Here is a 71,885-nt window from a genome sequence, read left to right as displayed (position 1 = left end):
AAGTGTTGAAAAACAGAGCTCCACCCTTAAGTTGAATGCCACTTCCATTTAACATAATATACATATTTGTATATATGTATGTAATCTGTGCGTTATCTAATAAATGAACCCCACTGCTTTAAAGGCTGACCAATGAAATTATACACTCAAGCTTCCAAAAATAAGATGAATAATGTGACAGAGAATACATCTCAGGGCCTGAATTAATTGAAACTGGTTTTTAGTTATTTCTGTTCATCTTTTAACAATAAACTTTAAATACTCCAAGGATACAATCAACGTAGGTCAATGTTCTTCACATCAAAATTCATTAAATTGTAAACAAGGTTCTACTCAATTAATTTGATTTTAGCGGGAAAACTTGCATATTGACTTTTTTAAGTTTTGCAATATGGTTAAGAAATAACTATATAATGCCACTTTCAAAATACTATTAAAATGGCATTGTATAGTAACTTCTTTACCATATTGCAATTAATATATATTAATATATATTATTATTGTAATTATTATATACTAAACAATAAAATATAATTGTAATACTCCTGGATGTTAGCAAAGTATACAGCAAAGTAGAAAATATGATCAGTGTTAGTATACATAACTGTTTTAAAAAGTTTCTATCAACTACTTATCAAAATATGAAACTTACAGCTTTAAATGCAAACCTATAAAAGATCAATATTATGTTTCAACAAGTAAAATGGTTAGTGAGGCAGCGCTTTCGATCTTTTAGCCAATTTATAATTAAATCCCGTTGTAGATATGTTCATTCTTTTACCAAATAATAATTAGTCACTCCAAATTTCTAATAAGCATGAGTCAATATACCTTTTCTCAGATTGTCAGAAAATCATTTTAAACTAGCTTCTAATCAGTCAGGTCTTTCTTTTTAGTTATGATGAGCTAGCTAATACTAGTACTTAGTAAATAGCTGTACTTAGTAAATGTTGCTAGGTAACCTTAGCAATGCCACTTACCTTCAGTATCTCTAAAGACAGAGGTACAGCTGCTTAGCTCTTTGCAGCCCAGAACACACTCTATGTCTGTTCTCGCTTTTCGTGTTTTAGTTATTAAAGGGTTTGTTGGGGAGATGCGTATGTCTTTTTCAATTAGACTTTTGCCACAAGCTTCAGCGATATCTTCAAAGCAAACAAACTTTTTCCAACAGAAAATTAAAGATTTCAACAGCTAATGTTTAAAATAAGGCGACATGTCAATCTGTAAACAACTACTGTAGCAAGCGTTTTAGATAAATATATTTGAGGATGATTTATAGCTCTTTAATATATTGGTCAATACTGTATTGATGGTTATTCCAACCTAAAATAAACTGATGCGAAAGTGAGCGTACAAACTTTTTTTGAAAAGCTATAAGTCTATATGAATATCACCAGATGCACAGCTGCAACGCATTAGTAAATGTACTCAAAATGTTTTAGTCTAGCTTTTAGTGTGATTTAAAAAAGACTGAATGATGTGATTCAGCACAACCTAAAAAATTAAAATGTGGTTTGCAAATAACACAGTATCTTTTAAAACAAGTTTCTCAAAATTCTAAAATTGCATCACACCGTGAAATCTGAAGTCAGTAAAAAGTTTATTTTAGTACCAAAGTGTAATTACACATTATTAACATTTTTTTGTCTTACTGAGCAAAAAAAGTTAACAAACCTAAAAACGTTAGTGCGCTCCAAAACGTTGCTTAAACTCTCGATTATTAGCGGATGCAAAAACTTTTGTAGAAACTCAAGAACCAAGCAAAAAACTGTCAACATTTCACCCTACAGTTGAGGAGAGCAGCCATACTTAACTTGGTTTGACTAACCACCACCTATGAACGTGTTTTAGTAAACAACTTCTTGCAAACAGAGTCAATATTTGTTTTGATTTTTTACAAAGTGTTTATTCCGCATACGAACAGAGGTCTACCAGTGTAGTAGCACAAGAAATAGATAAAACCTTTAGTTTTTTTATTTTTGTTCAGTTGGTTGCTGAAAAACTGTTCCTTAAAAGGAACTATGTAAAATCTAAAAGCTGTAATTTACTTTCACGCTATTACTCTTGTGTAGAATTAAAATTAATGGAAACCAACCTAAGTGCAACTCGAGATGGGATGACCTAAGCTGACCCTAGCCAGCCCTGCCTAACCCTACAGAGACGAATGGGCTTGCCACCTATAAAAAATGCCACTCACAAGCTAGCCAGCATAGCCCATTCGCCCTGTTGTTGTATTGTTGCATGCTCTCTATTGTAACCACATAAACCAAACAAATACATGTAAAAACGCGAAATGCACTGAATTATTTATACCGTGGAGCTAATAAAGGTGACCGCACAAATCCTTTACATAAAATTGATAACTGCCTTTGCTGAAAACTGCCAAGCACTTAAACCAGTAATCAATACCCTGCCTTTTGGGCTTGAAAACGACAGGCATCAGCCCTCCCTGAAGGTCATCACCCCGGAGATATGTATTCTATTCCAAACATTCATCTTTCGCTTGTTTGATCGAATGGATTTTCTCCTAAGTACAGAAGAACTACTTAAAAAGGCTTGACTGGCCTTTCAAAATGAGCGGCATAAATCAATGATTGACAGTAAGGAAAATAAAGTAAATAATATCTTCTGACAGTCTATTTAGAGTGGCTTTTTGATAAAATATTCTTCTCTGGTTGTATTATGGTCATCAAAGAGCTAGAAAAATCGTTTTTTAGTGTTTCGTCAAAATATTAATTGCTCAAGTGTCAATCAATATGTTGATATATCACTTCTGATATTTTTAAGGGTTTTAAAATGTTAAAGGTATGCTGCTTACTTACGGAAGTTTTAAATAACAATTATTTAACGCGAACTAAAATATGCGCTAAGTCTGCTTTAGATTATATAGAATAGGTACTCTGAGTACATCAGTGACTAGGCTGAAATGACACTTTTCTTTTCATATTTTTGTCTACTAGATGGAATATTCTTATGATGCCAGAGTAATGACTTTCAATTTAATAATTATAAAAATAGCTTTAAAACATCTCATTTCAGCGGTGTGATAAAAATTCAGTGGAACTAAACTTTTATCTCTCATTTAATGTTAGTCTAGATACACTTATTTCTCTCTATTACAAGATTAGTGAACATACATTTAGAGAAATAGTTAGAGGCTGAGAAAAAAGACTGCATGGAATGCAATTCAAACCCATGACATTCAGCATTTCCATCTGGCGCATTTACGCATGTGCCCATTATGTTATTTTTATTATATTACACTTATGGTTTATTAGCATGCCTAAAAATTTATCTAAACCCTCGAGACATTTATAATACCAGTGCTTTATAATGCAAAACTAGTGACCTTATAAACAGTTTTTTTTAACTGCTGAGAAATTATGTTGAAAAAGGCAAAAAATATAGACATACTCAAAACGTTTTCGGTGTACATGTAGTTTTAGATGTGATTTTAAAAAGACTGAATGGTGTGGTCCAATACTACCTACGAGACAGAAAGGAGGTTGAGATATAGCAGGATTTATTTTAAAACAAGGTTTTCAACATGTCAAAATAGGCTCAAAACGTAAATTCTAAGCTCAGTGAAGCGTTTATTTTAGAATCACAGTCAGATTACCCATTATTTACATTTTCCTACATTGCTAAGCGGAAAAGATCTAAAAAGCCTAAAAAACTTTAGAGAGATCAAAAATCTTTCTTCAAACACTTGATTTTTACCAGTAGCAGATTAAAACAACAAAACTTGTAAGGCCTTCCGTGGTAACTCAATAACCAAGCCAAAAACTGTCAACACCTGATATGTCGGTTGACGGAGGCAGCCATACTTAGTTTTGCTTGTCAAGACACAGCTCAGGCATATGTTTTAAAAAACAACTTATAGCTAAAAGATTCAATATTTGTTTTATTGTTTGCAAATTGTTTATTCAGCATATAAATGAAAGGAATAATGTCTTCATAACACAGAAAGAGATAAAAGCTTTCAATTTCCTTATTTTTGTTCAGTTGGATCCTGCGAAACTGCTCATCGGATTGAAATATATAAATTTTAAAACTTATAAATTGTTTTTATTTTGCTACCTTTGTGTAGCATTGAAGCTAAAGGAAACTAACTCAAGCTGAGACAATCCAAACCAAGATGACCTGAGCTGACCCTAGCAAGCCTTTCCCAGCCCTATGTAGAAGGATAGGCTTTTTGCCTATAAAAGACGCTATTCACAAGCTAGCCAACAAAGCCATCTTGCCCTTGTCTGTGTATCGTTGCGTGCTCTATATTGTAACCACGCAAACCAAACAAATATACATGTATGTAGCAATGGAAAATGCTCTAAGTTATTTATTAAGTTTGGTCTAATGAAGATGACCGCACAAATACTTTACATTAAGTTTATTACTAGATTTGCGGAAAATTGCCTAACACTCAAACCTGTACTCAATAACCTCTCTTTGGGGCTTAAAAATTACACACATGTGCTCTCCTTTAAGGTCATCACCACAGAGATATGTATATATCTAAATATTGCTTAAGTTGCAATCAATATGTTGGTATAGCACTTATGGTATTTTTAAAGTGTTAAAGGTATGTTCCTTAACAACATAAGTTTTATCTCTAATTTAATGTTTGTCTAGATACGCCAATTTTGTTCATTGTAAGATCAGCGTCTATGCATCTAAAAAAATAGTCAGATGCTGAAAGGAAAGACCGCCCGTAATGTGATTCAAACCTATGACATTCAGCATTGCTAACTCGCCCATTGCCACCTTTGCCCATTATTAGCCTCTTATTACCTCACATTTACATTTACACTTTATTGGCACCCCTGAAATTCTATCTGAACACTTGAGAACTTTAGAGCCCAAATGCTTTATAATGCAAAACTAGTGACCTTGAAAAACACTTTTCCCTAAACTGCTGAGAAATTATGTTGAAAAAAGTGTTAAATATAAAATGAAGCAACAAATTATTCAACTCGTTCTTTGCAGATATTTGTAAGAAAGGTTTCTAGAGTTTTACTGCATCATATAGATTAGAAAGCTACGTAGAGTTAAATTGATTAAAAGGCTATATCTGTGAAGTTTACAAAGCACATAGCATAAATGAGAAACTACAATGATTAACAAAATTGGTTGAAAGTTCGCTCATAAGCGCTTATTAAAAAGAAAACTGAATAATATTAATTTCGCTAGTCTGTTAAATCTATAATGTGACATAATTGATTATTAGTGTTGTTTTACGATCGACTCAGCTTGCGGAGGTTTGAGACCCGTAAAGGAAAATTTCTCTTGAATATAAAAAAGTGTTGTTTTCTCAGGTGTCTGCTACTGTAAGTGCCAACATTGAGCTGCAAGAACCTCACACTGATAATGAAAGCTGTCAGTATACATAAGGTTGTAAGACCGTTTCAGCGAAGCCAAAATGCTGCCTCATTGCTAGTAACAATGATCCATATCAATAATGATTGTTAACAAGAAAATTACTATTGACCTAATTTTTATACTACATAAACAATATATTAGTCATCATGCGGTATAGTTTTTGTGGTAGGCTAGTGATAAGGCTCTCTTAATACATGTAACTAAGAGTTTATCGCTGTCAATAAGGTTTTTGATAATTTACTCAAAGACAGAGATGATGGCTGATGCTTTTTAGCGGTTGAGGTAATAGCGCTTTAACGTATCAACATATTTCTTTTGTTAATAAAACAATCCAATGGTGCAATTTTGATGGCATCAAGTTAGTTCTATCATTGACAAACTCAAGACTAGCTTGATGTATGTTTGGAATTGCAATAACAAGTGGGCACACATGTTTGGTTGAAAAATAACTTGACAAAATTAAAATGAACCAATGAAATGAAGTCAGCAAGCTTAAAAAAGTGTTGACATTTTGTATTTGATTGCTATTCGACCAAAACAGACCAAAACAAAACATTTAATTTTAAACAACCATTTTAAAGACAACTGCTTGCAGCTTGCCTTTACGTTTGACTACAAACATTGAAAGTTTCATATTAAAAATATTTGTCTATTTCGCATAAAGTCTTACAAACAAACTATTATAAAAAATATCTCTTTAAACCTTGTTGGCTGGTATTTTGGCACTGAGTGTGTCAAAAACCCTTACAGCCATATTACTAGCATTCACATGCTTCTGTTTATAAATGCTGCTTTTAAGTAACAGCTTAATCTAATCAAGATAATCTTGCACGAAGCAATTGGCTCAAAAGTTTAACTTCCATTTTTAACTAATTTCAAATATTTTAATCCGTTTCCTGCCTTATAATAACAATTTTTATTGCAACGACATTGTGAAAACATTGATACAACTCATTTAATTGTAGGTCATAGTTGATTTTGATGAAAATTAAAAACTATATAATAATAACTATAACTTTTGAGATTATTTTGGGTCATGAAAGCCATATAGCGTTATAGTATTTATGCTATAATGCATTGTGAGTTTAACTCAAGATATATGTGAATTAGTGGCTCAAAGGTTGTACTTTAATAAAAAGATCTTCAGCTATGTATAAGTTGCTCACACTTTTAATTATTGCAAAATGTAAAAATAATGGTACAAGGATCTCCAACACTGCTGCAGCCATTAAAAAAGAAATTCTACACCCACCTAGAATGCTGTCTGTCACAGCTGCCGCAGAAGTCCACAAGCAGAGAAAGAGCGTCAGCCAGCCTGTCATTGTGACAGCATTTGCTTTATGTGTGCAAAGTAAGGGAACCTGCGGACCATAGTGGCCATAAAAATCGATATGATGTTGCTTTTGAGTTTGCCTAATGCTTTAAAATGTGGATTGATTATTTTTGCTTTGAGTATCCTTGAATAGCCGGAATAACGGAACATTGTCATTGCGATCAAGACTCACTCTGAACATGTGTCATTATTTGTATTTTATTAGTATTTTCCTGAGTGAAAACCATTAAGTTATGTTAACTTAGATTTCAATACCAAGAGTTGAACATTTAAAAATAAAGAAACTGTTTCATTATATAAATCTGTTATAAAATTGAATTTGCTTCCTCTACGTTGCTTTTTGCACTAATTCATTCAGAAGATGATAAGTACACGTTTTGCTGGACTTCCTCAAGATCTTAAATGAGCATGAAATAAATGAGTGAATAATTTACCTTTGCTTTGAAACTATAGACTTGCCACAGTTTTTAGATTATTAATAAAGCTGCATTCAATAATATAATGAATTAAAGAAATTTTCCGGATATCTCAAAACTGTTCTATTGGTGTCATGACACAAAAGAAATATTGTTGCAACATTCTTCATATGCCTAATTTTCTAGCTCAAAAAAGCAGCGGTAATAAGTTTGAAAACCACTCATAATTTGCATCTTAAAACTTTGTTTACGTATGCGTACTTCTATCTTAGCTAAATAACGTCTGATTTACAGGCAAAAGTTTTTGTCAATAAAGTTTAGCTTTGTAGAATACCAACTGGTATTTATTTTATCAATACCTCCTAATAATACTGTATAATGAGATGTATTTGTTGTATAACTGCTATTTTCAAGCAAACTTTTATCTACAAGTTTTGCTCAAGTTGTATCATTATAAACAAAAAATTCACGTAGTTGAGCAAAGTTTGAGCTAACTTCCCCTGAGTTGAAATATTCTGAGAGCCAGACTGCTACAGACTGAATGGCTGTTTCATTATTTGTTTACTGACATGGTGCTTTTATTTCTGCTTTCACCTTCGATGCTATAGCAGATCTTTAAAAGGATATCACGAATGCTAAACATAAATTGGTAAAACGAATTAATGGTTTAAATTTTCTTTACACAAAATACAATACCGTTAAGCAATTTTTAATGTGACTACGTTATGACAGCCTGAAAAAAACTGTAACAAAGTACGTAGGCTGTTAGTCTGATAGTATGTTATGATATATATATATGTATATATATGTATATACATGTATATATATGTATATATATATGTATGTATATATATACATATATATATATATATGTATAAATATATATACATATATATATATATATATGTATATATATATATATGTATATACATGTATATATGTATATATATATATATATATACTATATTTATATATATACTATATATATCATAAAAGTATATATATATATATATATATATATATATATATATATATATATATATATATATATATATACTTTCATGCTACTATAGAAAATTTAAGGCAGTAATTGACAGATCTACTTTTGTCTGTTACTAATGCTTATCACAAGCCTTGGTTTATTTTGTTGATTACTAAGGGCTTTGCCTTGGGTCAGCGTATACTTCAGCCGTAGATCAATTGTACCCAATTCTTGGTTTTCAGTTCCCAATTTATGTTTCAGGTCTCCATTTTAAAGATACATGTATATGAAAACTTTCAACCGGAGTGTAGAAGCTTGAAATTACATTTTATGTAATGTCACGTTATAGTAATTATTATCTTACATAATATGCATGTAAAGTCATCTTTTACCACACTACTCCAGCAATTCCACATATTATAGCTAATTATATTCAATTAATTTAGTCAATCTAAAAAGGTTGAAAGTATATTCATTTCACTGTTATTCAACTAGGCTGCATGACTGCTTATGCGCTCTGAAGTGTTAAATTCTTGGATTTTTCCTCTTTTACTAGTTGTGATGTTAATGTTTTCTTTTTTAATATAGTAGTGACACAGTAACATGGTCTGCTTGCTTAGATTTAATTCACTAACATTTGCATTATACAATAACTAGCCGACCCAGTCAATGTTACCCTGAAAACTCACCACTAAATTGTTATGGATAAGTAAGCATCAACTAACCATGGTACTAGAAAGTTCAAATTGAAGCATCGAGTCTTTACTCTGTGACAGAGCAAGCAGGAACTAGTTATGGAAATTCACAGTGATCACCTCTTAATTCAGTCATGCACATAAACATACTGGATGCCTATTCAAACTGGCAACAAGGAAGACACTGTCTGAGCATTCACTTATAACAGATCATGCAGTAGATCATAAATGATTAACTAACCAGATTAGCTATGCAAGTGCATACTATACAGGAAAACCTAACCTTTAGATATGTTTTTATAGAGCGATGAAGCATAACCACTTGTGCTATGTCTATGTACAGTGTACTGCCAAATGCTCAGTGACTAAGCAACCGAGATATTATGCTATTCTCATTCCCTGATATTTTGCAAAAAAGTAAATGTACAAGCTAAAACTCTTGGGCATGTAGGATGCAGCCTCCCATCCAAGGTACCCTGTATGTGTGATGGGAGTGAAGAAGCAGTTGGTGTGCTTCTTCATGTACCACTCAAACCCATCTTGTTTCACTGTACCACTTACTGGGAGTGGTGGTGCAATAATATAATCTTGTGTTATATTACCAATCAAACACATTCTGGTTCATATTACCAATGGTTTGATATTACTAAATAGTAATCATTATTATGTGGCATATGGTAAGGTGCCAAATGGAAAAATTTGTTTTTACCTAAAAATGTTGGATGATTTACTAGATATGAAAATATTATATACCCATCCCTCTAAGCACATACAAAAAGAAAAAAGAGCAAGTGTATTATAGAAAAGTGATAAAATTAATGACATGATAATGGAAATTGGCATAAATGTGCAATTTTAGTTCCAAGTGAATGATCAGGCAGTATGTAGTGTGATATTGAGCTTAATAGGCCTTGAGTGTTTGTACGCAATTAATTAAAATTAGAGTGGAACACAGTGAACTTTCATAACCCATTCTTGCTTTCTGTGTCAGATAATAGTCCATATACCTTAATATGAAGGTGTAAGCACTATGGCTAAATGATACTGACTGGTTCATTACAGTTTAGTAGCCACTATGCATGTTTTGTGGGTCCTTGACTAGGCTTGCACGTTATTGTCGTATTATATAAAAGAAATAAAGCAGACATCACAGCTAACAAGAGAAGAAAAGTCCTAATAGTAAACTTATTTGAAACATAAGCTGCAATGCAGCATTGGTGTATACACATCATGGGTAGATTCTCAAGTTGACAGAAGTAATTGAATAAAGTTCAGTCCTTAGACACAACACTACCAAGAACATATTAGTTACTTAACACTCCGATGTAGTTCTAGCAACTAAAAACCTATGAAGCGGAAGGAAGTAAAAAAGAATGAATGAAATTAAATTAAATGAAATAATCAATATGTGTTTTACCGTAATCTATACTGTCTTGAATACCTTAACACCTACTTTCACATTGCAGCCTGTCTCAAATAAAGAACAACCGTGTGTTGGAAGTTTTCCCATCATGCCAGCAATCCTTTTTACATAATGTAGTGTGTGATTTCGTTTTTAATCTCGTTCCAAGTATAATAAATTCTAATGTAAAAGCTTTCATTCTTCCCTTCCAGAAAATTGTTACTGACAATATTTTCTAAAGTTAGTTTAGTGTTTTGGAATGAACAAAGTTGGCAATTTAGCTGGAATTATCAATGAGTAATTTTTGTAGCCATCTTGGTTCTTGTGCAGACTCAAAGACTGAAAAGTATTTCAATTTTGCAGCGAATAAAGAATCCATCGGGGGTATGTGCTTTGCCATTAGGCTATTTCAACACCAGAATTCAGCTTAAGTTTTATCATTTCTTTTCAGATCAACTTGTGTTTGACTAACCATATTGCTGAAAATCTGATTTGGTCTGGTTTATATCTCTTAACCTATGCCATTGTAAGAAAAAACTTGTTCACTCCACAAAAGTTTGTTTTATTGTTTTTCTGTGCCAGTATGTTAGAAGTTTTTTTCTTTTAAGTTCTTAGGCAAATCTACTGAGGTTTTTGGTTTTGTATGCTAGCTAAACTCTTATTGTTTTAGGCGGACATAATAGACTCTCTAAAATTGACTGATAGTGAGCCCCATAACAAGATCATTTTATTATCAGTAACCAACTAGACCTTTAAAACCCTTGCTGCACTCAGATGATCATAATGACTCAGTTCTGCATTTCTTAAAGAGCTGCTTTATCTGATTATGTTGATGTGATATAGATAGCTTGAGGCTGCTATTAGTATGATCCAAATAAACTTGAATACAGAACTTGAGGTGATTCATGTCTTGCATATATTATCTATTATTATAATACGTTTTCATTTTTATTGTTGTCACTCAGGGCCATCATAAGCTGAACTTAAACAATCTAAGCTTAATGCTACCACCTGTTTTACCTGTCAATACAAGGTTAGCCACTAAACCGAATAAACTTGACAGGGTTTTCTTACTTTCTTAACTGTGTAAAACCTTATTATAACACGGTGATCATTTCAAGCCTGTAGAAGCTAATTTAGTTTATGTGGGATATTATGAGAACATTCAACACATTTTTGTGGTTAGCCAGTGATATAAAAGCTGGCTGTCACAACATGTCTGGGGACTGTTTGCAGGACTTGCTATGCACAACTTGCTATATGCTGGTATAGGTCAGTAAATCAGTGCTTGAAAACCATCAGCAAGAAGAACAGAAATAGTTAACTACATTGCTGTGTCTCTATCTTTTGCTTACAAGAAACCTTCCAGATGTTGGTTAGCTGTTTTATTTTATCTCACACCAGAGACAATTGTGTAACAGCAGTTGTTACTGAGCGGTTATTGACTTGAGCCCAGATGTTGGCAGTAGGCTCTTCCAAAAAGGTTGATGTGCCATTATTGTAGTTTGGTGCCGCAGAAAGCCTTTGGTTGTGTTGCTCACAGTTTATTCAATAGGAAATTAACTACTTTGGAAGGCTCTAGACTACACAGAGGGTCTTGGATAAGTACATGCATCCTGCATGCCTCTTTGCTTCAACTTTCACATTTAAATCTTTGGCAAATGATCAAACATGACCACATCATAATGTTGAGCCGATGTAGCAACTGAGTCGTGACAGGACTGTGAATAGATAAGATATGAGTGATATTGCCTCCTTGCTTCACAACAATACATCCGTGTGGGAAATTTCCATATATAAATTGTGTTTACATGTCTATTTTGACTGGTTAATGTTGTAACATATTTTGCATTATTGGTTTTGCTTGATTGATGAAGCAGTGCCTCATGGTTGTCTACTTGCATAGGCCCTGAATAGAGTGCTTGTGTAAGCTTTACTGAAATTAAATGTGGCTGACTGAACTTCCATAATACAATTCTGCTTTCGGTGTCACAAACTAGAGTCTAGATGCTTCAATTTGAACCTGCAAGCTTTTTTGTTTGCCCATCACAACCAAAGGATTATTTTGCAACATAACCTCAACTGAGTCAAGGTTACAACTAGAACAAGGCTTTTGAACTCTATTGATTGTGGTAACAGATATTAACCACCACCCTTTCTTTTATAAAGTCAGATGAACAGCTCCTATCTTGTGACAGTCAAAACACAAAAGACTGCATGTGATGTAGTCAACACTACAGCTAACTTAAACAATATTGGTTTACTCTGAAACTAAGCTTGCTGAAAATCCTGATTTTCCAAATTAAATGCTTTTATATCATTATCAACGACAATTGCAAAATTATTATTCACAAGGGTAAGCTTGTTTCAATATTTAGATTCTCTTCTTAGAGTTGGCCGTATGTGTATTCGTTGGTTTGATTGTCCAGCTGTAATTATTACAATTTTGGTATTAAAATACCATGTTCGGATGGAGTTAAACTCATGATGCATGCATAAACAAGAATTTTATCCGGACTCTCTACCACTGAACAAAAACGTCATATAATTTACCACCCATGCACACGCTAATTATTTTAGCCTGTCGCCCACGCGTTTCAATTACTCTGTTTAGAAATATTTGGAGGTCTAAGTGTATGCAACGCAATAATTCTTCGTCTTGTTTCGTTAAGTCAAATTTGTTTGGTCCACAAAATCAACAATAAGTTATCTCAATCTTAAAGTTTGGTTATTTGTGGATGATTATATACCATATTAAAATATATACGTTACTGAACTTGCCATGGAGAGTTATCCGTATCCGTTATACGGTATATCCGGTATCTGTTAAAACAAAAACATTTTGCAATGATAAATTTAAAGTTAAAAGTTTAAGGTTTACTAAAATACATACTAAAACTTCTGTCAAGCATGTGTTTAGTAAACTAAGTCCATTAGGTTGAGAGTTTATGTTACATGTCTATCCCGAAGGTAATAACTTTCCATGTAGTACATTGTAATGTTATAATATTCCAACATAGCAGATCATAACAGCAAAATGCACTAAAGTCATTGTACAGTAGGTAACTATAATAGTTAATAAGGTTAACATATTATTTTGATATTATTTTTAATGATGCAGATTTGTACCTACAGCCTATGATATTAACCTATATTCCAATTTTTGCATGACAACAATGAAACAAGCTGAAATCATATAATTGTATGCCAAGTAATTCTTTTATTGTAATATAAGCAAACTGGACTATATTTATCCATTACTTACTAATGATTTCACAATTACATTTAAACAATTTTACATTTTTTCTACTAATTTATTCCAACCAAACACTTCTTTTAAGTTATGAATGTTTAATTTTACATTTGTCTGAAAACATACACAGTTGTTTGATTTATTTTTAATTAAGGGGTCCTTCACAAAACTTTTTCCTCATGATTTGAAGTATGAATGTTACAGTTGCATGACAAAGTTTCAAAACCTTTACAATTGATTTTATTTTCTTGCTTAATTTATTTTAACTGTACAAAAAGTTATCTCATGATATGTAGTTCGAAAGCTAGAATGGCAATTGTTGTTATATGTTAGATACAAATAAATTTTCTGGACAAATACTTTTTTATGACTTGGGTAACACTGGGTTGTACAGCAAGTAATAAAATATAGCAGACAACAATATGCTAGCATAAAATATTAAAAGAGATTATATATATTGTCCTAAATACATGAGTTTGAAATAATAAAAAATGGAGGAAAAAGAAGAATCTTCTACAAAATCTTTTACATTTAGGTTTGGCAAATATGTAAAAGTATATCGAAAGTTGTCAAATAAAATTCTTGCATTATCTGTAACAACAATGCAATTCATTAGCATATAATTGGCAGAATTATTAAAAATGAGCAAGCATAAATATGTAAAATGCAAATTTTGTTTGATATCTACTATGTGAAAAACAAACTCAGTTGTCAAACAGAAACCGATAACAAAAGTTTTATAAGTTTTGTGTAGTTAGTCCTAAAACTTCTCACACCTAATCTTATATTATCGCCTCATACTCGTAATCCAACTTTATATTTTTCAAATTATCATTGTGATCTCCAATCGCTTGTGTTGGATAACCTGCAAGACAAAATCAAAAAGCTTATCGAGCTTTAGATTTATGGGAAATGACATCAACTGTTAAAGATGGAATTTAAATTTCTATAGATATGAGAAGTGAAACAGACAATTTAATCATTAGAAAAAAACTCTGTCTTCATGAGGAGCAAGTAGAGAGAAAGTCTTCGTCAGTTGTTTTAGATACTGAAGAAGAAGTAATTACTCAAGATGGTCAGTGACCACCTTTAATATACTAATCATAATTCAATACTTATTATAATTAGTAAATTATTTATGTATATAATAAAAATAGAGTAAGGAAAGTGTTTGTTATGAATATAAAAACAAAGGTGAGTGTACACTGTACATGTACACGTATGCCTAAGGTGAGCGTATGTTATTAATAAATAGACACTACACTGAAAGTATGTACATGGTATAAATATATGTACATTACACTGAAGGTATGTGTACATTATAAATTGATTTACACTGAAGATGAGTGTCTGATTGAACTTATCATTATAGCTTGTTACTCATATATACCTGTGGAAAACTGCGGAGTCAAGCTGCTGGCTTCTCCAAGTTCTTCTTGAGCTACTAAAATACAACACAGTAAAAGCTTGAAAGTCATTGATTAAATACTCATTAACAGCGTTTACAAATCCCCTCTTTTCATCTAACAAGTTCACACACAAAATTATGTGTTTCCTATTTAATTTGTTAGCTAATACAAAGCCACTTATAGTTGTCCAGGAGCTTCTTTGTGCTTTGATTGAAAACTTTGCATTTAGGTTTTATAATAACCTAAAACAATTTAATGAGTTTTGGCGCAGTTTTGTGTAAAACTGGACCCCAAAACTGGACACCAAAACTGGACCCCAAAACTAGAAAGCTACAATTTTTATTTACAACTTGGTTGTTCATTGGAAAGTTAATAAAAAGCAAAAATTTACATATTCAATAAAACCTCATTATATCCTTATTTTAAATATGTAAACCCAATGCCTGCAAAATGGTTTCTGAATAATTATCTAGGTCAATTTCTGAACATTTCGTTTTAATGGTTTAGGATAATTACCTGTACAGCTTTAATCTCACAACATACATATTTATTTGCTTGTTTCAAGCCCCATCCATACACATGTGAGAACTCAATATTTCAATAAAAATCATCTTTTTTCTACGATTTTCTCTACAGATGTCTATATTAATAGCGCATTTGTCATTTATTTCTTTTGAATGACTAATAGGAGTGGAAACAACAACTGAACTTTCACAACAATATTTTCTGAGTGTGTAAAGTTAAGTTGATTGAAGATATATACTCATTACCTGTATTTTTAGTTCGCAGTTTTGTATTATCCTGGAGCAGAAGCCTGGATCTCTTCCTCTTAAACTGTAGACAAAGGACAATTGAGACAATAGTTAAGGTCAGTAATAGACACACAAGTAATATCAGTGTAACCAACACCTTCATCTGTACTGTGTCCAAAGTGTTTATCTGAGTAGCTGACGCGACTTCGTGGTTCACCCTGCTCATGCCATCACTTGACAATGGCTGAGTTGCAGTCGAAGCTTCAAGGCTTTTGGGTTGGCAGTAGTTGGTAAGGTATTCTGAAAGATACCATGTTAAAATTTTGCTTATACTTTAGTTCTTATTAATTTTTTCCTATTAGAGTGGCTAAACAGCATTTGTGAAAAGAAAACAAATACTTCATAGTTATAAAAATTAATGGGGAAAAGAATTTGAAATCACAATGCAATGTATGCTCTCAATACATGCTATACTACCATAAGCCTACACTGCATAAAAAATATTTCAGCAACGTTCAATGTTGGGTAAATGTTATTTTTGGAGCAAACCAACAAACTACCATGAAACATCTGATTGAACACCATTTCTTAACCCTTTTTCTATAGTAGCAGTCAAATTGAGACGACATTCAAATCGAAGCTGTCGCGGTATTTTTCAAAAGGCTCACCTGAATTTTGGGAAATCAAGACCACGGTAAACAAGGAACTACTATTAGCCTGATAGTTATTATTATTATTTCTATGTAGTTGCTTTTAAAGTTTGAATGACAAAAAATGAAAGCTTTGGTGTTGGACAATGAGAAAATTAATTGTTATTGGAGTGAATGATTTATTGATAATCCAATTTGTGGACGCTTTTCTACTGATGGCTTACTATTATGGGTTCATGAAGATCATAGTTTCAAAGCGGTGGTCAAATGGAGGTGGCCCTCAATTAGAGCTGGCATTCTCATAAAGAAACTGTGGTAAAAGTAAAAATGTAATTTATTATAACCCTTTAAATAAAGCTTATGAGATGACGACAATAAAAAGTTTGGCCGGAATGACCTAGCATGTAGATCAGTGGTTCTTAATCTTTTTTGGCCCATTCCCCTTTTCCAAACATAAAGACAGAAATTCCTCCCCCTCCCAACTCCTTTAAAATAATGCCCTGCACCTACCTAGATAGTGAACTTTGTTTACATATATATATATATATATATATATATATATATATATATATATATATGTATATATATATATACATGTATATATGCATTTATTACAGTCATATTTACATGAAATAATAAAAATGAATGCATATTGAAACTCAATATATCTATCATTGTAAGACAGTCAGCAGTGTGATTTCTGTGTTTGTTTGGAGCTAACCAGAATTTTGATGTTAGGAGTTGCTGTCGATAGGGCACACCGTAGGTCAACTTCTACTTCCAGATGGTTTCTACATTTGTTCTTTATGGTTAGCAGTGCTGAAAGTGCTGACTTGCAAATATATGTGGAAGCAAATGGTATAAGCATCTTTAAAGCGGCCAGGCTTAAGTTAGGATAAAATTGGTGGGCCTGAGTCCAAAAGTGCTTTATAATTGATAGCTCATTGAAGTCATCTTTTAATGCAGAGTTATTTATCAGGTTCAAAAACTTCTAAAACTGTTCCGGAATCTCGTGGACATTGTGCCTGAAAGGGTCTCGGGTCAGGCTCATCAATGGTTTTGTCCTAGGATCTAACTTCTGAAAATATCTCTCAAACTCTGCTATCAAGCTGTTCAAGTGATGCTTTATGTCGGTTAGCAAAGAAGTGGAATGAGCTTTCTTGTCAACTAATGAATGCAGAACCAGAAATGAAAATCTAACATTTCCAGTAGCCAGTCTTTCTACCCAGAGTTTGAGCTTGTCCTCGTATGCATTGATACTATCAGTTACATTCTACACGTTTATATTTCAACCTTGCATCTTTGTGTTCACTTCATTGATTGAATCAAATATGTCAACCAGTTAAGCAAGACACTGATGGAATCCTTCCACCTGCATTGAAGCTAGTAGTATGAGTTTGTTATGAGTTTTAAAGAACTCCTTGACCTCTGCTCGTAGATTGAAAAAATGCATAAGCATGTTACCTTTTGATAACCATCGAACTTTAGTGTGGAACAATAGTGATGATTGCACTGCATCCATATCTTCGCATAACTTGTGGAAGAGACGTGTTTGCAAGGCAGAGCCTTTGATAAAGTTTACTACTTTATTCACTGAAGAAAGGTGTTCATGCAATCCTTTGGAAAAAGTTTTTGCTGCTAGCGCTTGTCTGTGAATGAAGCAATGGATACTCACCACTAAAGGATTCTTTTCTTTTACCAACTATGCAAATCCAACACGATAGCCAAGCATGGCTGGAGCATCATCAGTGCAAACTCCAATTAGTTTGTACCAGTCCAGATGTTCTTTGCTGAAGAAGTTGGAAACCAGGTTCATAACATCAGCAGCTGTGGTGGTCTCTGTTAGAGGACTGCAGAACAGAAATTTTCCCACAATTGTCTCTCTGTGTACATATCGTGCAAACACCATCAGCTGTGAAATGATAGCAACATCAGTTGACTCATCAAGTTGAATGGCAAACATGGGAGATGACTTGATCTTTTCAATTGCTTGCCTCTTTATGTCCGCAGACATAACATCGATTCTCAATTTCACTGTGTTGTCTGAGAGGGATAAATCAGCTATTTTTTAAGCGGCTGTGTCTCCGAGAATAATCTTAGTACACTCCAGCAGACAAAGTTTAACTAATGTTTTACCAATGGTGTGTGGTTTCTTATCTCTGGCGATACGGTAAGACAGAGCATAGGATGCCTCGGTAATGGCCTGTGCCTAGATATGAAAGCTGCCAGTAGAATCCAGTTTTGCCCGCTTGAGTTCTCTCTCTTTAGTTTCAAAAAAAGGTTTTGATTTATCCATGTGTTTTGCATGTTTATTTCTTAAGTGTTGCTTAAGTTAATGTGGGTTCATGGAGTTGTTAGCGAGCACTTTCATGCACAAAACACATATTGGTACTTCGATGCCTCTTTAATCATACGAGTGAATCCATACTTAAAGGTTGACTTGCAACAAAAATCACATTACAGTTATTTGGTATCAAAAGATTCACCATGTCTTACTCTGTTGTGTTGTAGGTGCCCAATATGTGGAAACGTGTTTACAAGCTCTTAAAAGCTCAAAAACGAAAAGCCGCCGTAGATTAAAATCTTTATTTTTCTAACGCATTCATTACAGTTTGGTTATCATCTTGTTCATCTTGTCAATTTTGTTATCGTCTCACATGAATTGAAAGGCCAATAAAAAGCTCAATATAAAATTTATCGTAGCACTAGTTTATGACAAACACTTCGGGTTTTACCGAAAACTTCGTATCGTATTACTTCGTAATATAGATGCTCGCTACTTTACGGTTTTGTTTCGGCATTATCTAATCATCATGTCGTAATCTAATCTGATCATGTGACCCAATACTTCACAAAGAATTTTCGCATCACTTTTCGATTATCACAGGTGACCAACAGGCTCGTCATGATTAACAGACAATGATATGTACTCCTTTGAGCTAAGGTTAAAAAGTTTAATGATTTTTTATGGCAAGTTATAAGATATCAGTGCTAAAAGTGACAGCATTACAATTACGATAAAACAGACCCGCAAGAATGATAGTCATAGTTTTATTGAATTTGTGCAGTATATTTGTGAAAATATTTTGACGAATTAGGTTGCATGAAAGTGTAAACAGAAACCATCCTGTAACACATACGTCCCATTTGAGCCGTTTTAGAGAGCGAATCCAAACTATGCTGGTCTTGTGTAGCTGCGATTAAATGTTTGTTCGTTTGCTTTTAAAAGCTTGAAATCACATTCTCATATATTTTGCACCTACAACATAACAGAGAAAGACATGGTGATTCTCATGATATCAAATAACTGTAATGTGAATTTTGTTGCAAGTCAACTTTTAAGGTAAGAATCATCATATGTTCATCTTTTTGTCTTTGACATTTCTAACACCCACAATATGGGATTTGCAATCAAAATATTTGAATACATTCAATATCTACATGAGCAAAACATCATACATATGTTAGGCTACAGAGCAAATTGTAAAAATGTTATACGTTTATGCAAACCAAATCGGTAACTGAACAATTAGCATTGCAGGTATGTATATAGATGCAGTGTAGCAATCCTTACCTTTTCCAGTTTTTAGATCTTAGCTTTGTTAAAACTACTGAAACTTAATCACACCTTGCTGCCCTTTATATAAGAATGATTTGTACCACGGAAATCCTCTTTTGCAAACTGCCAAATTCCCCCCTAAAATTCAAAATTTCCCCCCTGGGAGGAACTCCCTACTGGTTAACAACCCCTGATGTAGATAGAAAAGTGTTTTCTAATGAAAGTTTGACAATAAAAAATAGAACACGATAAACATTACGTTTCGAGATGGACACTAGAGACAACATCAATCGAGTTTTACAATGTGTTATGCCTGCTTCGAGTAAATGAGTTAGATAGGAACTACATAAAGTATCATGCTGTAAGAGGAAACAGGATCGTGAATGTAATTAAACAATATTAAAAATTAGAGATGTTAAAAAGTCTGTAACTCGTTAGTATTCAAATATTACTTACAATTTTTAGAACTTCGTCAAAAAACAATAATCATCCTTCCAGTTATCATATTTAACTAATCTAGTAAAATATGCTGACTTCACTACTTTAAGTACCTGGACAGTCGGCATTACATCTCTCTTCATCTCTAGACCCAACTTCTACTCCATCACAGACATCATTACAAGGTCTGTACTGAGCAAAGTGAATCAGGTAGTAGCATCCATCAGTAAGACTCCTGTCTGTCTGACAATCAAGGTAGGTATACTCTGACTGTTTACCGCTGCACTGCCAATTAATCTTTGCTTGAAATAGCGCAAAGCTATCATGTTGCAGTTGTGAGTGAAGAAGAAACAGCAAGTAAAGCCTGTCAATAAAACCATTAAACAGTGAGTTACATTCATTGGTAGCTATTTATTCCATTTATCCATTTAATATGATCAAGTATTTTTGATTAATTGATTGATACACTGTTATATTTACTAATCATTGAAATAAATGAGGCACTGTCATAGAAGCTATGAATAAGTAATTAGGACATTCTTTTTATGTTAAATCAATACATTTAACTTCAAGGTTTGCTGATAATATAGCTTTTCTCCATGGATGTAGGTAGAACATTATGAACCAAGAAACTATCATCTACCAACCATGCTCACCACATAGAAAAAACTTATTACCTATGCCTAGAGCACAAACCCATTGCATATTTTGGAAATTTCCTGAAGTACACCATCCAAATGGAAACATAAAATAAACAAGCGTATTTACTTTTTAACCATTTTGTTGCATCAACTTTCTAACAGATTTATGGCTTTAAAAATAGTAATCATTTTATTCTTCAAAAATGTTAACTAATCAGACGTAAAAGTTGATTAGAGAAATGTTTATGTGAAAGATGTTTGTGAAGTTAATAATGTGAAAGTTCTACTCTATCAGTAATCTGTGCTACAGGTCTACATGTAAAATACTGCTGACATGAACCAGCTGAGCAGACTGGTGGAAGAAAACAACAAACCAAACTTCTAACACAAAATATGAGCACTAGGAATTAGGACTAAATTTTTCCCATGTGAAAAAATTTTCTCAGAAGTTTTTGTTAACAGATTAATAAAATTAAAAAGATTAAAGGTTAATGAAATTAAAAATTTGGGCTTTAACCGTTTAGTGACAAACACAGATAAAGTAGCTTAAGTTTGTAGTAGTTCTTTAGGCTATTGCTTGTTAAAAGCATCAGCTTACCAACATTCTTTGATTTGACACCAACTTTGTGCAAAAAACAGAAAAAATTGATTATGTTCTATTACATCGAACACTGATCAAACACAATAATAGTGCTCGGTCAGCTATATATGTATAAACAGTCTATAGTTTTTGTGTTGTGTAATTGACTTTGTATTTTACAAATTATAATCCGTTGAAGAAAGTGAACTGATTTCTGACACTGTTGTAAACATATTTACTTTCTAGGTGGTCTGTTTACATTGTTTCAAGGTGTTCGAAAGGTTTTTTTACAGTCACTTTGTTCCATTGTTGTAATGAATAGCAAAGCTAAGAATGAAAATAACCTCTATTCATAGTAATCATTTACTTTGTATCCTTTCTAGTTTGTCTGTTTACATAGTTTCAAGAGACTTGAAAGGTTTTTTGCAGCCACTTTATTCTATTGTTCAGATGAATAGCAAAGCTAAGAATGAAAATAACCTCTATTCCTAGTAACCGTTGACATTGCTTATGTAATTACTAAGTCTTAATATTTCAGTTCAACATTGTTTTAGTCAGACAGTTTGTCAATACTATCTACTGTGTTAAAGGATTGAGGTAAAAATCCCAGCTGCACTCAAAAATATACTTTTATTATCACCTTTAGATATATTATATTGAAGTATTATGGAAAATGTTATGGAGTATGATTTAGAAATACATGAGCATTCCTTTTGTAACTATTAACATTTTCTATCTAATTTAAAAGTCCTACTATTTCAACTTAACATTCCTGTGGTCAAATGTAGCTATTTACCTTAAAATGGGGCTGTTTGCAATTATACCAATTGCATATAGCAAAGAAACAATCAAGTGTAACTTGTTAACAGGTCATATGAATGTATCCTAACAATCATGATTGTGTAAATCACTGCAAATATGTACTTTATTAAAATGTCAATTTTTTTATGAAATTAACTTATTATCAGCAAATAACTAAAATTGGTTATCATCTAAGCTACAAACATAGGTGACTGTCTAAAAAAACCTTGACTGCACTGGTGGTATTGGCAAGAGTTGAACATCGTTAAACTATTGCAAAGCAGACATTTTTCAAAGTTTACTGTATAGGAGAAGATCGACTCAAGATTACCAACAGGTTATCACAGCTGATATGAGATCTTTATTCATTATTGATAATTTTCTGTAAAGAATAGCCTTTTTCTAAGTGACTTTAGTTGGTCACAGTAGCCTGGTCATGCAACAAAGCGTTACCAAAGTAAAAATGTGATCTTATTGACCAAAACAGTTAAATAAAGCAATGGTGTTCTCATAAGTCAACTGCAAAGTTAATACATTGTTAGATAGAGCCACTGAGTCTTCCACTGCTCACTTATTTACTTTTATATTATAACTCGAGAGGCCATGGTAATGTTTTATTTTTCTACAATGTAATGTAGCAATGAAATTATACAACAAACAGATTATTTAGTCATGTAATACTCTAGCATGCACTAAAAGCACTACTCTGTCATCGATCTGCATTACAAATATAAACAAAATGACACATACTTACTTGTACTAGACCCCCTTTCAAATGCACGCACAACCACCGCACACTCTACGTACAATGCATTTGTTTCTCTGATTGTTTGTCATTTTTATGATGACGCTAGCTGAATACCTAACATTGCATAGGAAACAAAACAGTTTTTGCCCAGAAATTTAGCATTAGTTGCTAAATTAAGTTGCAACTGACTCTGTTTTTTATCCAATAAATTTGAGTAACTTGAGCTAGTCAAAATTGTTTGTAAAATAAAACCGTGCTCAAAGATGTCTAAAATCAGCTTGTTTATGATAGTTGATTCCTTATATTCATTATGCTATGCATCAAGCCTAACTCGAGTTTCTTTAGTAATGTACTAACAAATATAAATGTGTAGCTGCATAAGCATGTGTAGCATGTTCTAACTGTTCTGCGTACATGTAAATGTGTACAAAACTATGATGAAATATGAAAAGAACAATGTAAGTATTAAATAGCAAGTCTGTCTGTATAGTTGGTCCTTTCAAGTTCAAATCCTCTGCAAAGCGGTGTTTTCGTTGATAGATTCAAATCGCTAAAGCAAGACAAATGACAGAAAAAAATGATAAACACACACTAAGATTTATTTGTAGATAAACAGAAAAAAGCAGAGTTAACTCTCTTTTGAACTAAAAATGTCTAGCATTGCAAATATACTTATTTGATTTCTGACTTTTCCAGCCAGATTTATTTATGACCATCAAACCTGCAGCTTGTGCATCTTTTACATTTATGTTAGAAAAACACCATTTATCAAATTGTTTGTGCAAACCTATCCTTAGACTACAGCTTATCAGCTGTTATGCTAGCCTAGAAAAAACTCATGAAAAAGTCATGTTTAACGCAAAGTGCAATGTATGGCTATTCTGATAAAATGCTAGTAACTTTCTTTACCTTGAAGTAAGATCTACAACACTTCTAGACGGGGTTCAAAAGTTCATATTCAGCATATTTTGAGGGTGTTTCTTAATCTGGCAACTACAAAAAGCTGTATCCTCATGGCTCACATACACTAAGGCAGGGGTTCCAAATCAAAGGGGAAGTTCCCCTTTGGGGAAATTTTAAACAAACAGGGAAAAACAGAGAGGTTTTTGACTTCATATATTTTCTGCTTCTATCCTGTAGTGTAAGTTTGAGTGCTTTCTTTTAGCAATCTCCAATTTATACCATAAGTAATACTAGTCAACTGCCATGCTGACATGTTCAGCTACATCCAGGCATGAATTATTGGCTTATAGTATGATGTTCAGTAGTACTGCATTTTTATTGGCTGCTTGTGCCAAGCAGTAGTAGATACTAGTAACAGTAATTACCCAACAGTCAACAGAGTAACTGGAGCATAGCACATTCTGTTTTTTATTATGTCATTTTATAATGCACAGTTGTGTATGAGGGGTGTGCATGAGTGTGTAATATTGTTCAAACTACAACTTTCGAGTTAAAATATGGCCTAAATATTAAACTAACAATAACTTTCATGACATAATGAGTACCAGCAAAAAATGAAAATATGATGCAAGCTACATGCAATATGAATTAAAATGTCTAGTAAGCAGCGGTGAAGCAAAACCCCAATATATGTCATGCATGAATGTATTGAGCAATGATTCAACACAACCCAACAAATTGAAGGAGCATCTTTCTTTAGTACATCCTCAACAAACAGAAAGGAATCAGAACTTTTTGAGCGACATAATAAACACTTTACGCAGATGAAGCTACACATGGGTGGGGCTTTTTGGGAAATCAAACTCTAAACTACTAAAGGTCTTATACAAGGTAGCATATGAAATTGCTCAGAAAATGTCATTTACCATCGGAGAAGATTTAAGAGAGCCATGGACACTGATGATGACAGAGCTTATATTAGAAAAGGAGGCTGAGAAGCTGGCTGCAGTGCCTTTGTCTAACAACACAGTGCAGAGAAAGATTAGCAACATGGTTAATGACAATAAGATCAGGATGTCCGGCAGATAAAGTAATCTAAATTTGGGCTCTTCGCTAATCAGCTGGATGAGTCAACTGATGTAGCTTCTTGCTCATAGTTAATGGCATATTCGCATTTTGTACACAATCAATTTTTTTTCAAAGTCTCTCTGTTGATCTGTTTGTTCTTTAATGCCAGTCGCCGAATACTTTTGTATTCCACAAATGTTTGCTGGTTATCATATTATGTCACAGCTCAAGTTTTCAGTTTCCGAAATGAACTGATATCGTTTACTGAGCTACAAAGAAAAGAGACTATTCATTTAAAGCTCACAGACAACAACTACACTGTTCAGGTCACTTATCTAATAGATACTTTGCAAGGTCCTAATACTGAAGTTATTAGATTCATCAATCAGCCGAATGTGTTTAAAGCAAACATGATGAACTAGAATAGGAAAGTCTGCCGTAAAACATTGCAACGCTTGAAAGCTCATACAACCTGCTTGACAGCGGCAACCTGGCTCTTCCTGCTGAAATTCAGAACAAGTTTGCAGAACATCTGAAAAACCTTCACACAGAGTTCAAAAATTATTTCTCAAAAATACCCACCAAAGACTTGGTTCTGACTATCAATCCATTTCAGTGTGAAGCAAAGCTGGTACCAGATGACTGTCTGGATGAGTTTCTGGAGTTTAAGTTTGACTCAGCAGCAAAACCTTTATTCGGAACATCGGCAATATGCGACTTTTGGCTAACAATAACCATATCTTATCCTTTGTGATCACATGATAATATGTGACCACATGGTATGCGATCACCAGCTGTTGCTGTTTGCGACTAAATATCTATCTGAGTCAGGTGTCTAAACATTACTTACCATTAAATCTAAAGCTCGTAATCGTAATCGATTGATTGCACAATATAATCTGTGCTGTGATCTTTTCAAAACAAAGCTTAAGTTAATAGTAGTGTGCCCATATGAGCCGCAACAGAACTGATTACATAGTCACATGTTGGATACAAATATTTCGTCATATTTTTGTCCACATACTAAAAGTTTGATAATAATTTCTATTGGCTGTTTTTTTAGCAATGTAGCACATTTAGGAAGGAATTCTAATTTCTGAATAAATCTGAGGGGAAGCCTAGTGAAAATGATTGGGAATCCCTGCATTTAGGAGAACCCTATTCACTAACTTTTTAATTTACTACAATATATTATCTGCAAGTATGGTACTAAATAAGGGATACATGTCTATTAAGATGATATACCAAAAGGTAGATTGGTAAATATACTAAAACGTAAACTACACATGCACCACCTTTGCTGTAAATAACTTGCAAACGGATAGGTCTAGAAGCCTACCTTTTGGGAGTCATCAGAGCTGATGTATTTGACTTGCTATTGAGCTGAGTGGTGATAAGGTAATGATTGACTAGTGCTGAAACAGTCCCATAAAGACTTGTTTTTCCAGACCCTGGATAATGTGACTGATGGGAAATACCAATGCATACAACCCTTATTAAGTATTGTTAGATGAAGTTATTTCAGCATAAGGCTGTTTCACATCCAAAAAGTTACTTAAACCCATACAAAACATGTTAGACTAGTAACCTGCAAGCGGTATGAGCTCATTATGCAATAGGAAGAGTCTAATGTTCTTTATTTTAATATGTCCGACTTCAGAATGTTTATATTTTTCATACCTTTTGTTGCTGTTCGTTGAAAAACTTGGTTAAATTACCAATTCTACTACAAAGTGTGTAAGTGTCTGTGTGTGCGTGTGTGCGTGCATGCGTGTGTGGGTGTGTGTGGGGTATGTGTGGTGTGTGTGGTGTGTGTGGTGTGTGTGGTGTGTGTGGTGTGTGTGGTGTTTGGTGTGTGTGGTGTGCGTGGTGTGCGTGGTGTGCGTGGTGTGTGTGGTGTGTGTGGTGTGTGTGGTGTGTGGTGTGTGTGGTTTGTGGTGTGTGTGGTGTGTGTGTACTGCCATAAGAGCAAGACTGTTTGCAATTAATGTTTGCTTACTATCATTATATTACGTATCAAAAGTAACTTCAGGCCTTCTAATATCAATCATTAGGATGCTGCATAAATATTTGCTCCTAGTTGTAATTGCACTGCATAGTTGTGTGCTCAATTGTCGGGCAACATAAAAAAGCAGCAAAGTGTATTGGATAGCATGCTTGCCTGCAGGAATGGTGGTTACTAGTTCAACTCCAGTGAAGTAGTTTTTGTTGCTAGATTCAAATCACTAAAGCAAGACAAATGACAAGAAAAGATGATAAACAAACACTAAGAGGTATATATAGATGAATGACAGAGTGACGCAGTTTTAGTTCTCATTCAAACTGAAAATGCCTGGAGTTGCAAATATACTTATTTGATTGCCTGACTTTAACAGCCAGGTTTATTTATGACCCTCTAACCTGTAGTCGGTGTCTATTCTATGCTAAAAGCGATGTTTACTAAAGTCAGTGGAAGATTCATGGTCAATATGTAGTGCGTTTCAAGACTATTATGATGTAATGCTAGTAACTTCCTTTATCTTGCAGTAGGACCTCCATCATCTCTAAGCGGAGTTAAAATGCTCATATTCAGGACTTCTTGAGAAGTTGTTGCTTAATATGGCATCTACAGAAAGCTATATTCCTATGACTTACATGCTTTATGAGCACTTCCATCATTCTCTAGTAATTGTACTACAATATAGTATCAGCAAGTATAATACTAATTAATGTGGATTTGCAGGAGACGTAGTGATATTAAGCATAACTAGTAAAGGAGGCTAACAGATAAACTAAACACACACCTCTATCACTCTAATCAATGTGTACATAAACAGGTATAGAAGCTCACCTTTTGAGAGCCATTACAGCTAATGCATTAGACTTGCTATTGAGGGAGGGGTGATAGCTAAGTTAATGATTGGCCAGATACGGAGCAGTCCAATAAAATGTTTTTAACCCATGGACAGTCTGACTAATGGGAAATATCAATGCTACGAAGCTTGTTATGCATTGTAAGAGGGAGCTGCTTCAACATACATGTAGCTTAAGCGATTTTCACTCCCAAAAAGCTACTTGAACCCAAGTACCTTTTTGCAGTGGCACAACTTTCTGGTCTGATGTGACTAAAACACATTAGCCTAGTAAGCTGTGCTAGCTAAGGATAACTCTGAGTCTACTTGTATGTGTGTGTATGTGTGTGCGTGAGTGCCTGGGCCCGTGTGCGCGCGTGTATGCGTGTGTTTGTGTGGGTGTTTGTGTGTGCGCTTGTGTCTGGGTGTGTGTGCGTTTACGTGTGCGTGTGTGCGTGTGTGTGCGTGTGTGTGTGCGTGCGTGTGTGCGTGCGTGTGTAGCTAAATTTGTTGCCAACACTGATTTTAAGTAATGCCTGACAGCCAGCTTGAAAAGTCATGTATTAAATTTAGAAACTACAGAGTATTTATTTGAGACTTATAACAGCTGGTGAAAACAAAGTAATAATATTTTAACTCACAAGCATTCTGCAATAAATTCAAAATTATTGTAGAAGACAACTGAGTAGACAACCAAGACTACTACCTAAAGTAGTTCAGCTACCTTAAAATATGCTATAAATATTATTGAAGAGTTTCATCTTGTCTATATTTTGATACTTGGTAGTTCTATTATAAAGCTTGGCCAACATGATTTAAAAGACTGGATAAAATGGATTTCATAATTTTCTGTTGTTTTGGTATTAAAATTAACTGCCTATCATTAGGAATATGTAGACAAGTTTGAAATAAGAAACCATGCATGATAAATTTCTAAGCACTCTTTTCATATATTTTGAAGCCAAACCGTTTCGTATGACCGTTCCTCCGTGTTGCTTTGTGATATTAGATTGGGATGGATGTATCTACAATACGTTGCCAACCTCTTCAGATGTTGTCATAGGTAATCAATTATACTGGTGACTGGATAACTTGCTATACCATTAGCCAATGAGCTTGCTTGCCTTGTTTTACACATAAGCAGAAACAAAGATCAAATGATAAAAATAGTTGATAATGTTGTCCTTAGTGGGTATTTCTGCTAAAACTGGAACTGCTTTCAGATTTCCGTGTGTACGTAAACTCCAGCGCTATAGTTGAATTTAGCTCTGTTATAACTTTTAAATCAAAAATTGAATTAGTGTTGTAGTTATGCCTGTCATGATAGCGTCATACGATATTGGCTTACGATTTTTTGACTATGAAGACGAGTTGCAGTTCTTTTTATTTATAAAGTGTCTTTCTCAACAGCCAGTTATGTAACACTAACTTAACTAGTGGTTAACTTAGTTTAATCTATTTTAATCAGGCATTTTTTACCTATGAAAGAAGATCGTTTGATTTTGATGACTCATACTGAACGGTTTTTGTGAAAACTTGCACAGTTTTTTTCAAAGTTTGTTATTGAGATGAAAATCTGTCATGATTTTGACTTGATATTTTCATGAAGTTTATTAACTGATGCCATACAGTTTCACAAATGCAACTGCTGATCTCCATTACTATTAATGTAAAAACACAAAAAGCCTTTACGACTTTACAAATCAATTATGTTATGATAAAAGGATAACCAAAAAATGTAATATTTAACCAATGTCTCTTCCAACAGAGTTACCTTTTCATTACTGCGATTCAAGTTGGAGACTTTTTCTTCCATATTTTATGCTCGTCTTCAAATCGAATAAAATTTGTTTTCTAAGACAATCTGGCAAGCAATCGTAAAAGGTTATGAAAATTTGATGCACTTTTTGCAGAAGCTTGCATTATATATGATAGAAAGTCACTCCCAAACACAGGCTCTAGACTTTGTTATGAAGCCTATTTACCATCATGAATAAGTCAGATTCACATTTGGTAGAGATTGTGCAAAGTTAGTCATCAATGAGGAATTACGGTAACCTGGGTTTATGTGCAGACGATCCCCTACAATAGTACATACAATGTAAGGCTTTTAACGCATTAATACTTTTTGTGTTCCATACTTCCAATGAACAAAAGTAAAAAGATTGAATTAAGAACTCTAAATCTAGTGAGTCACTACCTTATCATCATCTACGTTAGGAGAAAGTCAAATACATTAACTCAAATGGAACTTAACAGGTAAACCTCTACACACATTCATGTATGTATTGTTCTGATTAATTAACCTACATGTGTAGTTTAGAGTGTAGCATATTTTACCAGGTAAATATTGCTCAAACATTGCACAAAGACATTGAGATGTCTACTAATGCTAAAGGTTGGCAGTGGTATAGAATAGCTGCATTTTTTGATATGTACTTTAGCTTGATACTTTTGATTTGTATATAAATGTAAGTATATGAATTTGTTCGAGCTTCATATCTCAAGGACTGTATTCAAGAAATGCTAATACCCTCTCCACTATCGTAGAAGGTAATAAATTCTACAAATAATATTATGAGAGCTCAAATGTTATTACAAATTGTTATTTTGGTAGTAGCTGTTGCTAGAATTGTCATTAATCTTCAATCATGCAAATATATGTAACTCACATGTAACAATGTAAAATTAAAATATTTACAATCTTTGACTGTATAAGCATTGTTAAAATTAGCCAACGATAGAGCTTCTTTGCATTATAAGATTCATTATTTATTTTAGCAGTGAATTAAAGCGTATTTAGAAAGCCTTACATGAAATCTGTTGCTGAAAACCGAATGCTGCAAATTCTTCTATACACCTGTCAACTATCCGACTGAACTTTTATAAATACCATTTCACTGATGTTATTATTTTTCTCTTAAAATGATTACATTTTAAAAGAATACACAATTTCGCAAACTCTGGCAAACCAACGACACTTATAATATATAATAATATAAATTCTTAAACAATTAACATAAAATAAATAAAACAAATTCTCTAAAACTTTAAAGTAAACGTTATGTTCTTCACATCTAAAGATTCTAATTTCATTGACCAATATAAATTTGCATCTGATAGTGTCAAGCTACATTAAACTGGGTAACCATTAACATTCACCAAATGCTAGTACTCATTTGCTTGCCAATTCCTACTGTATCATACAACAGATTATTCATTACTTTGGTATAAACATAACTCCGTGCCTCTGAATGCTGCCAAGTTACAGACTATCAACTTATACTCTCAGGAAGCTGTATGCAGCCCGCAGCATGCAACAGATTTTGCATCACGTTGTTATAAACAGAACTCCATACCTCTGACTACTGCCAAGTTGCAGACTATCAACTTATACTCCCAGGGAAGCTGTATGCAACCCTTTTCATCACAATAAAAAATGTAAACATAAAACTATTGACAGTGCCAAGTCTCTTAGACTACAAATAAACAATCATTTACAGTTCAGAAACAGTTGAGAGGTATTAAGTTAGCACTACCTATTGGTTCTTGAGAGAGACACAATATACAAATAGCAAAAACTGCAAATATTCTGCAAAGTCACAAAAATCAGAAGCCAATTTTAAACTATTTTATCCTGACTAGAAGTGATATGATATTAACACTAAAATAATTGTAGACCCACTATTTGGAATTCAACTAGAAAAAACTATAATACTGGAGTTTTGTATTTTTGACAAGCAAAATGAAAAGGTAATAAATCTTCAAGGTCATGTTTTTAAACCTTTAGACGTATGTTAAACCTAAACAATTATTTGGATAAAAAGTGTATCTTCAGATGCTAAATGTATCTATGAGCATATAGATATTTTGTGAAAAGTATATGTACTAATTATTAAAAATATATTACTACAAAGACCAATAACCTGACAAGAGATCATGAAAGCAAAAATTATAAAAGAAAACTGATAGACTCTATTTACACAATGTATAAGATTCTTTCTATATGTGATTATTCTTGGAATACACAGTGGTCTTTAATTGAGCCTGGGAGATACTGGATCACAGTAGTCTTGCCCACGAGTGTTCTGTGTTATGGTTCTACTGTTTTATTTTGTCAACTTCACAAACACAAGGCTAAATCACAATTTCCAATCATTATCTTTTTTGCATAGAACAAATCTTTAAATATTGTGCACAAGTTAAAGGATTTTTAGAAGAAAAGTTGGACTAAAACGCTATTTTAGCATATACCATATTCATTACCACTTTTACAGACATGCAATAGCTTAAGGAATATATAGAGAATATATTGAAAATGAGATTTTGCACCAAAATTATACAATTGTATAGAATAGTTACAAGATTGTGTAATAAACTGTTTGAATCTATCGTGTCTACATCTATCATGTCTGCATCTATCATGTCTACATCTACCATGTCTACATCTATCATGTGTGTTATGATATGATAACTGTTAGAATGCATGAAAGTCGATCACTAATAACAATTATGAAGTTTTCAGAACTTCAGCTTGGACACATATAAACTAGTCATATCGCCTGAGTCTATTTTCCGATAGAATCCTCTTCTCCTACCTCTTGTATTGAAAAATCTAGAATAAGACTTCCACTTTTATTATTTGGATTATATACATGTAGTAGAAATGTTTTATGCAAAAAAATATATTTTAAAATCACCAAAGTATCTAATCTTTTATAGAGTATTTTCATATCATCTACATTCAGTTGAAAGCATCAAGCAAAGGATAACTCCAGGTTTATGGATCCGCCTAGAATTAATGACTGCTTATTGCTTAACCACTTTAAAAAAGAAAACCCTTAACAACCGCAACAAATACTGTATCAGGAAATTAGCCGCGATAGTTTTTATGGGATTTTCAAGACTGAAAACACATGTGAACTAATAGATCAAAAAAGTTAATGGAGTAATTATCATTTAGTTTAAATTCAGGTGAAATCGGCATACAAAAGACAACTACAGGTTTATGAATGTACATTGGACAGCCTGATTGTTGTTCTGTACACAGTTTCATTAAAGAATAGTTTTCATATTTTAACACTCACACCTCTGTTATGTAACTACACACAGAAGTCAGTAAAATGTTTGCCTTCAACAAATATATCAATTAATTGTATATGGCTTTGTTGGAGTAAAACTGTGATCTTACATCAGTGTTTATTGTGATAATAAATTTATCAAGATGTAAATAGTTCTATAGTTATATCATCAACACAAATATATGGTGGTATATGATTAAAATAATGCTGTTGACCATTCAGAAAAGACAACATGAACTAGAAATGGTGAAAGCTGAACAAGATTTTGTATCATTAGAATTCAACAGTTTTAGGTAGTAGGAAACATATCAAGTGTCACATTGATGATGATGAATGGAAGCATAATGATTTAGAGATGGTGGGCCTCATGCTCATCAGATGATGTCAACTACTCAAGAAATCTAATATGTTAGGCAAAATAAACCATTAATGTGAGCTGATACGATTAAAACATAGTCAAGTTTTCCTCATGAGTTAATTACCACCTTCGACAGCCAATGTAAAGGACAGCTTTATATATTTTACTGTTTATCTAACCCTTCTATTTAACTTGGTTATTAAAAAGAAAAACAAATTAACCTTGTGACTTTAAATTCATCAACATTGATGCTTTAAGGAAGCTAACAATGCTGGACCAGTGCGTGTGAGTGGTGTAATAAAGTGATTTGGCTGGGGTGCGCCTTTGCCGCTGCGATGCGTCCGGTCATGTGGCGGTGCGATGTCGGCCAATACTTTCGTCGCCGATTTCTGGGTGAGTCATGCTTAACCAATTAAGTTTTTTACACTTTTCATCTAGAACAGATCAGATGGTCACATCGCTCTCCGTATTTTAGTTGTATTAGTATAACATGAATTAGACAACTATACTACTGTATTCTTAAGTACAAGGTATTTACCATTTAATATTTCATCCAATTTTTGATTTGTTATTTTCTTTTTAACCAACATAAATTATTTGTGTATTAATATTTCTTAAAAACCTGTTTTCTTTATAAGTTAGAAATCACCACAGCGAGACAACTTATACATAATCTATTAGCTAACATTAACCTAGCTGTATCAGACCAATAAAGGGCAAGAAGCAATTACTAACATATTTTATAAAAATATTTCTTATCACATTCTTGCTGATCTTTACGAATTTTACTTATAACATTGTGACTTTTATTTTAGCTTTCATGGTGCATACCAAGAACTGGCACGTGTAATAAAATAACTTATTGAACTTTTGAGAATTGTTTCTAGTTCTATATCCTTACTCATAACCTGGTACAGCTAGCCAATGTTTTAAATATAAGACAAGTAGTGAATATAAACGCGCTCATTGGTGTACATACAATATGTACAATATGCTAAGTATTGACTATCCAAGGGACACATTATATTGGTATATTTATGCTCACTATTTCACGACTTACTTGGCTTTGGCTCCTTACAAAAACTCACTTTGCGGAGCAGCTCCACCAAAGCAGCTGAAATGCAACAAGATTTGAATTTGTTAAAATGGACTTGCATAATACTGTTTATTTAAGATAAAATTATAACAATAAAATATTTCATCTAGCTAGGCTACTAGATTCACTAATTTAATACTTAATTTATGATAGACAAAAGAGTAACTACATAACTATGAAAACTTTAAATGCTAACAAGCAGACTGTAGGAGACATTGTTACAAATACGATTTTCAGGTAGAGTTTTTCTCTAATGTTTTTCTTGCTAGATTGGTAAGGTATGTATATCTTACATGTATATCACACTATAGCCCCATTCCATGAGTACTTTCTATTAAGTCATGTTCAGTGAACCATGGGAATTCAATATATTCGTGGCTATTCGCATGAATCAAAAACACTAATACGATATTAAACCCGCTCAAGTACCCGCCTTATTAAAAACTGCAAATCTTAGGCACCAATGCAGCAATTTTACAATAACACTTCAAGAAAAAGTGACTTGTGAAAAGCGTAATAGTAGTGGTTTCAACATATAGACAATTCTAGCTTGTGATTGGCAAACAATTTACTCAGCAGTGATTATTTTTGTTATCAATATCATAAAATAAATCTTGTTGCCAGCTCTATTGTGAGTAATAAAGAAAGTTTTGGACTAATTATAAAATGAAGGTTGTAGATACATTCAGGAAAAGTAACAAGAGCTTGCAATAAGGAAAAGATCTTTCTCTCATTTTGATCTTTTAAACGCTTTGGAAACTTATTCCGATAAAACCAAAACCTACATAATAAAGTTGTTTGCAAAAAAAAAGAAAAGGGTCAGTGAGAACTGCCAGGGTCAGCCAGTATGCTGTATCATTTATTTATTAGAAATATCGTGATTGGTACTCACAGAACATTTTTTGTAATACATAGAATAAGATGTAAATAAGAAGTGTTGGCAGCACACCATATTTTATTTTCGTTTTATTCTTGTTCATGAAGGCCACCCGTTTAGAACTTGAATCATCTGTGGCTTTAGAAACTGCTATGACAATAGCTCTTCGTGCAGGTCAAATCAGGTCAACTTTTCTATTCATTCCTCTCTCATTAGTTTGGCACTTGATGCCCGGGTTACCTATAACAATTACTTCACATTTGAAAATTAACTAGCTGTGGTATAAACCCACTCACAACAAAAACACAATTTTCTAGCTAAAAACAAAAACGTCTATTAAATAAAAGATAAAAGAATAGATTCGTAGTAAAATGCAAAGTATATAAATTGTTTAGTATCAAACCTAAACATATTGTTTGGCACATCTCATCTTCTGACCTCTTCACTACTTTACTACAAAACCTATAGTGTATCTGGTTGTGGCAGGTGGTAATATGGCTATTACCAGTCTGACTGTTCAAATTCGCACCTCTTGATTGAAGGTTCTTGTATTCATGTACTGGCTCTACTTTTTCAAGTTCTGGGATGAATGACATCAACACCAAAATGATACAACTGTAAAGAAAATATATTTACAAGTTTCAAAGTCTCCCACGTTTTGTAAGCCTACATTTTATGCAGCAGCAGACAGTGTGCCCTGTAGCTAAATAGTAACCTTTAATCATTGCTAAATTTGCATGCTTTTCTATGCATAATTGACCATGCTTCTAAGCATTTCACTATTATATATTCAATCTGGCAATGTCTCCTGCCATATCAAGTAATTCTGTCCATTTACGATAGATATTTTCCTAGGCTTCTCATACATGCAAAACTGTGCGAAATATGATCTGATGGTTTCTTGTATAATTAGCTGTGACAACGCGCTGTGTCATTAAAGTAGAAAAGTGCGCCTATTAACATATAAGATAATGATGTCCTTTTATGACAACTGTTTTCCCTGGATTCCTGTTAACAGTTTACTATGAACTTAACTCAGCCTTCAGCAGGCTCCATTGCTTTTGCTCAGCTCATCAACCATTTGATGCAAGAAAAAGTTGATGAGTGAATGTTGATGCAGCAAATCAGAAGATGTAAATACCAAACTAATTAACAAACCAAAATATATATCAAAACTTACCTTGGTGAACTCCTGACTAGCACACACAGGATATATGATACCTCAGTATATGTCTTAATATTTATACTTATATGTATTAATATATATATATATATTAATACATATAATATGTATTAATACGTATTAATATATATATATATATATTAATACGTATAAGTATAAATATTAAGACATATACTGAGGTATCATATATCCTGTGTGTGCTAGTCAGGAGTTCACCAAGGTAAGTTTTGAGATATATTTTGGTTTTTTAATTACTTTGGTATTTACATCTTCTGATTTGCTGCATATGAATCTGCATATTTTTATATTTTTTCGAAATTTGCTGCATATATATATATATATATATATATATATATATATATATATATATATATATGTACCTATACAATTACATGTAGGGCTCTACTGTATTATAAGCTAATTCAGCAAAGCAATACTAAAATACAAGAGCTCTAAGAGAAATTGCAGCAAAATGTACAAGTTATAGAAAATATATGTTCTTATATTCACATCTACTGTCAGTTTCATGACCTCTCCTGTCAATGATCAGGTAGCAGCCCAATTATTGACAGAGAGATAAATATTTGTTTATGCAAATAAATATACATACTTTGTATGTAAACATCTACATATACATGTATATTATATAAATAAACTTACATACACAATGTATACATATATATTAAATGTATGTAATATATATACATCTATACTGAATTCACTTCTTTAAATTTATTTTATATTACACATGATAACTAAACTTCAAATAATGAATTTTTACATTGTTAAAAAGCTTTCTATTTTTCTACCACTATAGAGACACATAAATAGAAACTCAAGATTGGTAAGGTAGTGCTATAATTATTTTGCTTAACCAAATCTGAACCACTGAACTTTTAAGAATTGTTCACCGTATGTCAACAAAATTGTATCTGAGGTTAAAAGTTTTATTTGTTTGACTACTTGCAGTGGTGCACGTATGCTTCTTTAATTGTTGTTAAAGATAGCACAAACCACAGATAAAAACAGTTTTTGTAGTTACTTAATGTAGCTTTCTTTAGCATTACGAATGCACTACTTTGACTTCTGTTTTCAGTAGTTCCTTTTTTGCTACTTTTAAAACTTGTCCAAAAACCTTATATCAGCAGCTACAAATGTCTCAGTAGAAAAGAATTGACAAGTTTTGCAACTCGCACCATTTTTTTTATAAATTGATAAACAACTACAGAAGTAGTATTTACAGTCTCATTATCAGTATAAGTATAGTAAGCTGTTGTGTTAGTCAAAAAAACCAGATCATAGAAGAAATAATAGTCAACATTGGTGGAGTGTAGGGCTGTTATGATGTAATGGTAGTGAATTTTTATTTTTAGGTAAGTTCTACACCATCCGTGAAGAGATTACAAAAGTTAATAATCTTCACCCCTTGAGAGTGTGTCACTCAATCCTAAAACTACTGTGAACTAGCCTTATGACTCACATGCCTTACGAGCACCCAATTCACTCACTTGCCATTCTACTAATGTATAATGCCTCCAAGTGTGACACTAAAGAATATGGATATGCCAATCGAGCTGATATAAATGAGAGACAGTATTGCTAAAGTAGACTGGTACAGATCCTAACAGATAAACTACGAGTGCACTTTTATTACTCTAAACAATGTTGACATGAACAGGTGTGGAAGCCTACCTTTTGAGAGCCATCATAGCTGATGTATTTGACTTGTTATTGAACTGAGCTGTGTTAAAGTACTGAAGAAAATGTCAACTAGAGCTTTTTGACAAGCAGTCTTAGTTGTTTGATCACTTGAACTCTCTACTGCAAGAAAATCCCAAATTCCGGGGTGTCAAAGGTTACGTGGCAAGGCAACCTTTTGTAATTGTCAAGCAAATAAAAACACTGCATGCCTATTCAGATTGACAGCAGTTAAGACTCTGCCAGAGAAATTACCCAGAGACAATAGTGCAAAATAAATAATAATAATAATCATAAATGATTATCTAATCAAATAAGCAAAGCATAATGCAAATTATAGGTGGACATGTAACACATAGATGTTTTTTTATCGAGCAATCTAGCACAATCACTCATTTTGTGACTATGTACACTGCCCCATGCTCAGTGACCATGCAGCTATGAAAATAGGCAATGCTCATTCTCTAATCATTTGCCAAATAAGTAAATGTAAAAGCTAAAAATTATGGGCACGTAGGAGGCAGCCTTTTGTCTAAGATACACTGTCTATATGATGGATGAGCAAAGAAAAAGGTGGACTGCTCAATGATTCTACTATATTTGTCCAGCGCAACAATACCTGAAATAGCATATGCAACCAAAACGATCAGTGGATTTGCTTCACCACTCACAACAAGCATTAAACTACTAACAAAACATCAATAACAAAAATTATTGGTATGAGAAATATTCTTACTATAGTGTGAATGCATAATTTTTGTAAAAAACACACTGAATTGTTTGTATACTCATGCTCAAGTTGGTCTGAAAATGAATTATAACCACTTTAATTTTAAGCTAGTCTTTAAGTAGTTCTACAGCAATGCTCATGCTCAAACATGATTGGTTTATCAGCATGATAAATAAAATACATTTAAACCATTGAATCTGCACAGGAAGAAACATAGTTAAATAACGTATTTTGTGATTTTTGCAAGCTATATTGTAAACTCTTTGTACTCTACAACAGTTTAACTTTCCTTTGTATTGCCAGTAACAATTTTATGGAAAAGAATAATGCAAACTTTTACATTAAAATTTAGTATATTTAGGAAAAGATTTAAAATGAAATCCCATACTATGACACACAAAACAAGATTGCTGACAAAATGAGAAACTCTCTGGTACGAGTTCATTATCTCATTTCACACACTGGTGAGTATCAGGGTCACTGTGATCCCTTGTCAGGGTCAGAGGCCAATGGATTTTTGGTATCCTCATCAGTATGCTCAACTGAGCCGTAAGTCGGTAGTTGAGAGTCTTCAGTCAGTAGAGGCCTGCTCTTCATGAGCCGCTGTAGGGGTATGACAAACATATATGTTAGTCAGAACATGAGGGTCAATGAGGAAGTTGGCTCCTCTTGAGCTCTTGTAGGTGTGTTTGCATTCACTTTTGACCAGGGTAGTAAATTCAATTTATCAGTTGAGTAGTCTAAGAGAATTTGTCCATGAGTCTCTAATTGTCCATTTCTAGTATCAAAGAGTAGTGGCATTCTACATGTAGCATAACTAATAGTCTGTATATATTTAGCCTGTTTTGATTGCACTGCACCGGCAGGTAATTTTCTCCCAAACCATTGACCATATCTTTATTTCAGTTTTGATCACAACCCAAAAGAATAAAAAAACAATTTGGTAGTGGTAGAAATCTAAGCTCCACTATCAGTGAGGACTCATTGTTTTGAACCAGCTAACATAGTGCTCTCCACTGATTCATTTTTTTAAGAAATTAGGAGACAAAAAACATCGCGTAATGCTGGGTTTGTGTGACATAATGCTCGTCGTTGCCGGTGTCTACCTGCATGCAGTTGTGATGCGGACTGAAACGCTTTAACTTTCTTGATGTCAGTAGTATGAATTAGCAATAGTTCAGAAAATTGAGGTTCAACAGTTGGTTAGTCCCCATTTTTAAAAAAGATTTGCTCAATCACTGATTCAGGAGTAATTGTGTCAGGTAGCATGCATGGCCGCAATGATGACAACAGACACCTGGTAATCGTATGACCTGTTTTGCAAACCACTGGTGCAAAACTGGTGCTATTGAATGGTGAACGCATTCAAAGGTGCTATACAGCACAAGATGCCAATTAGATAAACTAATTAGATAACTAATAAGAGCTAATTACTGGAGACCTTTTTAATAGCTTGATACACATGAATTATTTCTGATGGCTGTTTAATTGGGGAATTCCCATGCCTAGAGCATAAGTGTTCTTCAGCGCACATTGGCAAGCAACATACTCTTCTATTACAATGTGCGCATGTTTGTCAGTTTTTTTCACTATGAAAAGCATTGAATGCTTATTGTTTTCTCAAGCTATACATTGCTCTCTAGAATTAAAACTACAGGAAGTGGGTTGGCTGCGTCAAGCGAGCTCCTTAGAGGGCTTCTACATTAGCAGCTTTTTCAGCAGTAAACATGTCAACGCTAAGCGCTTTGCTTTGAGTCACTATAGCCGCCACTGTCTACGCAGCACCAAAACTGTCAAATTCGAGCAACTGAAGTATAGTTTTGTCTTCCGCATCTGTGAAACATGTAATTTTGTATTGAGGTTCTATCTCATTCCTACTCTTTCAATGATTACAACATTCGCAGATGATATGAAAATGTAACGATTATCGATGGGCTCTACTTTATTCTCAGCAGAAACCTTATCATGAATATTACTGCTGGAAGCAACATAAGAGACTGGGTTAGTGCCTTTGAAGTCGGCAGGTATTTCTCCGTAGCACCACAAAAGTGGTATCCATGGGTATCCAGACATTTGTGGCTGTTGCCTCAGTGGTTTCCATGATTGAGGTGAGTAGCTATTGTATTGGGAGGATTTTTTATTAGGCCAAACATGGGCTTTGTTTAGTTTGTTCACTGTAACCTATTATAAAGCGTATGATGGTCACTATATCTATCACGAGTATTATCTACAATTGATGGAGTTATCATCATCTAGCAACACAATTAAGTTGAAGGCTAGCAAGCATTCTTATTGGATAAGGACTTCATTGTGTGCAGCGACTTGAGCAGACTTGTGAAGTAACGCTATGCTAAAGCATGAAGAAAAGGGCAACGTACGAACATTGTTCAGTTTGAAAGTATCAAGCCTTAGTCAGTTGCTGTTGGTCAGTTTTTTTAATGAAATCAAACTCTTAAAGGACCAGTAATTTTTGTAAGTAGAAACTAACATACATATTTTATCTAGCTTTGAAATTGATTATAATTATAAATGCTCTGTCAATTTACATGTATATACTACCAATATGTTTGACAGCACGATGTGTTAAGATTAATAAAGAAGCAGAACATATATCTTACCATCTGTTGATTTTACTGGATACGTACAGAGCTTCCAATACAGTAAAAAAATACCACGCTAGACAGAGACAACTAGCACATCATTGACAAGCAGCTACAGAAGGTCAGAAATCAGCGCATCAACTTTTTCACTCGGGTGAACTCTATTTCAACTCAAATTAATTTAGCTATAAAGATACATAAACCAGTCGACGCACTAAATAACCTACTGGACAATCTGACGGAAGTGCTTGCACAATTAGCAGCTGCAAACACTCTTTACGATACGCTGCTGAGTAATGATGAAGAAGATAATTTTTCATCATACAAATTGACTGCGGGTAAATCTGCATCTGAATTCATGTGAAGTGCTCAGACAGAATATGACAATGCTGTTAACTCTATAGTGGAGTATGAGAGGTCTATCAATTCTCAGCCAGCTGCAAACTTGAAGCTTGATATTCATTTATTGTTAGAACGTAATGATTTTATGCTTGAACAGCTAGATGGTATTGCTAATAAAGATGTCAGTCAATTTCAGGCTGCTTTTGTTTTTGCAGAGATAGACTGTTTTTTTAGTACACTGCAGGATAGTGTGCATAGCCTAAACGCTGGTAATAGTGCTGAAGATAATAGTGAATTATTTTCTGATGTAAATAGGTGTATTATAAACTTAGAGCGCAAGGTTGTAGTATCTAAGAAAATTCACTCTCTACTTACAAGTTCAAAGCAGGTAGCAACGCCTCAGGCTAGTCAGTCACAATCTGAAAGTTTTGCAGATCACACTATTACAGCAGTCTCACTAACAGTAGCATCGCCTACCACTACTTCTAACACCACCACCAATTTTGGTGGAGACCACTCCACCTTTCTCACTTCTGTATCATCAAACACTCTTACTGAACCAATCTTTACTTCAACCCAAACTTTGACTACTGGTACAGGTGTACCAACCATGTCAAACGGAACCGGTGTGGCTACAATGGCGGCTAGTACAGATGTACTGGTCGCATCAGACGTCACAGGTGTGCCGCCTCCAGCCATTGGTGCAGGTGTGAGAGTCGCGTCGGGTGGCACACGTGTGCCAATACAGTCTGGTGCAAGTGCACCAGTCAAAACCCAGGTAAAACAAAACAGTGTTGATGCAGGGCGAGGCAGTGTGTCTATGAGGACACAAAGTCCATTGGTGAGTAGTGCATTAGCCACAATACCAGAGTTTTCAGGCGCAGCAGGGTTTAGGCCAAATAATTGTAGTTATCAAGCCAGCACACTCTTCAACACAGAATCACAGGTAAGGCCTTTGAATCTAAGTATTACTGCTGCGCATGATGAGAATGCCAGGTTTATAGGTACAAGAGTTTCTAGCAACTCCTCATTGACAAGTAGAGACAACAGTCGCTTCAAAAAGTAACCACTCCCTGTTTTCAGTGGCAATAGGTGCGAGTTGGCTGAATTTAAAGCTGTTTGGCTGTCATATGCTCACTATAAATTAGGTTCTGAGGAAGAAAAGGCCTGAGCACTTAAACAGTGTCTGAAGGGGAAAGCTCTATCTCATGTTAGAGTCATTTTATCAAATCAACCCAATGCACATGAGACAATGTGGAAACACCTTGAAGACCTTTACTCAGATGCCAGTGCAGCTGGTAAAAGTACATTTGTACAGCTTAAAAGACTAAAACACCTTACAGAAAATGACATTAATGGGCTGGTGAACTTGGTGAACTCTGTTTTACTGTGTTACAGTCAGTTAGGTAAAGTTAAGCAGCTTTCAGCTTTTACACCAATCCAAGTTGATACGCTAAAATCAAAGTTGCCTCCGATAATTAGGAGAGAATAGATGAGGGTTTACTCAACACTCTTTACCAATGATAGAATGCAACCCTTTACAAAGTTCATGAGATTTTTAGAATTCGAGCGTGACTTCTGCATCAGAGAGTTGGCAGAATACGCAGCAAAACCAACTAAGCATGCCGAGAAGGACAGGAAATTCTGTACTACAGCTAAGACACATATCTCCTTTACTGGGAGTACAACAGGTGGAAAATCATTTTCCTGCCTAATACATACTCATCCAAAAGTTACACACAACACAATGGAGTGCCGACAGTTAAAAAATATAAAAACGAATGATCGGGTAAGTTTTTTAATAAAGCATAAGGCTTGCTTTCGCTGTGCAGGTACACACAAAAGAGAACGCTGAAAGGTTGCAGACAAATGTACCACATGCCAAACGAATGACCATCACACTCTGATGTGTAGAGAGAGACCAGAAAGGAAACAAACAAGCAGTGATGTATTGAAGGCAACTACTGGGAGTCATGCCAGTACCAACCATTCAAAAAGGGATACATCCAATTCAGTATTTCCAATTCAGAGTGTTCCCGTGGCTGGATCTTTGAATAAAGCAGCAGTTTTCTATGATGGAGGATCTAATGCCACCTATGTTGCAAAAAAACTCTGCAAAAAAGCTCAATGGTAAAAATGTGGGAAAGTCACAGTTACGAAGCACAAAAGTTGGGAACAGTGTCACATAGCACTAAACCACTATTTACATAATTCGACTGGTAACGAAGGAAGGACAAACAGCTCCTGTGACAAACTATTCAAGTCCCAAGTCTCAAGCTAGATACACTTCAATCGCTCTTCCTAAAGAAAAATTATTTGGAAGACCTAGTATGAACTGAGGCTAAGGTAGACATCTTAATTGGCAATGACTACTATGGTTATCACCCAAAAACTGAAGTGGACACAGCAGGGGCTCACCTGACCTTACTGTCTGGAACTTTAAGAAGATGCTTACAGGGATTCCATCCCTTTCTCAAGCAGATGATAAAAAGCAACCTGATTGGGGCATCATGCATTGAGGAGAATGATCCATACAATTCATTTTGTAAGAAAAGTGAAGTTCGCACAGGAACATGTTTGACAAAGGCTGAAGTCCAGAAAATGGATCCCTTTATCTGGTCAGAAGAAGTGGTGACCGAGGTACAGCCACGATGTGGTGGCTGCAAGTGTGAAAAATGTCCAATACGAGGACACACATACTCTTTTCAAGAACAGCAAGAGTTGGAAATGCTCTAGAACAATCTCAAGTATGATACAGACTAAGAAATCTGGACAACAACATACCCTTAGTTGATGGATCCTACACTGCTTCCTGACGACCATAAGGCAGCTATTGCAACCCTGAAAAACACTGAGAAAGCTCTCACAAAAAAGAGATGATTGGACCAGCACTTATAGTCACCAAATTCAAGACATGTTAGCCAGAAAAGTGGCTAGAAAGCTTAAACCAGATGAAATCCAGAACTGGAAAAATCCTATTTTCTACATCAGTCATATGGCAGTTGAGAATCCAAACTCATCTTGTACACCCGTGATAATTGTATTTAATAGCAGTCAGAAGTTTAATGGCCAGTTCCTCAATGACTCATTGGCAAAAGGACCTGACCATTATATGACAGGATTATTAGGTATTTTACTCAGATGGCGAGAAAATCGTTCTGTGCTCATAGGAGATGTAAAAAAGTTCATTTCAATTCACATCTATGAGGCGGAACAACAGTGGCATCAGTTCCTTTGGCGAGACATGAACCTCACACAAGAACCTGATACCTATGTTATTACCAGGGTCAATATGGGAGACAGACCCGCACCCACAATTAGTGCTGAGGCCATTCTCAAGACAGCACAGCTGTATAAAGAAGAGTATCCTAGAGTGGCCAGGCTTTTCCGAGGGTCAATGTATCTAGACGATGTGGGTCGAGTCAGTAGAAAATGAAATAGATGCCAAAATCTTGCAGCTGATGCAACAAAATTACTTTCAAAAAGAGGATTCCAGATCAAGGAGTAGACTTTCACTGATTACTCCACAGAAAACAAAACTTCTTGTGTGCTTGGCCGGTCCTGGAATTCAAGATCAGATAAGATTCAGTATAGACCAAGTCTTGACTTTTCACAAAAAAGTAACAAAGTAGTTGCAAAATAAAATCTGATGATATCCTCGAGACCATCCCAAAAGTCCTTACCAAATGCATGGTGCTTAGACAACTTATGTGACTCTACAATCCTCTAGGGATAATCAGTCCATTTGTCGTGATTGGTAAAATGTATCTTAGGGAGACATGGGATTTGGGCATTGGCTGGGATAATGCTCTGCCAGATTCAATGCAGAAAAAGTGGGTAGAGTTCTTTCATCAAATAAGAAATCTTCATAAATTTGAGTTTGCTAAATGTTTGAATCCTGAGGGTGCAGTTGGCAAGCCAATGTTAACAATACTGAGTGACGCTAGTGACAAAGCATATGGGTTTGCAGCATATGTTAGATGGAAGTTGTCGAATGATACATACTTCTGCAGTTTGATTTTTGCCAAGTCATGCATTGCACCTCTCCGAGGACTGTCGACACCTCAGTTAAAACTAAATGCAGCCCTGTTAGCAAAGAGAGGGCAGGAAATCATAGAAAAGGAAATGAGGTTGGAGTTTGACAGGGTTGTGCACATGACCGACTCAGCAACAGTGCTCTGTATGCTTGCCAAAACCTTCACCAGATTTAAACTCTATGAAGGAGTAAGAATTAGTGAGATTCAAGCTGCCATTCCCATCAGCGAGTGGCAATGGGTTGGTGGGGAACACAACACAGCAGATTGGATAAGTCAATTAAACGACCTTTTGATATAGGACCAGAAACAGCTTGGTGGAGAGAACCAGACTTGTTGTACAAAAAAGAAAAGTTTCGGGAACCAAAGGTCAAGATGAAGTTGGACAAAAAGGACCATTGCCAGGAGAAATAACTACAAGTGTTGACAATACCAACAAAATCAATACATCACAGATTCCTGCATTTGGAATTGCCTACGATAAGTATAGTTCTTGTAAAAAACGGATCTGGGTGATAGCTCGACTTACAGCAATAGATGAAAGTAAATTTTTCAATGCTGGCAGAACCAGTAACATCACCACAAAACATATCGAAGCTAGTAAAATATTTCTGAATTAAGTTGTGCAGAGCACAATGACTGTGGAATAGGAGAAAACCAAAACATAGTCGGTATGCAAAGCTGAAGCCTATAAGGGACATAGATGGAATATGGGTAAGAATGGCGAAAGAATGGCTGAAAGAAATCCCCTGAAAAGAGATTCGGAAGATCCTCCCCAAAGATTTCTTCCAGCATTTCACCCTTTAGTTAGACTCCTGATGAAAGAAGCCCATCATCAAGGAGGTCACAGAGGTCGCGATGCAGCTTTAGCACGTTTCTGACACCAGTACCGGGTGCCACAAGGTAGTTTCCTAGCCAGATTCATAAAGAATAATTGTATGCTCTGTCGGATCCGGAAGACTAAATTACTAAGTCAGCAAATGGAAAGCTTCTCATTAGGAAAGCTAGAGCAATCAGAACCATTCTCACATACGATGTTGGACTTTTTTGGACCATATCCCATAAGAGGAGAGGTTTAAAAAAGAACCACTGGCAAGGCATGGGGAGTGGTTTTCACAGATTTTTACTCGAGGGCCGTTCACATCGAACCGGTGTTCTCTTACGACACCAGCTCCTTTTTGATGGCATTACGATAGTTCACCAATATAAGAAGTTGGCCAAGAGTCATTTATTTAGATCAGGGCTCACAGTTAACTCATGCCGAAAAGGGAACTCAAAACAAAATTGGCAAATATCAACAAGGAAACTTTGTACAAAGCAGGTACTGACAACGGCGGCGACCAGGTTTTTGGACCAGCCAACGCACCATGGTATCAAGGATCTGCTGAAGCTTTGATCTAATCCATCGAAAATTGCTTGAGTTTTTGTATGAGTGGAAAGAAATTGTCTGCGGCAGAATATCTTACCGTTTGCACAGAAGCTGCCAACATGTTAAATGAGTGGCCTCTAGGTCGTATGCCGGCTGAAGATTCTACAATAAATCTGTTAACACCTAGCAATCTCCTTTTAGGCATGTGCTGTGCCAACAGTCTGGGAAATATCGCTCTCTCTACCGCATCTGGCAGCACTAGGTTCAGCTTGGTCAATAAAGTAAGTGACAGGTTTTGGAAGCATTGGGTCGAGTTTTTAGCGCCAACCATTACTGCCCAAACAAAGTGGTACACCAAACAAAAAAATCTCAAGGTATGTGACGTGGTGTTAGTTGTTGAATCAAATGTCTTGCGATCTCAATACCATTTGGCACAAGTAATTCAAACCTATCCACAACAGAATGGTATCATTCGCTGAGTAGACTTACAGTACCAGAACTTCCGCACAGGTAAGGAATACAAGACCTACACCGGGACTTCTGTCATTGTATTGAGAAGCGTAAACAAATTAGCTCTGATAGTTCCAATAGAAGAAAAGTAAAGACCACAAACAATAATCACATGTTATCACATCTAATCTCACATTTATTGCATCACATCTATTGGGGTCCTTCAGAACTATAGCTTTCAATCACATCTACTCTTAATTAGTACCATATCTGATCATACACATTGACACATACTGGTTGTGTAGCATATCTGCATTTTTATTTTAGTAGCTTGTCAGACACTCATCAGACAATCCCTTGTGTTCATTTGCTTGGGTACTATCACCTTGTGCTTGTTTATATTTAGTAGTTTCCTATGTTTGACCAACCCCTACCCCTCCGATGTATTGGAGGATTTTTTACCAGGCCAAACATTGGCTTTGTTTAGTTTGTTCACTGTAACCTATTGCAAAGCGCATGATCATCACTACATCTATTACAAGTGTTATCTACGATTGATGGAGATATCATCATCTAGCAACACAATTGAGTTGGAGGCTAGCGAGCATTCTCATTGGATAAGGACTTTGTTGTGTGCAGCGACTTGAGCAGACTTGTGAAGTAACGCTATGCTAAAGCATAAAGAAAAGCGCGAGATTCGAACATTGTTCAGTTTGAAAGTATCAAGCCTTAGTCAGTAGCTGTTGGTCAGATTTCTTAATGAAATTGGACTCTCAAAGGACCAGTAATTTTTGCAAGTAGAAACTAACTTACTTATTTTATCTAGCTTTGAAATACATTATAGTTATAAATGTTCTGTCAATTTACATGTATATACTACTAATATGTTTGACAGCACAATGTGTTAAGATTAATAAAGAACCAGAACGTATATCTTACCATCTGTTGATTTTACTGGATACGTACAGAACTTCCAATACAGCTATTGGAGTGAAAGGCACCTGTTTGTACGCCTTCACTCTGAAATTTTTTCTCAGTGCAAAAGCTTCTATTTGCATTGATATTCTTTTTTATATTTGGTCCTCGAATAGGGCATTAGAACAACAAATGGTTTTCATCTCCACATTATAAACATTGTATCTTTGTTTTCCTACGCTTCTCAAAGCGGTTGTGTTGGGAAGGGGTTTTGTTATACTCTCTATAGCAAGGGTGTCAAACTCATTTTCTCTGAGGGCCACATCAGAGTAATGGTTGTCCTCAAAAGGCCTAATCTAACTTATAATTGTAACAAAATGTAATCAGCTAAAGTAAAATAAACTTAACTACTCTTTGATATTAAATAACTCTGACTTTATTACTTAAAGTCGCAAAAAGAACAGTTGCACAACAAAGCATGCATAACACTTTTTTTTGGAAAAGAATCAGAAAATTACAAAATACCCATTACCATGGGGATACTTTTAGTAAAATTAAAGATTGTGAGCTGCTAAGAACATGAATTTGTTTGCATACACCCATTAAACCTGCCAGCACTAAATAATTATAACAGCACCAACACAAAATCAATATGTAAGCAGCTAAATAAAAAGAAAGAAGATGGTTGACTCAGTTCCCGGCTACATTGTTTAAAACTGTTTTCAGAGGAGATGCTGCCTGGCCTTGAAAGCACCAAGTGGATCTCCTCACTCGCATTCATTAATCATGTTCAGAAAGTAACAGAAAAAAAAGTGTGAGCACAAACATTAAATTATTTTTCTTGCTCGAATTAAATTTAACTCTATTCTAACTGAGTTGAAGAATGCTTTCATTTGTGTTTTATGACAAAATGTCTGACACCGTTTTCCTGTTACCACTCCGTCAATATCTGGTTTTAGGTCTTCGGCAGAGACCATCCTTAGGATGGCATAGAGGTTGTCATCAGTGAGGCGTGACCTGTGCTTGTTTTTGTTCAATTTCATAGTCGAAAACATCTGTTCGCACAGATAGGTGCTCCCAAACATGGACAGAACACGGGTAGCATGAAGTCAAAGCTGTGGTATTAACCTGGGGGGCAGCAAATGATAAAAGTCCCGGATTGAACTTTCCTGGAATTTTGCCGTTTGTCAAAAATCCGGCCATTGTCACTCTGAAGCTCAATTAACTCCATTTAAAGGTGTTGGGTGCAGTTAATACATCGGTGGTGAAAGGATTGTCAAATATGTCAAATACAGCCTGCTGTTATCTGAGGTTCGAAAAGCGTTGGTCAAACTCAGTCTGTAACCGGCTCAATTTGGTAGCCAACTGGGCACATAAAAAAAAATTGTGAAAAGAGGCTGCAACACTCTGACAAACAGGAAACTGGGCAAGATATTCCTGTTTCACATGGGGCATCCATATGTACATCTTACCCTGGAAAACCGTGATAGAGGCGGGCATCTGTGTGATAACTTGTTTCCGTCCTGAAGCCTCTGCTTCAGTTGGGAGAGATGCTCGGTTATGTCACACAACACCGCAAAGTTACACAGCCACTTTGGATCTGACAGTTCAGACAAGGATTTACCTTTACTTTGCATAAAAAGCAATATACTTCCTGAGTTCAAAAAATCACTTGAGGACTCTGCGTCGGCTCAGCCACCACACTTCTATGTGGTACGGCACACCTTCGTTGTCCAAGCCTATCTCCTGCAAAAACAGCTAGAACTGACTGTCATTCAGGGCTCGGGTTCGAAAAACGTTCACTGTTTTCTTTATTGAGGCCTTTATGCCATGCATCCCTAGTTCTTTCCCACACAAAGCTTCTTGATGGATAATGCAATAATACGTTATAAAGGGCGAGTGACAGTTCGTTTTTTAAATTTTACTCATAATTAGTTTAAGCAAGCTGACTTTTACTTCACACATTGCCAGTGGACCATATGTGGTTAATTCCAACATTTTTTCCCAGAGTTATGCATTTTGTGTGCAGACTTCTCTACAGCATCAAAAGGTCCTGCCGCGTCATGGCCTCATGCATTGCAGTTACATCAAACAGCTCCCCAGTGATAGTGAGATCCGGCTTCAGGCTTATAATAAAAATAGATAACTGCGGCGTATCCGTGTTGTATGTGCTTTAATCAACAGCAAAAGAAAAGGCAACGTAACTGCGTGTCTCCTCAGTCAGTTGTGCTTCAATACTTTCTGCTAGTGCTTTAACTTGGCTCATGATGGTATTTCCTAATAAGCTAACATTTTTAAATGTTTCCAACTGGTCAGGACACACTTGCTCACACAAATTCAGCAAGCATTGCTTTAAAAACACTCCTCCTGAAGAACACTTAGCAAGCGACTTATTAAGCCACAATAAAACTAGTGTTCACTGCCATGTTGTTTTTGGCTGTGGATTTCATAAACACACGCTGTTGCAACCGCAGTTTGCTTTTTAATTCGTGGGCAATTTCTTGTTTTTTATTGAAAGCTAGCTTTTCCGTACTTTGCTTCGTGGTTGATGTCAAAATACCAATTCAGATTATACTTTTTGACTGCGGACACCGGCTCGTAAAGCAAAGGCACACCGATATTTCTCCTTGAAGCACAAACAAGTACTAACCTTCCCATCTATCTTAAAACAGTCTTCTGTCAGCATCAACTTTTCTCTTTATTGACATTTTGGGATCTCATTTCCACTCATCAGCATTTAGCAGTGGAGAAGCACTTTGGCCCAGTAGGGCTGAACCGACACTCCGCAGGTATCGGCGTCTAAAGGCTTGTGGGCTTGTAGTTTTTGGCTAAATCACTAGTATAACCTATTTATTTTTACACAATTAGACTTTTTAAGCTCTCGTGGGCCACATGAAATGACGTGGACGAACTTGCAATTGACAGATGTGCTCTTTGGCTACTAGAACTCAAATTGTAGTTGCCAGTAACATACACTTGGTTACTCGTGAACCCGGTTTCTATGCTAATAGTATCTTGCAAAAACTCGGGGCAAGATTTTCCTACCAAAATTGGCACGCTTTTTCAGATTGTTAATTTTCAGCCTTTTCTAAAGTGAATTAGTACAAATGATCTTTCCTGTGATGTTCACCCTGGCTCACGATTTTTCTGAATCTTTTGTAGTAGTGTTTGACAGTTTTTTATGATCCTATTTAATTGAGGAAATTTCCATAGCCACTTCGTTAACTTTTTAACCCTGATTGATTGATGAATTAGATGTGAGTTTCCAAACAGACTTTCTTTATTTGTATATCAGTCCAGAAAACTACAAATAAATCTGAATGATATGATGCAACTTAGCTAAAAGCATAATATGTTAAATTGATATACATATAACATATCAAAGCATAAATAGCAGCACAATAACAAACATTCTTTAATTTCCAAAAGTAATAAAGCAGTGGTGGTCATATAAATTAAAAATTACAATTAGATGTATAGAACGTAAATTCATACCTTGTTTGACTTTCAGGGTTGAAGTTAGCCCTTTGAAATATCCTTTGGAAAAAAACTGCTTTTTAACTTAGAATACCAGAAAGCAGAAATGGCTGCCGACTACATAATAATGTCAGTAAGCGGAATGGTATATAAAATAGAAATACACATGTAAAGTAGTCAGAATGAAACTGACAGCGTAGTCAATAACTCTCTACGTACTGTAGTTGTCTGTAAGTGGCAAGTAGGAAACTGATGAATGGCAAGAAAATATTTGTGCCATATCCTAATACTTCATGATGTCACAAAAACAATATGTTGTACAAAGTTTTGGTAATATTGTGACAGTGAAATCCTATTGCAAGCAGTAACAAAAAGCATCCTGGTGTAAAGTTCATCCTAATACTTCATGATGTCACAAAAACAGTATGTTGTACAAAGTTTTGGTAATATTGTGACAGTGAAATCATATTGCAAGCAGTAACAAAAAGCATCCAGGTCTAAATTTTAAATATATTGACTTGATTGGTTGAATGTTGTGAACACAAAGACCGGACTGCACTGACACAAGCCAAATGAAAGTAGGAAATTTCACAACCAGTTTCTTACACACCTGCTCGGCATCTCGAAAGGTGCCTAGCTTACTTTTCAATAAATGTTTTAAAGTACCATAACTAACACATTTGCCTTTTTTACAATTTCTTGGCAAAACTTCGTTGCCAAATCCTTTAGATCAACTGGCAAAACGGTGCCATATTCAGTTTTAGAGAAGTCATTTAACACACCACACGTTTCCAATTTCTCGATAAATGTTTCGAAATATTTATCCATCAATTTGCCTGTAAAGTAAAAGCCAATTTTCAACCAGCCTTTTTTACTGCTGGCATGCACAGTATTAAGGCTGTACTTACACCTATTTTGTTGCATACTACGAAAAGGAAAGCTTATGCTGCCTGGCTCCCTCTTGTCCTCATTATTAATTCAGAGCCTATGGGGAGGAAAGCTTGTTAGGCTGGCTTCCTCCTGGCTTCATAATTATCTCGAAACATATGGAGAGGAGAGCTTGTTAGGTCTGGCTTCTTCCTGTCCATCTTGTCCAATTTTACTGCTGAGGTCTCTGACATTATTATCCAAGTGTCTAGTCTGTTCATCTAACTTGCAATCTACACGACCTGCAAGCATTATTTATGTCTCACCCGCATAGCCATGTCTTTCTTCCATCCTTCTCTCTAATGCCTCGATCACATCAAGCTCCTCATCTTTTACTTCCATCAAAGTGTGAAGTACCTCACTACTTCACTTCACTGTGTCATGCTCGCCCATCTCCTCAGTTTTCTCCTAGTCACAATCTGCCATGTTTTTTAAATATGTCTTCGTCATTGACTAGCACTCTTTCTTCCGTTTATTTTCACAGCTTCTGACATCAGAATCTGAGAGTGTGCTGTTTTCCCACTTATGGGTTCAACGTAAAGTCTGGTGCATATAAGACTTTCACTGCAAAATTCAAGCAATATTTTTATTTGAGTAATGTACAATGTGCATATAACAAAAACGTGTAAAAGACTGATTCCTATAGCTAAGAGTGCTTGTTTTATATAAAAACTATGATGGCGCAACTGATTTCAAAACATAAACATTGCCAAACACAACTTGGTATTTGTGACACATACATGTAATGTTAGCCAAAAATATATGTTTTATCTTTTAGACACAAAATGACACTTTACAGACAGATGTTTCATAACATTGATCTTGAGAATAAACTTTAAAGGCAGACACCGGATGGGGTTGTTAATGTTAGACACAGTTCATAGTAATGCATTTCAGCAAAGACTGTCAATATAAATAAATCCGTAAACATTGCATAGCTTGTGTAAATGAGTTAACTTTCTGGAAATGAGGTCTCGATGTTGCTGTAACGAGGTAATGTGAGTCAATTAATTGCCTAGCGCCCAATCAATTGGACTGAAATAGTCAGGTCAACACTGATAGGTGAATCATTGGTAATAATTTGTTCTTCTTCTTTGAGATATTTTCATATCTTACAAAATGAGACTATGAGCTTCATTTTGACATATAATTGCAGCGAGCAATGGCTAGCAACAACAAAAACCATATTTAGTAAAATTGATACAAATTATAGAATGTTCATTTATTTATTTTTTACACTTTTGTATTTACAATCTTCAAAAGAAAGTTAAAAACAGTAGCCCACACTTAAGGATGATTTTTACCGGACTAACATCAGAGAGGAAATAAAATTATTTGATGTTTTTTACCTGGAGAGTCAGCATTACATCTCTCCTTTTCTCTAGACCCAATATTCACTCCACCACTGACCTTATTACAAGGTCTACACTGAGCCAAGGAAATCAGGTAGTAACAGCCATCAGTAATACTTTTGTCTGTCTGACAATACTACAATACTACAATATACTGTGACTGTTTCCTACTGAACTGCCAGATAATCTTTGCTAGAAGCTATCATCAGTGAGAGAAGAACAATAAGTAAAGCCTGTCATTACAACCAGTAAACACTGAATTAAATTCTGTGAGGGTTGTCATACCATGTCCCCGTTAAATAGTATCAAGTATTTTAGATTAATTGATTGATACACTGCTAGATTTACTTATCATCAAAGTAAATGAAACGAATGTTATATAAGCTTTGAATAAGTAATTAGAAGTTGCTTTTTATGTTAAATCAATACACTTAACTTCAAGGGTTACTAGTAACATCGTTTTTTACTAATGTCAGTAGGAACTTGTGAACTCAAAAACTACCAGCTACCACCTATGCTAAAACTTATCGAAAGCTTATTACCTATGCCGAGAGCAAAAATAATTTGTCAATTTTGAAAGTTTTTAGAAATAAAACCTCAAAAACAACATATAAATGTAAAATAAGCAAACACATTCATTTTTTTGACTGCTTTCTTGAGTCAAGCTTTAAAGCAGATTAATGACTTGGAATATAGCAACTTTGTCATGGTTCAAAAGTGTTAACTAATTAGACTTCGTACAACGTTTAGTAGATAATGGTATAAGGGAAGAGTATTTGTGAAGTTGATAATGAAAAAGGGCTACATTATCAGTAATTTGTGCTACAAGTCTAGGTGTGAAACACAAAAATTTACTCCTGAAATAAAACAGCTGAGTAGACTGGTCAATGAAAATAACAAACGAAACATCTAAACACAAAGTATGAGCGTTATGGTTTTAGAATAAATTTCCCGTTATGAGAAACTTTTTTTTAAGAAGTTTTTTGTATTATTCGACAGTTGATAATAAAATTTAATTGTTGGCTTTCAAGTTTTAAATGGCAGACAAAGATAATGCGAATAATTTGCAATGTAGTTCTTCGGCAATGCTTTCTAAAAGAGCTGAAATATTTGTAGTTTTATAATGTGGGTTAACACTTGCTAAAAGCGTTAGATCACCGTTGTTCTTTATTTAGAAACCAACATTGTGCAGAAGGCAAAAACATTAATTATAGCTTATCAGATTGCATATTGATCAAACTCAATAATTAGGGGGAGTTGATCACGTATACTAAAAAAATTATACTTTTTGTGTTGTGTCATTGACTTGGTATTCAAAGAATTACAAACTGCTGAAAAAGGTTAATTGATTTTTGATGCCTTTGCAAACATATTTACTTTTTAGGCGGTCTGTTTACATTGTTTTTAGTTGTTTGAGAGGTTTATTTTACAGTCATTTGTTCCATTGCTACAAAATTCTAAGCATTTTGCCGCATCATGAAGTGGTAGAAAAGTATAAAGTTAAATTACAGTGGAACTTCAGTTCTCGAATGTAATCCGTCCCAGAAGACCGTTCAAAAACCGAGTTGTTTGAGATCCGAAACAATTATTCTTCTTAGAATTAATGTATGTAAATTTTAATCCGTTTGAAGCCGAGAAAACCACTTCGGTAAAATCTTTTTTAAACATTTTACAGTATAAACAGTGCTGTGTACTACATACTCTAAATAAAAACGAGTATATATAGATTTTGTTTATTTTTAATAAAATATTTTCTATATACGATGGTGAAAAAATTATGAAAACGTAAACATTTTGTATGTTTTTCTTGTAAAACATCAAGCATTTTTCGGTTAAGGTGCAATACAAAAACTTGCAGAAATCGACAATGAAACAGCAAAAATTTAAACAGATCAGTTACATCAGAAATTATATAAAAAAAATATAAACAGCAATGGTACATGTACTTCACATCTTTGAAGGAGAATCCTCTTCCAAAACAATTTAGGGCAACTCGACTGAAGGTGTTGTCTCTCTAGCAACTCTCTTCAGATGTCGTCCCAGACAGTTTCTTTATTTTTATAAATAATTTATGAAGCGTAATTTGCTTTTCCTAGTGTTAACAAATGCTTCCATGCGCTCTCTGGAGCTGTTACAAATGCTTAATTCTAATGTGTATTAGAATTAATTTGGTTTGGCTGAGAACCAAATTAATGTTCGGGATCCTAGACGAGACCTTGGTCAGTAGCTAGCAAAAGTGTATCGAGTCAAATTATTTGTAAGTTACCAAACTGTCCAGCTACAATTTAAACGACAAAGGACTTGGAGGAGTTAGATCTAACTGATATGTACCCGTCCAATAGTTATTGTTCCTTGACACAATTTATTATAACATTTAATCTAATTTAACACATCAGCTTTTATTAGGAGATATTTGTCAGCTAGTTTTGGGATTAAAGTCAACTGTCTATCTTAAAGGTTGACTTGTAATAAATTCACATTACAGTTTTTTGGTATTAGAAGATTAGCCATGTCTTACTATGCTGTTTTGTAGATGTAAAATATGTTGAAATGTGATTACAAGCTTTTGAAAACTAAAAAACAAACAGTTAATCGCCGCCATCACAAAACTGTCATAGATAGGAATCAGTCTATTTCTCTGACATAGTTAATCTATTTGGTCATTGTTTTGACGCATGATGTTCTCACGTAAATTGAAAGGCCAATAAAAGGCTCAATATAAAACTTTTCGTAGCAGTAGTTTATGACAAACACTTCTGGTTTTACCAAAGACCCTGTATCAAATATGGATGCTCGCTACTTTACAGTTTTGTTTCAGCTTGGTCTAATCGTCTAGTCGTAATCTGATCATGTGACCTATACTTCTTGCCAGAAAGCGCGAATAATTTCTGCAGAATTTTGAAATTATCACAGGTGACCAACAGGCTGGTCATGTTTATCAAACAATGGTACATGTATGTACTCCTTTGACCTATGGTTAAAAAATTAAACAAATTTTGACGGTAGGTTATAAGATATTAGTACAGAAAGGGACAGCATTACAATGACAATGAAATAGATGCGTAAGAACAATATACATGGTTTTATTGAATGCATGAAGTGTACTTGCAAAAGAAATTTTGACAGTTGAGGTTACAGGAGAGTGTAAACAGAAGCCATTTTGGTCAACTGTGACTCATTTGAGCCATTTTGGAAGGAGATTCTAGTCTATGGCGGTTTTGTGATGGTGGCGACAAACTGTTTGTTTTTGAGCTTGTAATCACATTTTCACATATTTTGCACCTACAACACAGCAGAGTAAGACATGGTGAATCTGTCAATACCAAATAATTGTAATGTGAATTTTTTGCAAGTAAACCTTTAAAGAATATGTAAAGAAGTTGGAAATAAGAAATTGTGCAAGATAAATTTCTAGGTACACAGCTCATAAACTATAAAACTAAACAGTTTAATAGTGTCGAAAGAAACTCCTTGCTGCCTGGTAATATTAGACTGTAATGGATGCATCCACAGTTCCTTGCCAATTTCCTCATGATACTATTATAGATAGCCAATTATACAGGCTACTGGATAATTAGTTACACCGTTAGCCAATAAAATGGCTTACATTGTTTTACACGTACTGTGAATAAAACCAAAGATTGAAAGATAAAAACAGCAGAATACATTTGCAAAAGTATTTATGATATCGCCTGTGCGTTTAGATAGTTTTCACTTCTGTACTTTCTTTTATTGTGCAATGTTTGCTCACTGACTTTGTCTTGGGGCTGTACCCGAGTTTTGTATGGAGGATCATAGATTGTGTTTATTCTATCAACTCACTAAAGCAGCGAATAATAAATTATTATTACTACCTCAACGTTTATTTTTCTTTTTCACTTTTGTTGCTTTCTTTCATTGTGCAACGTTCTAACAAAAACTAGCAAAAAGTCAGATGAAGCAGTACCAAAACAAGTGTCTGAAAACTACTCGCACCAACAAGTTTTGAATGGCAAATCAAAAAAGGCAAAATTTCCAGATGGAATCAAACGATAGTGCAGACATCGAACCGACCCATTTGCACAAAGAGGCTCCCCAAATGGCATACAGATTTTGAACTAACTCAGTTCAAGTCAAGACTTATGAACAAGAACTACAGTCACCAGATTAATTTTTCACACCATTCTCCCAATGACCACATCCAGATTCACCAACTCTATGACATGGAAAAAACAACAGCTGAGCAACATCAAGTCTAAATAAATAGAAAGAAGTGATCAATCCTACCGGGTTACCAAACTTGCGCATAATACTTCGGAAGCCTCAATCAACATATCATTTATCAACCTACCACTACAAAAACATGCACCCAGACAATCAAGAGGTCATTGAAAATCATAGACAATTGATGGAAACTCAAGAGAAATGTTCGGTATGTAGCCAACGCTTATCTCACTGCAGAAAAACTAAATGACGTCACAGTCTCGATTCTTATCTAGCATACATGTGCGAGTGCGGTATGTTTGAAGCAAAGTTTGAAAACCTGAACTTTCACCGTAGCAGAAAATAGTGCAAAAGAGAAAAAAGATTATGTAGAATTGAGCTTCAAGTTCAGGCTCAAGTTAAACTAGGCATGCAAATGTCAATAGATTTTTAGATGAATTACCGCTGCACAAAGTTATTAGCTAGAGATCGCTTTCCAAAGTGGCTCAAGAACACTTGCAAACCCCTCAATTCTTGATTAAGACTATCGCCGTCAAGTTACCACCTACGATTGCTGAGCCTAACTTGCCAAGATTAAACCTGTACCATCTATGATATCTTTTATATCCACTCCTACTAAAAGAGTGGGAAGGAAAGAGAAGACATACATGTACAATACCCCATCACCGGTTGCCAGAAACATCGGATCACCAAAACCTCGGCACAACGAACTAGATTTCAGTGACCGGGAGCTTGAGGCCTCTGCAATTATGCATCGACCTGAGATGCTACATTTGTGTCATCTCAGACTACTCAGAATCAGCCAATCAGTCCAGCCTCACCCTGATTCACTCAAAGAGTTACTTACAATCCATTCACCTAATATTATTTATTTTTTTAATAATTATTTAAAAATTATTATAATTAATATAGAAGATGAAAAGCCAATTAACCAAACAAATGGACATCCTCACTTTGTTCAAGAAAAGCTTCAACAAGTAGAGACACTGTCACTCTCTCAGGGAACTGTTGGGTTATAATCGAATTAATGCTTAATCGTAAGAGAGGAGATTGACGTGGACTGATACAAGTTATACATATTCATACCTATTCATTGTTTCTGTTGTTATTATATATGTAGCCATTATCTAATCTTGTAATGAAGATGGGGCCTGTTTTTCATTGCAAACTCTGCTGTACGTAGGTATTACCACTGATCTGATTAAACTTGCTAAGGCCCTCCATTCAAGATATAAATACCTTGCTTGTATATATATGTTTATTATTGTGCACAATGAAAGACATACCACAATTTTCACAGGACCTTTCTACAAACATCAACTAGCTCGACTTCATCCGCATATCACCAGCATACACATTGCACCAGCACACACATTACACAAGCATACAAATTGCATCAGCAAACACAAGGGAACTAGCAAGCATCATCCTTAATTACCAGTTAGGCTGTTAATCTCTCAGATTGCACCAGCAACACAGAGCACCGGCAAGCATCACCTCCAATAAGCAACATGGCTGACAATCTCTGAGATTACACCAGCGTCGAAGACTGTACCAGCATCACAATGCACCAGCAGGACAGTTGCATCTCCTTAGTCATTTTCACTTGTCAGAACCCAGAGGAAATGGTATTTTTCTCTTATCAAAGCAGCAACAAGGTAAGATTTTCGATCATGTTGAAACAGAAAGTCAGGGATCAGACAACCCCACTTAGACTATTAACCTAAATCCGTTTCAATGGGAGCAAATACACAATGGTTTTCAGTTACTATGGAGGGGTGATGGCATAATGTCACAAGAAGCTGGTAGCTCTTACATGTATTAGTAAATTACTCAAATTATCCATTGGCAATGTGCCAGATTAATAGCAAGTGACATGCAACTTTCATTACCTCTCATTGTTTATAGGCTGATTTATGATACCCAACAAAGCTAGTTGTATACTATAGTTCTAAGATTCAATAATAAAACTGCTTGAGTCTATCCTGTCCAAATCTATCTTGTGTGTGATGATATGTTTACTGCTGCAATGCATAGAGGTCTACAACTAATGGCAACGATAAAGTTTTCAGAACTTTGGCTCAGGCACACTAAAACTAGTCATATTGCGAAAATATTTTTTTCCAATATGATCCTCCTCTCCTACCTCTTGCAGTGGTAAATGTGAAAAGGGCAACAGCTTTTATATCGTTGATTATAAAGTGAGAAAATGTTTCTTGAAAGAAACTACTTTCAAAACCGCAGGTGCATACAATCCTTTATAGAGTAGTTATCATCTCTTTCACATTCAGCTGAATGCCACAAGCAGAAGATAATTTCAGGTTTATGTATACATGTAGGACTTAATGACTGCTCATTGTCTAAGAAATACATGTATCAAAATGACAAACCTGAAAAAGACTAAAAGATTTTATATCTGTAAACAAGTAGCGAGTTTTTCATGTGACTTTTAAAATTAGAGTTGATTGTAAAATAATAAATCAATAAAATTGTAAATAAAGTAACTTTCATATGGTTTGCATTCATCTCTAACTAGCAAACAGAAGATAACTCCAGGTTTATGAATGTACTCAGGAAAATGTTATTGCTTATTCTGTAGTAATGGCATGCTTCTGCCATGTAGTGGCAATGCTTGGTAGTGTTCTCATGATTTTGTAAAGAAACACACCGCCAAGACCAGTTTTTATAACCTTTCAAAGGTGGCCCTAAAATTTATCCAGGGCTTCTTCTGGAACTGTCAGATTAACCCAAAGTTCTGCATTTTGTGACAAACCCAGTCTGACAGAGCCAGGTAGCCAGGTAGGATCATCAATGTGCCTACGTTGTCAGTGTGGTACACGAGGCCTCCAAGTTATGGTCTAGATGTGAAAGACCAAGCATTTATAGGGATTGAAAGCTTGCTGAGAGCTTTTTGTCAGATAAGCATTAAGCAGGGCTTGAACCACCTATCGGTTGACAATCAAATACACTACCATTAAGCCATCTTGACACTCAAAATCTGTACACAGTTCCTTATAGATTAGTTTTCATATTTCGACACAAACACCTATTTGAAATACAGACAGACATTGGAAAATAATCTTATCTTTAACATACATATCCACTAATGAAAAATTGCTTTGTTGAAGTAAAACCTGAAATATTAAAACTAATTTTTTTGTAATAGGAAATCTATCAAAATGCATATACTGTGTAGTTACATCATCAAATTAAATGTAGGATCATAGGTGATTATCAATTTGTTGTGAAGCATTCAGCAAAATCAACTTGAGCTACAAGCAATGAGAATTGAACAAGACTTTTTGTCATTAGGGTTTACTTTTTTGGCAGAATGAAAAATTCAAAGTTTTACATCGATGATCAGTGGAAACAACGAGTTAGACATGGTGTACTGCATTTCCATCAGTTAACTGTCGACTTTTCAAGAAATGTAATATATCTTTCCTGCAACAAAATGACATGACCTCAAAATAACAAAACATAAACAAGGGTTTCCTTTATGAGTTAGTTTGGTTTAAAGCAAATATATCCGATATTAAGCAAGTGGAAAATATAAACATGCTCAGTCAAGCCTGGTGTAGTATAGTATACTGGTAGACTATAGTTTAGGCTTAACTTTCAAATATACAAAAGACATATTACGTTAGTGTGTTTATGCTTACTATCTCATTACTTATCTGGCTTTGTCTACAAACACAACTTCATTTTTTGTAGCAGTTTCATCCATGTAGCTGAAAAGCAACAAAAAATAAAACAGTTAAAAAGGCCTTGCCTGATAATTTCTATTTTGAACTGAAATCTAAATATAGAACTTTTTTGCTTAGTTACACTATTCACAAACTAATTAAATGTTCAACTTATGCTAGAAAAAAACACTACATAACAATGAAAACGTCAAGGTTTAGACAGCAGACTGTAGATGACATTGTTAAAAACACTAGGATTAGATAGATATTTTCTCTACGGTTTTTACTGCTATTTTTGAAAGGCATGTATGCTCACATGTATGTTGTACTATGTCTAGAGTATGTGAATTTTTATTCTCAAGTCATGTTAAAAAAGCATGTAACTTCATTGCATGTGCCGCTATTCATATGAATCATGAATGCTGATAACGTATTCTGATGCATCGCTCCTCTCGAACATCAAGTCCTGCCACTGTTACCTAAACAATACCACATAGTTTACTTAGTTGCTTGTACTAATCCGATCATGAGCCATAAAAATAACCTCATTTTAGCAACATTGTAAGTGATTCTTGCAGTAGAAGATATTTTGTTTAAAAAATCTGAAAAGTGAAAGCAAACTTGGTCGATTTTTACCACATTTGGAACTGCTTAACAAACTTCATTTCTAAAGGTGACAGTAAATGCTTTGAATTAATATTGTGATAAAAACTCTAACAACTCAAAATTAATATTTGCCACAATTTAATAGAACAATGAGATAATAATATAAAATAAATGGTTGACTTACTTCTAACACATACATGTATATTGTATATAGCCTTCCAGTTGGTGAGTAGTAAGACAAAGAAAAAAATCTTATAATAATAATGTACAGGTACTTACAGAACAGTTTCAGAAATGCATAGATGAGGACTTAACTCAGAAGTGTGAGTAGCATCCCATCTTTTATATTTGTAATATTCTGGCTCAAGAAGTTAACCGTTTAGGTTTTACATCCACTAATGCTTTGGAACCAGCTATTTTTTATATATCTTTGTAAAGGCCCACTCAGGTAAATTTTTCTATTGGTTTTTCTCCCTTTGCTCTGGCACTTGATGATAAGATTATTTATAACTACTACACAATACATGAAAGTTAACTGTCAATGATATAAAACCTAACCTGTGTGAAAAACCAATTTTATAGCCTCAAAGTAATTCTTGTCTATTGAACAAGGGCTAAAATATATCCGTAGTAAAATTCAAAGTAAATAAATTGCGCAACAACAAACCTAAATATATTGCTTAACACATCTTTTATTTTGTCCTCTTTTTCAATTTATTATAAAACTCAGTATGTATTAGCTAGTAGCAGGTGTTGACATACCTCTTAATTTTCTAAATGTTCAGACAAGCGCTTCTTGATTGCTGGTTTTTTGTTTTAACTTATTGTCTCTATTTTTGTAAGTATCGATATGAGTGACAATAATGCTAACAGACAAAGGAACTAACTGAAAAGAAAATTATCATCAAAAAAGATAATCAACTGTGGTTTTTGTAAACCTATTAATAACAAATAATAAAAATGCTAATATTTGATTGTATATTTTGAAGTAAGGATTTATATCAGGCTTGATGCCTAAAAGAGTTTATTAAAATATTAAATGGTACCTATAGAAAGTCTTCATTGAACAAATCAGTATACAAACTTTCAGCACCCAAAAGGTGCATAAGCTAATTTAAATCTTTGCATATCAAAAACTTGTTTTCCCTTCTCTATATAAAAGTTTCAATTCCAAGACATATTTTTACATGTAGGTAACAGCTAACCAATGATTGCCGGTTTTACTAATTAGCCCTATATTATATGACAAAGGACCATAATCTGGTATCACATTCATGAATCTAGTTAATTACAGGTGTTAGTAGTTTACTTTTCAATAATATACGCTAACAAATATATATAGGTTTTTCTGAGTAATTGGTACAAAGTTTAATCCCTAAAAATCTTGTATTGGTGACATGTTTTCAAGAATTGACCTTAAAAACTTAATTTTGTGTGAAAGCTGTCTAAGCGCTTCCTTTTTTTCTGACTATCATTCACCACTAAGAACTTTTTCCGAGTAATAAAAGGTTTTTGAAAATATAACAGCACTACAGTCTTTGGTTACTGCGTATTTTTACTACTTTTATCAGCCATGAAATATCTACATGTTTTTTATAACCAGGCCTTGTATGCAGCATTTTAGTCACAAGATCATACAGCAAATGCTAACTTTTTCTGCTTTTTTATACATTATTTACTCTATTTATTTTTTCACTGAAAAAGCAATATGCATTGTCTCTGTTATATACCCAATATTGCGTCATTGAAGTAGAAAAACACACCTCAATCTATATGAGATAATCTTGAGATTCAATGATGTTTTATTCTAGTAAAGACTAGTGCAATGCCTGGAGCTTTACGGGTACAAAACAGTTCATAGACAGTGGCAGATGACATAGTTGCCTCCCACTTGCCGTTAGCCTGACACATTGCCAAAGGCTAATCTGAGCAAGCTAGTATCCGCAATGCTGAACTTACTAAGAACAGTGAGAGCAAGCTTCACTGACATTGCGCAGTAACACAATAGTATTTTTACCAAGATTTTTACCCTATATCGACTAATGTCACTCCATTTGATCTATCATGCACGCAAAGCTTAATGATTAGCTGTATTGCCTAGAGAATAGGAGGTTCCAATATTAAATCTTCTGCAATATGGATTCTACATTCTAAGATTTATTAGCTATAGCCGGACAAACAAACAGAGTTTGTGACTTTTATAGATTTCACCTGCCTTTCTATACAAATTTTTTGTACTGAGCATAACCAAAGCATTATTTTTGTTATCTCCTGGAAGTGACATAGATTGTTTCAAAGCAGTGGAAAACATGCCTTCGGTATACCCAGTAATGTGATCATGTCTTCTTATGATGAAGATGCCCTCTGAATTTCTGTCGATATTTTATTCTGTGCATAACTTAGCCTTCCGCAAGTTCGGCTTATTATCAATGCTAAGTTCATTGTGGCAGTCAATGCAGTTATTGCAGTTAGCTCAGTTGACACGGTTGACGCCGGCAATGCAGCTAGCATTAATTAGCATACTTTAAACTGGATAAAGTTTGATCAATGATAAGTTATTGGTTCATTTGTTTGAATTCAGCAAGTAAATAGTCAATGAACTTTCCACTGATCAGTTCACCAATTATTTTGTATAAACAAACATTGTTGAGCAAGTTCATTCAGCAAATCAGGTAATTGGATACAAGATTAACTATCAAAATATATCGACTATTAACACACAGAATATAATCCATCAGTAATAATTGGAAAATCTAGAAAGTATGAATAGACTAATTGGCCAGTTACAAATGTTCAACTGTTACGGTAACTAATACAGTTGAAAAACTTACTAGTGCTAAAAATAGACAAATCACATGCTATTTTTGACTGATCACTCAAAAGCATTTGAAAACAATTAAGTTTTAAACTGCATACAGGTAATTAAGTAAAGAGGTGAATATTCTGATGCAGTGTGTCTTCACAACAGCATAAAATAATTACTTCATCCGGCACCGTATGACATAGTTTCTCTGGGAAACCTCAAACTGGACACCTTTTAAAAAGAGTTCAGTGTTTGTGTATATGTTATACTAGCTGTACTACTAGGCACTGCCCGGTAATACCAAAGTATTTGGACAAAAAAGTGATTTGTTTTCAACATATAGCAACATTTGCTATTTCTAGCTAGATACCCGGCGTTTCCGGGTGTTAAAAATCAGACTATAAACCATTAGGAGTAATTTAATTGCCTGCCACTTGCTATTAGTCTGGCTCATCGCCAAGGATATTTTGAGTGAACTTACTAATAAAAGCTAACTAGTTGCTCTACTGATTGAGCACACATAAAATCACGCTACCCGCCATGATGGTACGCCATCACTTTGCGTCATAACGGAAAGCGGTAGCATATTTTCTCCCATATCATGATATATATTGCCTAATTAATCCATCAAAATTGTGTGGCTGAATTAGTAAGACAACGGACTGGCTAACGGGAGGGTACGAGATCAATTCTTCTGTGCTATGGAGTCTCTATTCCGATATTTTAATCGTTATAGTTGGACAAACACAGCCACAAAATTTGAGAAACATATACAGATTGAAACACGACAACAACAAAAATGCATTTATAGTGTCTGTAAGTATGAAGCTAAAAAAAGAATGTGAACTGAAAAGAAATCTGCAAATACATGATGATAATAAATATGGTTATTTTAATTAGGCTGATGTACAATAGATATACATGTACTTATAAAGAGAGGTTAAGGTAGAGTGGCAAAATATGCTAAAAATTGAACTACACATGCACATCCATTGATCAAAACAATGTGCACAAGAATAAGCGTAAAAGCCTTTCTTGTTGTGCTTTTAATGCTGGTGTATTTGATTTTCTTTTGAACTGAGTGGTAATAAGTTATTTACTAATTTCTCACCTCAATATATTTAATGTTTGCAATTCGTATCCTGCCACTATGATTATTAGATTTTTAGGATTTATACACTGCAGATTGTTTCTGTTTCTATCTGTTAATTAATTTAATGACTTAAATAATTATGGTATACTTGACTCAACCAGAAACTACTAAGTAGTATTGTAAAGACCTGGCCCCGGTAGCTGAGCCAGCTTTACTGTACTAACAGGCAGGTGCAGCCTGAACTCTGGGCTTTCCCCTTGTCGGGCCTGCCTGACACACTTGCTGGTCGGATCAGGCCGTGGCTGTTGCCTAACCTCAGGCTCGCTCGGAACCCTAATACAGCCTGCTCTCTGAGTCCCTATCGTAGGCTAGTCTAGGTCCTGGGCTAGCTCACTATAGGGCCTGATCTCTTATGCTATTGCAACTCCGATCAGGTCCAGTCGTAGCCCAACCCCTAGCCTTCCTTAGGTATCTCTCAGGCAGTTCTTATCCGAAGTCAGACCAGTTCTAGTTGAATGGTCCTGTCTAAGCAACCAAGGCAGGCATAAAGGTAATCAATTCGTGTGAGTGAAGTTTAGTCTATTTATTATATATATATATATATATATATATATATATATATATATATATATATATATATATATATTCATGAACACATGTACAACAGCATCAAGTTCTCAGCTATCCCAATGAGGTGGCTTGCGTCTCCTTCTTATATACTGGCCTCTCTCCGCCCACTTCTAGTCTTGCCTATAAAAGGAGTGTAATGACTCTTACATAACAATATACATTTTTAGTTACGGCATGCCTGCGTGACAGGCTTAGATACAAAGTGTTACATAACAAAGATATATGAGGAATGCGTATATAAGGTTATAATAGTTGAACACAGATATCTAAAGATGGCATAAATAGTATATTTGTCCAGTCCTCCACAGTATATATTGTTTTTACATATGCTAGATGCACTCATATTTAGTAGATAGTCTTGAGTAACAATAGAATAAAAAACTTTTATATATTAATTTGTCTAGTTAGGAGCCTTGAGTACAACCTTTGAAGTTTTGGCAAGGCATTACCATATTCTAATCAGTTTTTAGCACAGAAAAAAAGGAAAAAGAAAATTAGGAAGAAGAAACAGCAAGTGAACCATAGAAAGGTAATATAAAATAATGAGAGAATATGAATACCAAGATGCACAACTACAGAGCTACAGAAATTGTAAACAGTAACTTAGTACGCCAATGTAGCTATACAATTTTAATACCTAAAATGCAGAAGGCATTGGAAATAGATACATAAAATGAAGTGAAATGGAAGCATAAATGTCATTGCTACCATCTATACTGTTTTGAATACTTTAACACTCACCTAAACCTAATGGCCCATGTATAATAGAGAAACAATCACATGTCAGAGGGTTTTTCATAAAACCAGCAATCTCGTTTTGCGTGAGATAATATGCAATTTTATTTACTAATATATTAAAATCTATCGTAAAGGTCTTATCTTGTTGGAGTTGTTACTGACAAGACAAACTCAAATTCAGCTATTATAAATACTGCAGAGTAAAGACAGTTTTATATCTACTTCAAAATATCCATAATAAATTTTGCACTACTATCGGTTCTGGTGCAAATCCATATGCTTTAATACGTTTCTTTTTGACTGTGGGTAAATCGATCATGCTTAGACATGTAAACTGCCTTACAGACATGTAAACGGCCTTAAGTTTCTAATTGGCCTGTAAGGCAAATTAGCCTTGCAGCTGTAATTGCAAATTGCAGCTGTAAGCCTTACAGCTGAATGAGAAAACCCAACACCACAATTGATGTTGGGTTTTCTCTTTCATCGTCGGACAAATTTGTGTCTAAGTGTCTAAACTGTAGAGTGTACGTACTGATATAATAAATGTCTTTGTAGGAAGAACCCTTCTTGCTTTCCGCAACTCATTTTCTTGTTGCGGTTTGGGTCAGTATTTATTTATTATTTTTTGTGTCAGCATTAGAACAAATCTTCCGAGGTTCTTCATTGCCCATGCTTTTTCAGGTCTTATAGCTGAAGAAAGACATAATAAACTATTTTAAATTAACTGGTAGAAAGTCTTACCAACATGAAGTTTTATCATCTTCAGTAAACTTGGCTACAAAACTAAAAAAAAATGCTGAACTCACATTATTGCAATGAATCAAGACTGTGCTTCTCTAGTATCAAGTTTATTTGCTGATTTTATAATAACTAGAATGAAGCTGTTATTAGGATTATCTACGTCAGTTTGAGGTTGGACGAGGAGATGACTCACGCCTTCCATATAGTATCTGTAATTCAAGTCAGTGTTCATTTGTTTCATCTTCACTCAGAATCACCATAATTTCAACTTAAAAGACCTTAAAGTAGCTTGTTAAGGATTTTAAGGATTGTGATACAAAGTTTAATGTAACAAGAGGTGCTTCCATCCGTCTGTCTAAAGACATGCTGAGGAGGCTAGGAAAATAAATCGCATTGCTGAGGAATCCCAAGTGCGATCCTGGGCAGTGCGATCTAACAATCCCTACTACTTACGCTAAACCTGGACTATTCTACCACTCAATCCCTTTTCTGCATCCAAGAATAATTGTGCATATACTTATTACATATGGCAATAGCTCTCGGTGAACTAAACTGCCAGTTAACTTACAGTATATTATAATTTAGCAAAATACAACAATGTATTGTAAATAAAAGACACTAATATAAAATATAGTAACATTTAGTTTTGTAAATGGATTGAAATATAGAAAAATATAGTTAAAATGATTGAAAAATATTTTAAATATTTTTGTTTAAAGTTGGTAATTTCAAATATATTAGTCTGTTTGCTAAAAGCGCATTTTATTAGCATACGGTTTAACAGTGTAATGGGAGCAAAAGAATGTATAAAATCTCTAGATGCAACCTTTCCTGACACTTGTGGGAGGAAAAGCATTCCCATTTTCTAGACAGGAACAAATAAAGGTGGTTTATAGCTTGAGTTTTGTCATTGATGCAACTGCTCACACTTAAATAATTATCATGGCCTCAGACTCATCCAATTTTTCATTTTTCATGTTATCATCATGATCGCCAACTGCTTGTACCGGATAACCTGCAAGACAAAATCAAAAACCTAATAAAGAACCTGAAAATTAAGAGAAATGACATCAACTGGTAAAGATAACATTTACACTACTTATGAGATGAGCAATGACACAGAAAGGTTTATCCTTAATATGAACTCTCCGAGTCTCCATTAGGAGTGATTAGAGAGAAAGTCTTCATTTGTATTGTTAAGTAGTGAAGCTGAAATTGTTACTCAGAAGTGCCATTAACAATGTAATAACTGTATTAAAAAAGTAAGTAAATTCTTTTGTGCTGATTAAAAATGCATATACGCAGAAGGTTAGTATATGTTAGCAATAAATGTGAAACGGTGGTAAATGTGCGTAAAAATAGACGCACACTAAAGGAAAGACTATGTTACAAGAAAATTTAGCCCGATGCTAAGTGGATATTTAAGCTTCAGGTTAAAGCATAATGTTGTTGTATACCTGCTGAAAACTGTGGAGACAAGCTGCAGGTTTTGCCAAGTTCCACTTGAGCCACTGAAATACCATTTGCTAAAAGCTTTAAAGGCTCTGATTAAATGGTATATATTAGCATGTATAAAACCTCCTTTTTAATAGAAATTATTTTCAAAAGTCTTTTCTGTCTAAATTTGCTTGCTAATACAATATCATTTATATTTGTAAACTTTTGTGCAAGTCAGTTGTGTTGTTACATCTAAGTTTTTAAAAGATCTAAAATGAGTTTTAAAAACATTTTATTACACTTGTTGGTCAAATAGAATGAACTTGTTACACAAACAAAAAGTTTTGCAAAACTAAAATTCACATTTATTATACTGTTGTATGGAGATACTGCGAAACAATATAGCAATAGGGAATGCAGCCAGACCACAGGATAAGCATATAATGCGTACAAACAGCAAGACGCCTAAAAGATGTCAAAAGATCCAATAATTGAAAACGTCAAAAGAAATTTATAAATTTCCAAATTGGAAGAAATCAGTCATGGAAACTGCATCAGCACTGCATGTGAAAACCACCAAAGGGAAATGGAAGCAATTAAACCTACCAACCATCTTCACCAGAAAACCACCAGAGAAAAATTAGAGATGAATCAAATGACTGCACACATATAGATCTGCCACTCCTGTCACACATGACCTAGATACCAGGCGTAAGTCACGAGCTCCGCTCTACATGCCGACATCACCTGCACCAGCTCAAGACATACACAAACAATATATCTTCATACGCCTGACAGAAAGCATTGAACATTAACACTCAACCTACACCCACAGGCTAACCATTCCACATGCCAGACATCTCTAAAAGAAAACAGATCTAATAACTCAGCATCTCTATTCCCATCTCTATTTCCGGCTCTAGCTTGAGCTCTGGTTCTCTCTCTTCTCGAGGGCCTCCTTGAACGCCTTCCCATCTGCTGGCTGAGGAGCCTCTCTCTCTCTCTTCTCTACCAATGGAGCCTCATTCTCCTCTACCAGCTGAGCCTCCTCTACGCCACTATCTCAACTGCCGACACTCTCTACCTATGACCTCTCACGACTCTCGTTAGACTGTCGAAACTAACAGCTGTTCAGGACTGATCAACGAGCATAGACGACCATTCGAGTAAGTATGTAATTTTTATTAGCCCTTCTAATTGTTTGTCATGAGTATTATTGTTTTAGAATTTTGTTAGTTATGTATTTTAATTGTTTGACTTATAGAATAAAGAAGTAACTTGTACTAGTAAATATCAGCATTACTTACAATAGCTTAACACCTTCATTAGTACCTGAACCAGTAATAATAAAATTAGTTCCCACAAGCTAAGCAAAAGTACACAAACTAAACATAGTCGAAATAGAATAATATGACAAGCAAATTCAACACATGTTGTGTGTGAATTCGGATTAGTTATGCATAGCATAATTTCTCTACAACCACACATAACAATATTGATGCTCATTTTCAATAGCTATATATTATACAAGTATATTAAACCAAATCTCATTTTGTCATGATTTCAAATATGTAAATCAAGCAGCTACAAACTATGTTTTTGAACAATGACGTAGGCTAAAT

The 71,885-nt window shown here is 34.6% G+C and overlaps 3 protein-coding genes across 3 annotated transcripts; 2 read left to right on the top strand and 1 right to left on the bottom strand.

Moving 5' to 3' along the window:
* Positions 1-13,768: 13,768 nt before the first annotated feature.
* Positions 13,769-26,391, bottom strand: LOC137396849 (uncharacterized). The gene is made up of 5 exons (XM_068083158.1): positions 26,346-26,391; positions 20,379-20,629; positions 15,637-15,918; positions 14,848-14,901; positions 13,769-14,322 (listed from the first exon to the last, which is right to left on the bottom strand). Exons 1-5 carry the CDS (start codon positions 26,357-26,359, stop codon positions 14,240-14,242), a joined length of 684 nt encoding a protein of 227 aa, XP_067939259.1. The 5' UTR covers positions 26,360-26,391; the 3' UTR covers positions 13,769-14,239.
* Positions 26,392-44,716: 18,325 nt separating this feature from the next.
* On the top strand, positions 44,717-45,238 carry LOC137397379 (uncharacterized). Its single transcript, XM_068083669.1, has one exon. It carries the CDS (start codon positions 44,717-44,719, stop codon positions 45,236-45,238), a length of 522 nt encoding a protein of 173 aa, XP_067939770.1.
* A 326-nt stretch (positions 45,239-45,564) lies between these two features.
* LOC137397377 (uncharacterized) lies at positions 45,565-46,137 on the top strand. The gene has a single exon (XM_068083668.1). It carries the CDS (start codon positions 45,565-45,567, stop codon positions 46,135-46,137), a length of 573 nt encoding a protein of 190 aa, XP_067939769.1.
* Positions 46,138-71,885: the final 25,748 nt, after the last annotated feature.

The sequence above is a fragment of the Watersipora subatra genome, chromosome 5 (assembly GCF_963576615.1).
Source record: "Watersipora subatra chromosome 5, tzWatSuba1.1, whole genome shotgun sequence".
NCBI classification, from domain to species: Eukaryota; Metazoa; Bryozoa; class Gymnolaemata; order Cheilostomatida; family Watersiporidae; genus Watersipora; species Watersipora subatra.
The sequence above is the reverse complement of the archived record's forward strand: the minus strand, read 5'-3'. Positions and strand labels throughout refer to the sequence as shown.

Coding starts and splice junctions, on each gene's coding strand:
- LOC137397377 (XM_068083668.1), top strand. CDS start 45,565: ATGTATCTTAGGGAGACATGGGATTTGGGCATTGGCTGGGATAATGCT.
- LOC137397379 (XM_068083669.1), top strand. CDS start 44,717: ATGTTAGCCAGAAAAGTGGCTAGAAAGCTTAAACCAGATGAAATCCAG.
- LOC137396849 (XM_068083158.1), bottom strand. Junction 14,902..15,636: donor ACTGCGAACTAAAAATACAG/GTAATGAGTATA, acceptor GTTGTATTTTAG/TAGCTCAAGAAGAACTTGGA. Junction 14,323..14,847: donor GACTCCGCAGTTTTCCACAG/GTATATATGAGT, acceptor TTTGTCTTGCAG/GTTATCCAACACAAGCGATT.